At 40.0% G+C, this 66,726-nt stretch overlaps 1 protein-coding gene across 5 annotated transcripts; it reads left to right on the top strand.

The window, feature by feature from the left end:
- The first annotated feature begins 19,600 nt into the window (after window positions 1–19,600).
- On the top strand, window positions 19,601–59,622 carry GPBP1 (GC-rich promoter binding protein 1). 5 transcript variants are annotated; one of them, XM_042452839.1, is made up of 15 exons: window positions 19,601–19,932; window positions 21,551–21,640; window positions 22,090–22,273; window positions 22,497–23,011; window positions 25,160–25,214; window positions 42,111–42,230; window positions 49,199–49,322; window positions 49,612–49,835; window positions 51,465–51,531; window positions 52,353–52,537; window positions 52,906–53,043; window positions 53,261–53,423; window positions 53,920–54,118; window positions 58,120–58,222; window positions 58,731–59,622. In XM_042452839.1, exons 6-15 carry the CDS (start codon window positions 42,168–42,170, stop codon window positions 58,887–58,889), a joined length of 1,425 nt encoding a protein of 474 aa, XP_042308773.1. In that variant the 5' UTR covers window positions 19,601–19,932; window positions 21,551–21,640; window positions 22,090–22,273; window positions 22,497–23,011; window positions 25,160–25,214; window positions 42,111–42,167; the 3' UTR covers window positions 58,890–59,622. The 5 variants fall into 5 exon arrangements, with proteins under 5 accessions (XP_042308773.1, XP_042308776.1, XP_042308772.1 ...); XM_042452842.1 differs by having other exon boundaries at window positions 22,090–23,011; window positions 53,261–53,422; window positions 53,925–54,118; XM_042452841.1 differs by having other exon boundaries at window positions 19,606–19,932; window positions 22,090–23,011; window positions 53,261–53,422; window positions 53,922–54,118.
- The last annotated feature ends 7,104 nt before the right edge of the window (window positions 59,623–66,726 follow it).

The raw sequence follows: 66,726 nt of genomic DNA, 5'->3' as shown, positions 1-66,726 counted from the left end.
TAAACAAATTGATACAGAATTGGTATTATTGATGTGGTACAGACCACCCAAAAGTGGTGTACACGCTCTCTAACCCTAATACGTGTCGATGGCGGCATAATGCATGCGCTGCGTCCAAACAGCGTGGCACGAGCGTGATGTGTTCACACCACCCCAGGCCACTTATGGCGGCCTGGCTGTGGTGCTACAAGGAGCTCCGAAACGGAGCTCCTTCTGGAAGGGCGCCTTGTTCCTGCAGCCACCAAACAGCTGTGGGAACGATGCTTCTCTAGCTGTGGCTCCTGGGGTGTCCAGGGGCATGAAGCCCCAAGGACACCCCTTTTCCAGGCCATGGGGAAGCGGCATTTTGCCGCTTCTCCATGGTCTGGAAAAGTGCCAGGTTGGAGCCACAGGGGGCAGCCCTGCCTCCAACCCAGCCAAAAAAAAAAAAAAAAAAAGGGACGGTCTGTACCCCGCCATTGATCCTATTAGCCAGGAAAGGTAGAAGTATCCAGGCTCCATGTTCAAAGGCAGTATGCTTTTTAATTCCATGTGCTGGACAGCAACCAGCTATGTTGTTGCCTTTGTTAACTAATTGTGGCTGTCTTGGAAGCATGTTGCTAGCCACTGCTGGAGATAGGACAGAGCAAATTGCATTTCATATAGCCAGAATGTCAGACCACAGTTCATATAGCTTTTAAATCTACCTATATATATGTACACAGATTTAAAATATAGGGCTGTATTTCTCATATTTCTATGAATATATATATTAAAAACATTGAGTATATTTCTGTATATAATGAGTACATTGAGTACATTGACTTAAGAATAGCTATTTCTCTAGAATGTTTTCCACTGACATGTTAAAATTGTTCTACCTAAATTACTTCTGGAGTACTGTGAATTAAAGCTACTTAATGTACAATTGCTTGCCTTTATAATGGTTGCAAATGCTACAATGCAAGTCAGTCATTCGTCATTTTTTGCCTTCACCAAATTATGACTATAATTCAGGTCACACAGAGATAATGTGACATATCAGAGTGGTTTAGCTATGCCTTGGCACACCTTTAAGAGCAATATAATGATATTGCTTAACAGCAGGCTTTACAAACATATAAATATATTAGAAACAATAAATAACAGATACAAAATGCATTCCATTTCTACTATACATGCTTACTATATACATACTGCCAGGAAAAGTGTTCTGCATTAGCATCTAATCAGAAACCTTTTGGGAGGGACCCAGGTACCTGGAAGAATTCCCTGCTCTCATTTCAGCATGTCTGTGTATAGAGATAAGTGTAGAGGTTCTCTTCTAGAAAGCCCGACTCTCTGAGGTAATGCAGGGGGAGACAAGGGGGAGAGACTTCTTCATAATAGCACTAAATTAGCAGAATTCCCTCCCCAGCGACCCTTGACTTGTGCCAACTTTGCTATCTTTTCAAAACCTTGCAAAAATACTTTTAAAGATCACACACTTTATTGTTATGGTTTTATTGTATTTGTTATTGTTGTATGCCTTTAAGTCACTTCTGACTTATGGCAACCCTAAGGGGTTTTCTGGGGCTGAGGGTATGTGCTTTGCCCAAGGTCACCCAGAGGGCTTCCATGGACAAAAGGGGAATCAAACCCTGTTCTCCAGAGTCCTAGGCTCAGACACCATGCTGTCTTTTTATATTTAGGAGAGTGGCTTTGCAGTTTATTCTTATTATTTTTGTAAGTTACCATTAAAACTTAGCTTTATAGTTGCTCATACAAATTTCAGTGTGATACAATGTGGTGCAGGAAAGCTACAGTATCTGCCTGCTTGCTAACTGGCAATGGGACACTAGGCTTGATGAACCTTGCCCTGAGCAAGGAAGGGAATCCTTATGTCAACATTGCACACTGAATGTTGTACTCACTTGCTGTTCTGATTGTAATGTACCAGATGATCTACTGGCCTGTCATTAGTTTTACTTACAAAGTCCAGAATTACAAGCACTAAAACAAATAACCAAACAAACTGATTGTGATAATTCTACCATGGGAGTTACACTTCTAACACTCTCCTGTTGTACCTCCAGCTCTCTTTCACACACTCTAGGGTGTTTCTGCTATTGGAATCCCCTCTGGATTCATTTCCAAACAACCTTTGTATAAGGCTGTTCTCTCTACCACTGGTAATAGTGATCAGGTGCTTCATGGTTTTGCTATAGGGAAGGCAAAATAAGGGTATTATTGCACCTCCAAAAAAAGAACTCTGCCCCCATTAAAGTTTCACTCAGTCTCCAAATTTCTAGCATTGTAGACTGTGAGACACTGAGAATTGTTCACACCTAGAACTATTTGATTTGCTGTGCCTGCACATTTTCTTTGCCTAAACTGTATTTCTAAATGCTCAGCTGAAGTTCTCAGTTACTGCAATGCTAGACATTTGGGAACTGAAGGAAAATTTCATGGGGAAGGGAGAATTATTACTTGGGGCGAACGCTCTGAATCCCTCTCCCCCAGTAGCTATACCCCTGAAAGCAATAGGAATCATTATGCTAAAGAAAAATATATAATTTAAGTTACATAGATATTATGTTACTTTTTATTTTCTAGCATGTCAACACTTGTAGTTGCAGTTTCTTTAATAATATTATAGTTATATACTAAAGTGGGAGCCAGTGTGGTATAATGGTTTGAGCTCTGGAGACCAGAGTTTGATTCCTGCTCAGCCATCTAAACCCATGGGGTGATCTTGGACAAGTCACCTGCTCTGCCTCAGAGGATGGCAATGGCAAACTGCCTCTTTAGAGACTTGCCAAGAAAGCCCTGTGATAGGTTTGTTTTAGGATCGCTGTAAGTTGGAAACAACTTGAAGGCACATGACAACAACAACAACAACCTGACAAAAGTAAATCTTTACCTAATACAGTACAACTTTCCCTATCTGTTTTTCATTCCCTTCACAGAACTGAGGCCTGCTCTCTTGTCCTCCACCAAAATCTAAATTTTAATCATATCTGACTCCGTGCTTATTTTTATCCCACAGTTCAACAGCATTCTCCACTCTGTATTAACTAATCACCATCCATATGCAAATACCTTCTACATAACAATTTACTCCTTATTATTCTAACTGTTTTTATCATTACAGAACATCTCACACTATGACCTTATGGCTGGCATTATACTTGGAAAGGAAAGGACTGAATATTGTCTCTGACATGACACAAAATAACTTTATTTATGCAAGCTGTGTGCCTCCTCCGTATAAATGATTCATGTATACAAATGAAAACAGAGCAGCAATAATCCAAAACTGCAGCATCAAAACACATCCAAATATCAAAACACAAAACTGAAAAGAAAAAAAAACCCAATAATGACAATAATGAAACATGCAAGTATGTATATAAAACATATTACTGGTGAAGTGAGTCCCAGGCAGATATGTAGCAGGAGGGATTCTTGAACGCAGATCCTAAGGCAAAGAAGGTCTTCTTTATTTATTGCATTTTTTTAGACTGCTAAGTAAGTGGAGGGGGTTGGTCTGGATGGCTCTTGTGGTCTCTTCCAACTCTATGATTCTATGGAGTTCAGATGTATGGAACTTAGAAAGTCAACTTTAATGGCTCTCCCATTAAATTAGTTGCCATTGTTAAAATGTTAACAAGTAACCCTTCATTTTCATGTAATTGAAATTTTTATTTATTTATTATCTTTTGTTTTTCACATGTTACTTATAATTACTTTTTGAAGTATCAGAAAACTATTAGGCTTCTGGCTAGCTGTACAAAAATCATCATCCATAACTATACAGTTAACTAAAACTTGGATTGCGAAAGGATATCCCTTGATATGTTGCATCTGTAATATAATTTATTTGTCACAAAATAAACTTATTTACAGATAATTACTTTCAAATTCTGTGCACAAAACATTAAAAGTATAGAATACAAATATATTAAAATAGAGATTAGACAGAGTACAAAATAAAGCCAAGAGGAAACCAGTAACAAAGAGTGAAAACACTAAAGCATAAAAAATAAAATAAAATGATCAATAAAACAGGAGTGCTAAAATTTGAAAGTGTAAAAATAGTTCTATAAATGCATAGAAAAATAAAACAATTACCACTTTAAATAAAATAGATCATAACACAGGTGTCATAAGAGTTTCTCTCATGAGGGGATTCTACAGATGAGGTTCTACCACCAAAAATATCATCTCTCTTATAGATATTTGTCTTTGCTCATCTGATAAAGACCCCTGGAGAATGGCCTGGTATGATGTAAAGACATGTAGACAGCTAAATACATCAGTCATGTATGGCATTCCCAATCACATTTCCAGGGTCATTATCACAATGGGACTATCTTGTCCTTTCCTTCAGACAGCACAATATCTGTCTGGTTCATGGAATTTGCCTGTCTCTTCATCTGGGATAATGGTGACAGTTTCCTAGAAAGCAGTTAATATGTTTTAAAATAATAACTGTGAGCCCAAATGGACACCTGGTCCTAGTATTTGAACACCCGATGGACACCTAACATGCAATCTGATTTATGAACTACCATATATACTCGACTATAAGTTGATAAATTTATGCCCCAAAATTGTCCCTAAAATCCTGGGTCAATTTACAGGTCAATACACTAGTACTGCTTAGAAAGGTCCTAAAACAAGCAAGCCTGATGCCCGTGTTTTTCTCTCTCTGCGTGAAAGAGTTTCCAAGTCTGGTTTGCAAACCTTCTCTTCCCATGGAAAAAAACTCCCCATTTAACACCACTTGCTTCCTTCCCTAATCCAATTTGCAAGCCTTCTCTTCCCATGGAAAAAACACCCTATTTACAACCACTTGCTTCTCTCCCCAGTCTGATCTGCAAGGCTTCTCTTCCCAGGGAAAAACTCCCCATTGAACACCACTTCCCTTCTCAATTCAATTTTAAAACCTCTCCTGCAGCACATTGGGAATCAGTGTTAGATGGTCAGGAGAAGTCCAGGAAAGGAGGAGGGACAAAAGTGATATGTCCCTCTTTTCATCCTTCACTATAGCCCCCTGGGTTTTACCCTTGACTTACCCATGGGTCATATCAAAATCCATGATTTTGACCCTGAAACCTTCCCTCGTCTTATACATGAGGTCATGTTGGACATGAGTATATACGGTAAGATGCATAGCACTGACTATAGAGGAATAAAGTCACATTACACAATACTCCTTACGCAATCACACAAGCATCATCAGAGTGTGGTCAAGATGTTAAAAGTTATTAATGGGAAAGAACACACAAGTTAGGAGAGGCGGCACTGGTTTGCTTTTTCCTCAGCCTAGAGAGAAGGGCAAGATTCTGTTCCCTCCTCTCCTCTCACTCAATTAATTGAGTATAGACTTCTTTTGTACTTTGAACTCAGTTTGCAGCAATTGAAGTAAGCTGAGGACAAAGGCTGTGGGAGTGGGAGGAACAGCGAAATGGGGATGAAATGGATCCATTTCAAACTGGATTCAGGACGTGGAGACTGCCATTGTTGCCTTAGTCGATGATCTCCATTGTTGCCTTAGTCGCTTCACTTGACTGCTCAGGTGGATGCGACAGTCAGGAGCACCTGCTATCAGCTTCAGCTGATATGCCAGCTGCTCCCCTTCCGGGAACTGGGAGACCTTGAGACAGTAGCACATGCAATGGTAACCTCTCAATTGGACTTCTGTAATGCACTCTACTTGGGGCTACCCTCCTGCCAAGTTCGGAAACTTCAGCTGGTACAAAACATGGCAGCCAAGTTGATTACAGGTACTTCTCGTAATGACCATATAACGCCAGTCTTGAAGTCCCTTCACTGGCTGCCAATTAGTTTCTGGACAAAGTACAAGGTGTTGGTGATTACCTTTAAAGCCCTACATGGCTTGGAACCAGAATACTTAAGGGATCGCCTTCTTCTGTACTGTCCGTCCTGCACACTAAGATCCTCGGGAAAGAACCTAGTTCAGCCAAAAAAATCTAGGCTGATTTCAGTAACCCAGAGGGCCTTCTCTACTGCTGCTCCAAAGCTATGAAGTGACCTGCTGGAGGAGATCCGTCATATTTCCACTCTTGCAGCCTTTAAGAAGGCTCTTAAGACGAATCTCTTCTGGCAGGCCTTCCCAACTTAATTCCTCTGCCTGCATACTATGATCTACATCCGTTGCCTATTCGTGTTTTTTAAGTTATTGTATTTAGCTGTTTTTAAATTGTGATAGTTTAATTGTAATTTTAGTATTGGGAGGGGGGTTGGGAAGGGACTAAATCTGGATTTTATACAGTCCATATATTTTTACTGTTGTAACCCACCTGGATTCCTCGTGATTGGTTGGGCTATAAATAAATAAGTTGTTGTTGTTGTTGTTGTTATAATAAAACAACTGGAAATATGGGAGGACAGAGGATTATTGGGACTGTCCTGCCAAATCAGGACAGTTGGAGGGTGTGCTTTATATTCCATTTCTATAGAGGCTAAACAAAGACGCTTCATGTGGGTGGAATATTTTTGACATTTAAGCAGGGTGTGAACTTCCTGTTTGCTGAACAGTAAGCAGCACCTATGGTTTGTATTATAATTGTTTGTAAAGATGTCACATACTTTCTATTGAATCACATTTAGCTTTATTGTCATTACAACATCACCCCCCTCAATACATCACAAAAACAGATAGTACATAAATGAATCATAAATAATTTAATAAATCCAAGAGTACTAAATTCAATCCAAATGTAAAAAAATCTATAATACTTGTTTCCAGTTGGATAAGAGGCTATTAAACAACCAAGGATAAACCATGCAAGGATAAAATCTATGTTATTTGCAGTCAAGCTTTTCCAATGCAGTCTTTTATAACTGCCTGATAAAATCTTGGCTTAGTGCCCTTAAGAAAGCAACAGTTGTTTGCAAATTCTTGATCTCCTTGTTAAAAGGCAATCTTCTGGAAAACTGACCAGTCCATTTTTTTAAAACAAGGCAACAGTAATTTTTTGCCACTGCTCTGCAAGGGAATTCACTTTTATCTGAGCGACAATTAAAAAGTTATTTGATAATAAGATATGATAAGTATTCTGCCATCAAAAACTATAGAGGCCATTAATAAAGATGCTTTTTCATTTCATTTGCTATTGCTGCATCCTAGGGAATCCTGGGATTTGTAGTCCGGTGAGCTGCTAGAGTGCTGTGGCTAAGAAATTTAATTGTTGCTGCTGCTGCTGGTGTATGCCTTGAGGTCATTTCTGACTTAAGGTGATCCCAATCACGGTTTTTTTCTTGGCAAGTTTCTTCAGAAGGAGTTTGTCATTGCCATCCTCTGAGGCTGAGAGAGTGACTTGCCCAAGGTCACCCAGTGGGTTTACATGGCTGATTTAGACACTGGTTCCCTAGTGTCTTTAGTCCAATGCTTGCCCCTCCTTAAACTTTCAGTCTCCAAATTCTATAGGACAGAACTAGTTTGCACAGAATCCAAATTCCACAGGGATAGCAGTTAAAGTGGAATAATGGGCCCTGTAACTGGCCATGAATTATTTCCTCAGACTGAATGTGTCAAATTTGAATTAATATTACTCTGTACTTAGAATGTATCATAAATATATCTTCCTTCAAAATTACATAGTTACTGGGTTATTTAAACTACTTTCTCCCTGGAACTTGCATTTATGTGGCAAAATGAAAGATATATTTAAGAAATAACAAGAACAGCAGCAATAAAAACAACTTTTAAAAAATCACTATTTTCTCCCCTTCCCTAAATATCTGCTGTCTCAAATATGGATATATATCTATGGGCCTTCAAATTTTTGGTCTGACAAATAATGGTAATTCCAGTCTGACACCTGCAGAACTTGGAAAAATCTATTTTTGGGATAGCAGCTATCAGAATGTTTCAGTTACCCAGCCTTACTAGCCATGGTTTTGGGAGCTGTAGTCCACAAAAAGGAAAAATTTCCAAGCTCTGGTCACCTTGGAGTATGATGCATGTTGAGTTTTGTACTCCAGGCTCAATCCTCTCTAACTGTACTATCCTGTGTTATAGGTTCCTGTTCAATGAGGAAACTTGAAGGAACTTTTAAAAATACAACCAAGAATCTGAGCAACTGCAGAGCTCTTTCATAACATGGTATTATTATAAATAAAGCTTTTTAATGAAAGCACACAGATCATGGCATTAAAAATAACAAATGCTTATTTAGAACTGGCATACTAAATTGTTGACAGTAGATGTAGATAATCAGTAAAGTTTGAGAGCTTGTTTGTCACTTGTCTTACTTTACAATGGCAAAAATAGGTCAGTGCCATGATTTCTTTGCTGCCTACACCTTGGCAGAGCCTCTGATTTGCCAGCAGCAGAACGTATTGTAACATCTGTAGGATGTTAAGGTTCAGTTTCATTTCATAACCAAACTTGTTCAATGTTTAGGTGACACTGAATGTCATTTTAAAAACCGGTTCTTTAAATCTCCAATGAGCTAAACAGGGAGCAAAATGGGTGGATCAGGAAGAGCCGGAGATGGCTTTGAAACAAATTATTATTTAAAATATTTGGGCTTATTCACACAACACAATTGTAGTGCTAAGATTAACTTGGAAGAAAAGATACCTTTGGGTCTTTTGCTGGACTGTAATAAATCATTATTGTTACACTGTTCGGATGGCACCTACATTAGCTACCCAGCCTGAGTTGCCAAACCATGTTTTGGATTTTTTTTTTTTTTTTTGTTTGCCCCTGCTTTGTATACAGAGATCATCACCTTTATCTAAGCCATAGTTTTAAAAGCTATATAGTAATAAGGTATGCTAAGTAGTTTACCATCAAAAACTATAGAATCCAAACTAAAGGCACTTTCACACTACATAGTTACAGAGTATGATTTCATTTTAACTGCCCTGACAACAGAACAAGTACAGTTTCTTTGGGTTGAGATGTGCAGTTTAGGGACATTGCCATGGCAGTTGAAGTGGAACCATAATGATATAATTGTGTATCATAAAACAGCTCCCTGGTTAAAATGCACAGTAGAAAAGAAGTGGGTACATTTCAGAGTATGAGAAGACATAACACACATGGAATATTGAAATTTCTACTGTTCCATTCAATAGCCTTGTACATCCTGTTCCCTATGACTTCCATTCCTAATAACCTGTGGCTCTTCATGTGGCAACAGTAATGCTGAATTATTAGTTTTCCTTCTTCCTACTTCAAGTTACCTTATGTGAGTTTGAATTTTGCCTAAGGAATTTAAATACATATGCTGCTTCTGGAAAAATACGACAGCTGGGGAAAAAATCTAAGCACAACAAATACATTATTTAACCTTTCTTCATCTTTTTAGGCATCTTCATTTCTTTAGCAGCATGGGCTGCATCCCATGACACCTGATGCTGCCATCCATATTTAAAATGACGGTTTTTCCAGGGTGAGTAGCAGCTGCAGGTTTCCAATTTAAACAAGAAAAGGATTAAAATCTCTCTGTCCCCATTCCATGCTGCATCACATGGATCTATTGTTTGATAGGCTAGATTTTCATAATCTATGTAATTTCTTTAGGAAGATAGGAAGAGAGTGAGTGAGAGAGAACTTTTAGGAGGGGACAGCTGGGTTGGCAGGAAAAAGAAAAAAGAATTGACAAAGAAGAAAAATGTGAGACCTGGAATAGAATGGGGATAGAGTTGGGAGGGGACAATTTATTTGCTTAGTAGGAGACCAAGGCCTTCAGCCAGCCAGGGCCTTCAAAATATGCCAAGCAGATTTCAAGGCATCTTCAACAGACCGACATGAAAAACCAGCTTCCAGCCAGCTTGAGGGCATGGCATACGCATGATGCATGCGCTCAAGACGCCCAGAAGCCAGCTTCATGCCGCCTGGCTGCCTATTTGGCAGCCAGCTTCAGCGTGCTCTGGCAGCACGGCGTTTACACACTGCACACCACAGGAGCGCTGTAAAGCTGCGGTGGGGCAGAAAAGCCAGCTTTTTGCCAGCTCAAAAAGTAGCTGCATTTTTCTGCTTCTTTTTGGACTGGCAAAAAGGCAGATTGGGCCTCTCTTCAAGATGCCTTGAAGTCTGCTTTGCCCCATAGGCTGTATCCCTATTCCCTCTGTTTTTCATCTTACCAGGAGCACCTCTGCTTGTCTGGGTTAAATTTCAATTTGTTTGTCCTCATCCAGTCCATTACTGACAGAAGACATTGGTTTATTACAGAGACAGCTCTCTTGGAATTGGATGAAAAGAAGAGATAATGTTGGGTGTCATGTATACTGGTGACATCTAACTCCAAACCTCCAGATAACCTCTCCTAGGGGTTATTCAGATGATGAAAATAATCCAGGATGAATTCAGATTGAATCTCCATTGTTCATGTGCATCCTAAAAACACTCGATTAAGTTTGGGGGAAGGCGCTGCCAAAAAATTTACTTAACCCGGGGTACTCAATAGCAGTTTTTAAAAAAGATTCACATCATTGACAGTGCGAATAACTCATGCAAATAGACCCAAGATTAAACTCTGCATGCCTTGAACATATTTCAAATACATTTGCATGATCAGTTCCATGTTTATTTGAGCATGGAATAAGTCCCATCACAGAGAGGCAGCTCAGACAAATAGTCCTGAAAGACACTGAAAGATCCAGCAGAACCAACAGGGACATACTCCCTCTTTCCAGTTCCTTGCACAGATCATCCATTAAGACAGCCAAAACTATTTATATCCCATAGCCAAGCCCGAATCCAGATTGAAATGGCTCTAGAGACTGTTTCATCCAGGAAAACCCTGGAGCTGGGAGGCTGCCCCATGTCCAGGACCTTGTATAAAAATGGAATATTGGAGATATTACACAGGTATACCTCAGCTAGTGAAGCAGATTATTCCTTAAACAGACATTTTGGTACCAGAGACAGAAATGACATAGGAAGAACATGGTTAGACTCCTACACCACAAAAAACAAAACCAAACAAAAATAAAAACAAAAAGGAAAAAAGAAAAGCAACATGTTACAGCAAACTGTTTATTCAAGATCAGTAACGGTGTGCACACATGAAATTAAACAACCATCAATTCAGCCTTATATAAGTAAAAAAATAAAAAGTTGAATGTTCCAGAAACTACTTGAAAAATTCTTCCAAAATAATCCCAGAATGAAATTTTCTTTTACCAGCTTTCATTTTTCTTAGGATGACTATTTTAGTGGCCAGATTTATAGATCTATGGGTTTTTAACCATAGCTGGTGAGTCAGACTTACTTGTTCCCTCCTTTTCTCTCTGTTTTGCTCTTCATGCTCAGTGTGGGATTCTGCAGATGCTGTCTATGTTGCCTGTTGTAGGAAGGCAGGCACAGCTATAAGAAGTAGAGTAGCATCCCATTCTTCCTCAGCTCAAGCTTTATTGTATTGTTTATTGCATGTGTGCTGCTGCAACCCAGAAAAGAAAGTCTGTGTTTCTGTTGCCCTCATTTACCATCTTCCCAGTGCTAAAAAAAAACCCTTTTACCTCGACAGAGGACAAGGAAGAGAGGGGGTGGGCAAGTATAAACAGGCTTTGTAAAAAGGAACCTCTTTGTCAGAGGCTTTGTTAAGTGTGGTATATCTCTGTAATTAAATTGTTAATGAATGTAACATACTCCAGTGTAATAAGTTAAATAACAATAACAAGGTGTACCCATGCTCCTCAACAAGTAGTGTAATTAGTTACTTTTGAAAAGAGGTATTCCATGCTGTGCTCAAGATGCCTTTACCTAGATTACCACTGTTTCCAGTTCCAACTTACTTACCGGTATTAAAATATTATTGTATTGTGTCTGCTGATGCCTCTAGTTGAACAGATTTATTACTACCTTGGCTGCTATAAGGGGCTGTGAAGACTTGTCACCAACCATGTGGTGGTTTTTTTTCTTCCTGACAGAGGTGTGGAAAGGAACAGATGACCTGGGTGGTTGAAGCAGATCAGGGAGGGGGGGTCAAAAGTGTGAAGTTTGGGTTGAGGAACAAGCAGGTGGGATGAGAGAACAAATGGGAAAACTGCAAATAAAAGTAATAATTTAAATGTAGATTCAGTCAAGGCTTTGTTGCTAGTAAAGTACAATTTTAAGTGATTGTTTGTGTAAAAGTTCTATAAGTATATTGCAAGTTAACAAGGCATTTTAACAAAGATAAGCTCATCAGAAAAAATATGGTTGAGGGTGAGTTCCCATCATTAGTCCCAGCTTCTGCAAACTTAGCAGTTTGAAAGCATGTAAAAGTGCAAGTAGATAAATAGGTACCACTTTGTTGGGAAGGTATTCTTTGAAGTCATGCCCACCAGAGCAGTCCTCAGACAATGCTGGCTCTTTGGCTTAGTAATGGAGATGAGCACCGCCTCTAGTGTCGGACACGACTAGACAATTTTTACCTTTACCTATATGTCATATAGCCATAAATAAACTCATATGAAATGAATTTATATTTATATTAGTGTTTTTAGATTTAATTGGTAATTCCTTACATTTTTTGTGTGTTCTACATTTTGTGATGTCTTGTCCTCTTTTGTGGTTAGAACATCTGGTCACCCTGTACACAACCAGATAGACAGACTTAATCAAGGAGAACACATCCCTGAGTCTGCAGGACCTGAGCCTAGTGGTTGAGAGTGGAGTGTCTTGGAGATGTCTCATTAACAGGGTTGCTATGAGTCGGAGTTGACTTGAAGGTAGTTAACAACAATAATTTCTGTGTGAAGCATGTATGTCTCCCAATTCATATCTCAGCATAAGTTTTCAAAAGTGTAGGGTCTTTGTCATCGTTAGACATTCAAAGACATAATGCCAGAGACATAACACCAGAGCCCGTGCAAAATGTTTTGTTGCTCCTGGTAGTGTTAAATGAAACTCCCAATAGCCAAAGTGAGAATGGACACATTTTTTGTTTTGTTTTTTAACACTTGAACACACACACACCAGTCCTTCTCCTTATCAGTAAAAATAAAGGAATGCATTCAGTAACTGACTATTTGCTACCCTTCCATGATAATCAAAATCAGCCTGAAGAAACCACCTCACTTTGCCTAATGATGGAGCCTATTTGTCATAACACACACTTCAGAAACCTGCAGCTTGAAATGGTACAGTCCAGCTTCCTCAACATTACACTACTTGATTCTGGTGATTGCACAAACTGTTTTTAAGGCAGCATGGTACAAAGTAAACCCTGCATTTGCATAGATTCATGTGAGACCATGAAGAATCCAATTAGTTTCTTAGAAAAATAAACTAAAGGGCCCACTGAATGATTGACAATCACTAAATTTCATTTTGTGTCTGAAATAGGAGAGAAACAATGTGCTAGCTGGTCCTGTTCCTGAGAATCCAGCTTTCCTACAAACACAGACATGACAGTACTTTACATACATTGTTAGACCCATTGTAAGTCTTGCTGCTCTCCAGATACGCAGAAGAGAATAATGTAAAATTTGACTATATCTGAAGATTTAATTGCATATCCCCAAATACTTTTGTATCTACACCAGATGTGCAGTAATATTCTTTTATTGTGTTAGTTTTTGTTACATTTGACAGTTGCAGGAATGTAGGATAAAATGTGATGCTGTGAACTTTTTACAGAATGTGTATAGAATATGATTCTACTCATTCTTTCATGGTTGAACCGAGCAGTGTTATCTTAAACTTTTATCCCTCAGTAATTCTTAAGAAAGACTATTCTTATGCCTCCAGTGTTATCGAAAGAACACTGTTCTTTCGATAACACTGTCATACCTATGCCCTCATGATGGCTTATTGAGATTTGGGAAATAACAGAAGAAAATGGCAGGTGTATCCCAGTTTGGTGCTGCTAGAATGCACCTATATTGCCATACTTTAGAAGCAGTCTTGTTCAAGACTCCTTTCTTTGTAAATTCCTGCATGACAGGGGGTTAGAACAGATGGCCCTTGTGGTCCCATCCAACTCTTAAGATTATTGTATTCTATTTACAGAGCTGCTTTTATGGTGGCAGAAGGGTCGCTTCTGAGAGAGAAGGCCACAGAAGTCCTGGAAAGATGCAGAGTCAAGCTTGCTGACTCTTACAGCTTTTGGATCTTGTTTGCAGGAAAAAAAGGTATAATATAGTACATCCAATTTTGGGTTCTCTGGATGACTAATGTAGTTGTGATTGTGACTGTCAAAAACTGCTGTATGCACCTCTGTTTTTAATAATCCACAACATCCATCCACACTTTTGTACATGATAATGATTTCATTTGGCACACTAGAATTAAACAATGGGGCCATATTTGGCCACCGTATGACTAATAGTTGGCTTTCATAGTTGGCAAAGAACGTTGTTGTCTTTGTAGTAGTTGACAGTGATTGACTTCAAAGACAGGTGCAACTGTTCTGCTTTTAGGAAAATCAGATGTCAAGGAAGCATGTGTCATGTTTGTACAGCACACAAGGTGATGAAGGAATTCTTGTTCAACAAGAATGCAAAGCATGATAGAAAGATCATGTGCCTTAATAAGCTGAGCAAAACAAAACAAAAAGAGCGATGATTACACATCAGATTCTCACTATGCAAACTAATTGGCAAGAAAATCTGAGAGACGTCTCTGGACCTTCCTCCCATCATAGTGCTCAGAAATAGCTGTGATACTACACCATTTGTTGAGCGCCGCTGTTGCTATGGCAATGTTCAGTGCAAGGCATGCAAGGAAGTCTAGCCTTGTATCCTGTATTTCCATATCAAAACAGCTTACCCAGTGCTTTCTAGGAAAGCAAGATGATGTAGTCTGAGTCTGTCTGGAAGCACTTTCAGAGAATCATAGAGCTGGAAAGGACCGTAAAAGTAATGTAATCCCATTCAATGGGGGGGCATTATCTATAGCAATAGCAAGTACATTTCTAAACCACTTATCAGTGAACTCAGCACTCTTGAGTGTTTCGCAATGTGTAAGCCAGTTGTCCCCAACAAGCTGTGTATTTTATCAACCTATGAAAGGATGGAAGGCTGAGTGGACCTTGGAGTCCTGGGATCGAACTCAGTACCAGCATTTAACCATTGCGCCACCAGGGCTCCTAAAGGATAGGGCTTTGAGATGTAACTTTTTGGACTGCACATTTCAGAATTCCCTATCTAGCATGGCCACTTCCCCTCACACTCTCTAGAGAGTATTCTTCCTGGCTTACACACAGCACTGCAGAAATATTGCCATTTGACACAGCTTTAACTGTCATGACTGTCCTCCAACTGGAAGAAAAAATGCTCTCGGCAGCAAAATTGCATATGCGAGATACTGGAAACAAAAAAACATACCCTCAATGGAGGAATGGTTATTGAAAATTCTAGAAATAGACAAATCGATGCAAAATCTTCAAAATAATTATCAAATAAATACTTAGAGGGCTGGGAAATTGTGTTAGAGTGCATATCTCAAAACTGGGTAAAACTGGACATTACAGTTTAAGGTATAAATTTAATGAGACAATTAAGTTTATCCTTAAGATTTAAGTTTCTAAATATAGTATTAAATAGTATTAAAAAGAAATGTTATCAGGAAAGTTTATATAAATAAATCGAAAGAAAAATGACTCTATCCTGTGGAATTCTGGGATTTGTAGTTTGCTGAGGTGTTCAGCCACTACAAATCCTAGAAACAACTTGAAGGTACACAACAACAATAACACTGCTAATGAGGAATGTCAGAATTACTTATCTAGAACAAGGATCGACCATGATGTTCAGCACAAGGCAAATTTTAGTAGGAACAATCCACTGTTTTTGACCCTGTGAAATGGAGAGGGTGATGGAGGCATACCCCCCCCCCAAGACATATCTCTAAAGATTGTGTAATATCTAAAAGAAACCTCTTGGCAAGGTGAGCTAGGGATATGGAATGAGAGATGCTGATGAAACTTAGATGTACTTCCATTTATCATCTGAGCTGGGTGAGGCTGTGGAGTTGCTGAATCAGTGTCTGGGCTTGTCAATTGCCTGTATAAGAGCCAATAAACTTAGAACAGCAGGAATCTGAGAGCATTCTGAATAAATGGTTCTCATGTTTATTCTGGGTGGGGTTACACTTTGCTGGAAGAACTGCTTCACAGTTTGGGAAATGTTTGTAGATTCAGTGTTATTAGATGTTCAGGTGTGCTCATCCACTGGGAGCACCTTTAGAAGTTTGGTTGGTTGGCCAGTGATAGTAAATTCCAGACAGTCAGTGATCCAATGCCCTTGAAACCTTCCATCTGGATTGCTACAATGCATTATAACAAGGATTCCTCCTGAAAATAATTTCAAAATCTGTATTGTTTTAAATCTGCTATTTGCCACCTTGGGTTCCTCTGTTGGGAAAAAGGCGGGATATAAGTTAATAGAAAATTCCAGGAGGATTCCTAAGAGAGCAGCAAACCCACCAAAGTGTAATTATTAAGAAAGCAAACTGCAAATCAAACCAATCCATATACAGTACTATGTGTGTGTGTGTGTATAATATATACACATATATATGTGTGTCTTTTTATCTATATCTACGTTATATATACATATATATATGTTATACACTTGTTCCTCCATATTTGCTAGGGTTAGGGGCACAAGAACCCCACAAATATGGAAGAACCACAAATAACAAAAACACTTATGTTTTTACCTGAGAGAACACCTCTCTAGGAATCTCTAGGTCCTTCAGTGCAACTTTTAGTTAAAGTTGACCATAGAGTGCCATTTGGTCATGGAGGGAGAGATGCAGGCCCAGCTCTGAGCAGCAAATGGCACTGGGGCCAAAGCACAAAGCCGTTATATAGACCAGGCCCCAGCATGCATAGCAGGTGTGGTGGCCCCTCCCCCAAGGCAGCCCAGCCAATAGGCTTCCCTGGAGGACCGTGACACACCATGGAGAGGACCTCCTGCCTCCCAGAGCAGTCCACTGAGGTGGAAGGATCTTTCCTCCCCACACCAGCTCAATAGCGGCACAGCTCGCCCCAGCAAGGCATGCCAGGGCAAGCCTAGGAGCCTTGTCGTGCGGCTCCCGGTGGCAAAGCGGCCTGCCTGGTGCGTCGGGCAGCCACTTGTTGCCTAGGAGGCCGCCGCAAGTGAACACATGAGACAAAGCTGGAGGAAAGGCCACAACTTTATTCAGCAAGCAAATAAAATTGGTAGGGTTGGCTCAAAGCATGAGGTCAGGATCTGTAGTATCGAACAACCCCCCCCGGTTGTTCGATAAGCTGCCTGCCTGGTGACCACCAGGCAATGGGATGACCTACTAGGGGCTAAGGAATGCCATCTCGCAGCCATGCCACCAGCCGCTCACATGTTCTCTAAGCCCCTAGTCACCGGGAGGTGCTACTGCATTGTGGCCCCCGCAATGGCCACAACGTATGCCCCCATTGCCCCCGGGTACCTAATGACTCCCAGACCAGTGCTCCGTAGCCCTGGTAACCACACCAACCAGATCCATGACTTATGCTGCCGCCACAAAAGGCCGTTCCCCCCGGAACGTCTTCCGCCAACCCTAACCAAGCAAACTAATGTCCAGCACAAGAGTCCAAGTGTATCCAGCAAAGATATTCAACTCCCACCTGCCAAGTCTCTTGCTGGAGTCATCCGCAAGACTGGCCTGAGACGCCGCTGCAGCTGCCCTGCACGGAAATGATCACCAAGTCTGCAGGAGGCAGTCCCAAACGACCGACAGCCATTTGTAGCACCAACACAATCTGGTGATGTGTCAAAGGGGCTCCATCAAGATGGATAAACAGATAGCCATCAACCACAGGTCAGTGATCCCAGAATCCGCGAAGGGCCCAGACTGGGCATATCTGGGAACCTCTCAGCTGCCTGATCACAATGGTTTCGCACGACCAAGCCGATCACACGTGGACCTGCAGATAACTACTGAAACAGCATAGTTAGCAAAAGAAAATCATCTGCTTGTAACCCTCTAAGAGACACATCACTCTTAGAAGAAGAGACCAATTCTCCCAAAGTAAAAGCTCCAGAAAAGGCAATAATGAAAGCAGCAAAAACTGGGAGTTGGTCACATAGGATGAGTGAAGTTGGTCCCAGCACTCCTTGGAGTTTTGGGTTGCATGCTGACGAAAAGCAGCATCATAAACAATACAGCTGAATCACCGGCAAATCTCTATCCCTAAGGACATGAAGCAAATGGCTATCAAGCTGCCAAGCTTGCTCAGGGAAAGCCATAGCGATGACAGCCCATAAAATGGTAAAGCCCTCCAGCCAATTTTCAAAATGACTTGAAATGATATTATTTACTGAACTGAACTCAGGTCTGCCCTGAGCTAAGAAGCAGAGCCCTCCCTTCAGTCCATCTGGTGCCATCCGGGCGGCCAAAGAGGGAGAGATGCAGGCCCAGCTCCATCAGGCCTGGCCTAGATTCAGAAGCTGAGCCCTCCTCCCTCCAGTCCATCTGCCTTGGTCCAGGCCTCAGAGGGAGAGAACAACCACTGGACTTCATCCCCTTCCCCACCACCATTCCCTTCTCCTTTTGTGTCCTGTCTTTTAGAGTGTAAGCCTGAGGGCAGGGAACTGTCTGAAAAATACAGTAATAAGCTCTGAGACTGAGCCATTAGGGCTGAAGGGAGGGGTATAAATAACCTAAATAAATAAATATAAAATCCCTGAATAATCAAATCCACAAAATTCAAAGCCTCAAATAGAGGGAGGAGAGTGTCTACACACACATGCATGTAAATGCATCTCTCTCTCTATATATATATATATACAGTGCTCCCTCGGGTTACGAAATTAATTCGTTCCGCCGCCGCTTTCGTAACCCGAAAAGCATTCGCAAGCCGAAATGCCATAGGCGCTAATGGGGAAAAGCCGCGATTTCGTGCGAAAAAGCGCCGAAAAGCACCAAATTTTTTTTCGTAACCCGAAATAACCTTCGTAACCCGGAACAATTATTTTCAATGGATTTTTTTCGTAACCCGGAAATTTCGTAACGTGGGTATTTCGTATCCCGGGGTACCACTGTATATACACACACACACATCGCTATGTTATATAAACATACACACACACACACACACACACACATATATATACATGCATGCATGTATATATGTTATATATACATCTCTGTTTATATATATATATATACACACACACACACTCTCTCTCTCTATCCATATATATCTCTCTCTCTGATGGCAACAGCCAAAGTTCCTGGGAGCAATGAAAACCAGGCCAGACGCTCTCCCTTCCCGTCCTTTATTGCAACTTTCAAGCCCTCCCTCCCTCTCCAGGCTCCAGTAAGAGAAGGCGGGGGGATTCCCAATAGGGAAATCTGAGTGCGCATGCGCCTGCCGCTGGCGCTTGCTCTCGTTCACGGGGGATTCCCCTTTTTTCCGCCGCTCTCAGAACGTTCGGGATTGTTCCGAGTGACGTCACGCCGGGGAGTCAAAAAGGGAGCGTGAGAAACCGGCGGGTTTTAGGACCATGGGAGATGCGAGGGTTACTTGAAACCGCTCTTTCTGTTGGAAGAGAAGGAGGAGGGGAGGGGGTTCCTTGAAACCGCTGCGCAGCTCTGTGTATCTGGTGTCTTCCGCTGGTTTTGTTTGAGATCCCTCGACTGACTCCCACGTAGCATACCCCCTCCCTCCCTCCCTCCCTCGCGTGCTTAAGCCAGCGTTGTGGTCGAGCTCGCGCTGGCTCCCTTCCCTCCCGTTCTCAGGGGAAGTCTCGCGAGGCTTGGGCGCGGGGCAGCATATCGCTTCTGCGGCTCGGAGCGGCGCCATTTTGGGACGGACTGACTGAGTGGAGCGACTCAGCGAGAGAGGAGTTTGTGCGCGCGGCGGAGGCGGCGAAAGAAGAGAAGAAGGAAGGGAGGGAAGGGCGGCTTTCGGACTCGGGAGCGTTTTGTTTTCCCCGGGACTCCAGCGGCAGTTTGTGCGCGCGCTTTTGTTTTTGTTGTTCCTGCCGCTCTTCGTGGGACGGAAAGGGCGAGCGGAGAGAGAGAGAGAGAGAGAGGTAGGGAAGGAGCCCAGGTGGAGCGTGTCTAGATCTGTATCTCTGATGGAGGAGGTGGAGGGGGGCACGAAGACGACGGTGACGCCGCCGCCTTGAAGGTGTTGAGGGGCCCTCGCTCTGGGAAAGAGCCCTTCGCCGCCTCAGAGCGGCGCCTCCAGTCCGGAGCCTCCTTCCTTCCCCCAGAGCGTCTGGCCTCTGCAACGGCACCCCTCCAGACAGATAGCATCCGTATATATATATATATCCCCCCCTCTCTCTCTATATATATATGGGGGAGTTAATTTAAAATATGCGTTTAATATAAAGTGTGTGTGTATATATATATATTAACCTTTATGCTCCCTTTATATATGTGTATATATTCATTTCTCTCTCTATATATATATGTATATATATATATATATATATATATATGTTTGTATGTATATACACACACTTGCACACAAACCTACACACGTGTATGTGTTTGTATAGCTGTATACAGAGAGGGGGATATATACAGAGAAGATTGTCCACTATTTACCAGGGACAAAATGCGGAACAAATTCGAGACCAAACTGTAGGACTCCTGCAGGACAAAACTCAGCCCAAAATGTAGGACATCTAATGAAAAGGGAGGACATTAAATGCCCTACAGTTTGGTCTAGATTTTGTCCTACATTTTGTCCCAGGTAATGGTGGACAATTATGGCAACCCATAAGGATATATTCCCTCCCTTTCTCTGTCTCCATATATACAGTACATATGGGGGAGGTAGTCTATAATTAATATAAAGTGTATACATATAAGCGTGTGTGTGTGTGTGTATATATATGTATGTATATATATATATATATCACACACATATACACATGTGTATGTGCATATGTATATTATTCAATATACATACACACACACATACATAGAGGGGGGACTATATAGAGAGACAATATATAGGGATGCATATATGTATATATATTCCCTCTCTTTACATGGGAAAGTTAATCTATATTTAATATAAAGTAAATATACACACACGTGTGTTTGTGTGTGTGTGTGTGTGTGTGTATATATATATATATATATATATATGGAGAGAGAGAGAGAGAATACATAGGGAAATATAAAGATGTGCATATGTTTGTGCACATTCATGTATGTTTATATAGGGAATATATCTATATGGGGGAGTTAAATGGGCCACACAGTCTGGACTGGAGACTGGCAGGACGGAGGAAGAGGTTGTGACTAAAGAAGCTGCTTCCGTTCAAAGACTGAAGGCTTCCACCCTGGCAGCTGCTCCTTCCTTCCCTAAAGCCTGCCCCCCTCTCTCTCTCTCTTTCTATATATATATTTGTCTTTGTGTAAATACATACACACACACACACACCCCTCAATTCACGTGCCTATATAAATTAACAGGCACAAGGCTTTTTTGGCCCAGCTTCAGTTGGAGGTAGTTTTGAGTTTAACTGCGAAGGAGAGAGAATATAGCCTCCTTTGTTCAGCATCTTGATCAAAAGAGGCCTAAACTGGTTGTAGGATGGGAGGGGAAGAGTGAAACCTTTGCAGGTCCCTGAAGGTGCATAGAAAAACAAAGTCACTCTTTCTTTCTTTCTTTCTTTCTTTCTTTGCCAGTCTTGCTTCTTCTCACTGGGTGATCTGAACTCCTTAGAGTTGCTGATCCTGACGGCTTAAGAAAGTCGCTGCAATGTCACTTACTCCCAGGTAAACATGGAGAAGATTACTTTCAGTACCTCTTCTTGTTTTTCCAGCTGTTCCTTTTGTTTGTTTGGTTTCAGTGTCACTTTTTTGTAGTAAACTGCATAGAGGCACTTAGCATTGGCATTTCAGTTGTACAGTGTTGTTACATTCAGTTAGGGTTGCACCCAAGAGTGTAGCCCCCCCCCCCAGGTCTTTTCAGCAGGGAGAACACAGTTTGGGTGCTATTCTAAGAGTGAATAAGTAACCTAGCATTTCTCTTTAGTTCTTACTAGTGTTTTAAAAGGGAGTGTTTCGTTAAATTTTTTAAAGAATAAAAATTAGGTTTTGGGGAAAACTTGGGGTTCTGTGTTGAAAAAAAACCCCAGATATAAATTTAATTGGGTGAAGAAAAAATACAAATCTAGAGAAGAGAACGGATTGCTATGTGTTTTCTCTCTGTTCCTCACTTCTAGGTGATTTGGATTCTGAATGTGAGCCTGGACAACTCGCAGCCCATTGCCTCAACTTGGGGTTATGTTTATGTGCAGCTTCTGATTTGGTCAAACAGAAGATTGTTGACTGAAAAAAAGCGGAATTGAGATTCAAACCTATTTGGTGACTTTTCACTTCAAACAGTTTTGAAGCCTTCAAAACCAGGTTGAACAACTCATGAACTTTTGAAACTGCCTTCTTCCTACTTGGACTGATTTTGCCCATATGGAATGGATAATTGCGTAAACGTATTAGGCATTGCATGTTGCTTTCAAAAAGTATTTTTACTTTTTAGTGCAAGAATTTCTAGGGGGATTTACTTATTTTGCCAACTACAAGATTGTAGTGTCTGAGAGTTCCTGACAACTTTTACTATTTTCATTTTTAGGAAACCTGTTTTCCCCCTTCAATGAAAACTGATTCCTAAATGAAGAGATTGAGGTCTTTATTTTTCATTTACATTTTTGGATTTTTTTTCACCTTGTAAAGAAGCAATATGGGAATATCAAGATAGCTGCAATGTGCAGATGACTGAATTGACTCATAGAAATGTACTTCAATTCAAATTCAGCATCTGACTTTTGAGTTCTGTTCTTTGTGTCATAAAAAGTATTTCTTCTAAAACTGATGTTCGTGACAGTGAGATATACATGGAATAGGAAAGTGACAACGTTTCAAAAGATAAGAAAAGTTGTTAAAATTAGATTTGTTTGATTTCTGGAAATAACTTTGTGGAGTCATTAAACGTGAAGAATGGGTAGCTGATTTCCGAGAGTCAGTCTCATACTGCATAACTACGGATGTAGTATCTTTAAGGAACTCGGGATATATTACAAAGGAAACAAACTGGAAAACACAAATCATAGAGAATTAATGCCAATCTGTGCAGTTCTCTTGGATTTTGTAAGTATAACATAAAATTCTTTTGGTCTAAATATGTGTTTGGTAAAGGTTCATGATGTTTAGTTTTTTACTTGAGTTATAATATCATGGGTATTCTTGATGCTGCATGTAAAGGGAATAGTATTTTAACATTTGAAAATTGCTTCCAATATTCATATTTGTATTAGTTTGAGTTCTATAAAGTTGTACTTGACAGTGTACTTAATTTATAGGTTGATTTGATGCATTACTTCCATAACTTAAAACTTGTTGCACTCCAGATGAATTTACATCATCCTTGGAATTTCAGCAACTGTAAAGTGGAAAAGTAAAAGTGATCCTGGTTGGTCAGATCCATCTGACATAGTTCTACTCCGATAAGCTCTGGTTTATTGGACCAGGAGCAACCTTTTTCCTTTTGTGCCATTTCTTTGCCTTCTTTTACCCCTTCTCCCACTTGGCTTTATTGCTTCTGTCCTGGGTTGTTAAACCACAATTTCCTGTGTTGTTCGGGAGCAGGTTTAACAAGCTGTGATAGGAGGTTTGAAACTGGTTGTGTGAGCCAAGCCTTTTGTGCAGGCACAGGCCCCTTTTTTCAGTCTAGTTGACCATGACATATGAACCTGGCTTTTAAGAACAAATTTTGCCTATAAACCTTCTAGGTAGGGACTTTGTTCTGCTCAGTATCTCATCTGCATGTAGTGATAAGCTGTTAGATGTTGTAATAGCATGGAAAGGTTTTTGTGGACATGAAACATGCTAGTAATAGGTCACAGAGAACAATTTCAGATTATCAGGCTGCATCTCCACTGCAGAAGTAAAGCAGTTTGACACAGTTTTGGCTGCCATGGCTCAATGCTATGGAATTCTGGGATTTGCAGTTCTGGGATCTATTTAACTCTGATGGCACAACAAACTACAAATCCCAGGATTCCATAAGATGGAGCCATAACTGATAAAGTGGCATCTACAGTAACTGCAATATTTCTGTAGTGTGACAACAGTCCTAGAATGAAACTTTTGTTCCTGCTTTCACTTAGTATCAGTAGTTGCTGTACAAGAGACTAACACCAACCTGATCCACAGCAGGTGCTGCAGATACACAGGGCTTTGTTCCACTTGCTTTCAGATGTCCATTGAAATCTTTCACTTTTTTTGCTAGTGTATTTATGCAGAAAAAATGTGGAGATCTCGGTCCCTCTCCATTTTGGCCTTGCCCTGAAAAAGCCTGTTTGAGATATACCTGAGTTTCCTTTGGTGAAGTAGGTTTTCGTAATACTTGTGCAATATCGTTGATGTTTGATGTTTCATTTGAACACTAGCAGGGATTCTCACCATGTCTGTTCTTGGAGCCTTGTACCTTAGAATTGGGTGACTTAGGGCCTGAACAGACAGGCCAAAATAAAGCTGCTTTGGGTCACTGTGAAGGTATGCTGTTTAAATGATGCATACATCCTAAGAGGCCAGAAACTGCTAAAGGCATGCTCCAGTCTTAAGGACTGGAGTTCAGCTTTGGCGTAGCTTCTGGCCTCTTAAGTTGCGTGTGTCATTTAAACAGCATACCTCCAAAGTGATCCGAAGCAGCTTTATTTTGGCCTGTCTGTTCGGGCCCAGAGTTTTAGTTGGTCTTTAGAACAGCCTTTAAAAAGTTTTCTCTTCAGAAGAGTGGTACATGCAGAAAAATAGATGGATTGCCTTGTTCCCTGCTTCATTCCAAGGAAAAATGGAGTTATTTTATTAAGACAGCGAGCTCCTCTTTGCTCTAATTGTACAATGGTCCCTCCACATTTACTGGGGTTAGGGTTGGAAAAACCACAAATAAAAAAAACTAACACTATTCTTTTTACTTGAGAGAACACCTCTCTAGGGATCTCCAGGTCTTCCAGTGCAACTCTATGGTAAACATCTACCAGAAGTTGATCATAGAATCATGCTGGAGCACCTACATATGTCTAGAGAAATGTTTTCTCTAGGAACTGCTAGTTTCTCCAGCACGACTCTATGCTCAATTTCTGGCAGAGTTGTACTGGAGGACCTAGAGATTCCTAAAGAGAACATATTAATCAAAACTGCAAATAATCAGATCTGCAAAAGTCAACACTGCAAATGTGGTGGACTAACTAGTAAAATATAATGTCTAAAATCTGCTGGCATGTTTGTTTTGAACAGAATCCAGTGCTGCCTCAAAGAATATGTAAGATGGACAAAACAACCTAGTTCAGAAGTAAGTAACAAGTTGTCTGAGCTTTTACATGTTTTCTTCATAAAGATTGTGTTGACTTTAACAATATAATTGTAATACGAATCATTTAACCTTTGATGTTTTTACATATGATAATAGTCTCCCCCCCCCCCCCCCCCAACCACTGATCCCATGCTCAGCCTGTTTAAAATCCTTAACTTAGGAAATAAGTAGGCAAGCCTCTTTAGTAAATAAAATGTGGTTTTGGTAATGTTGATGTTTTGAATTGAAGCGCTTATCTTGCAAAAGTTCTGTCCACATTTAGCTTTCTATCATTGATTTACATATAGCTGCTTCTTTGTGGACCTGTGAAAGTGAATCTTCATTTTCCTTGTCTTGTGTGTTGGAAGAATGATTGTTGAATTCATGCATTTTGCTCCCTTCCCATCACTACTTGTAAGGCAGGAGTGGGCAACCTTTCACCTTCAGATGTTGCTGGACTGTAACCCATGTCCCCTTTAGGCAGTACACCTAATGGAGAGGGATGATAGGAGGTGCAACCTAGCAACATCTGGAGTGCCACAATTTGTCCTTTCCTTCTGTAAGATTTCCAACTGATCTTGTAGATTTCTGGATTGGTGTCCAAATGTCTTAAAAGTATGTCTTTTTTCTCTGTGTCATACTTGAACACCTGAGACAGGGTGAAGTAATTAGAAAGAGTTGGTAAGATGTGAATTACATGCTCAGGAAAAAGGCACATGAACTTCAGTTTTAATTGCACCTTGAAGTAGATTCAAATATGTAGGTGGAGGCCAGAACCAAACAATCATGTATGTTGTTTTCTGTCTGAGTAAGCATTAGAAAGTACACCTCAGCTGCTCATAAAATGTTGATTGGATGTTCTTAGGAGGGAAGGTGTTCTGCATTTCAGTATGATGACAAATTATATGTTGAAACAGAAATATACCATTCTCCAAAAATGGTAGCCTGTGAATTCATTCATTATAAGTCAGAATATCATGCACTAAGGAGTAGAACAGGTCTTGCGTGCACACACACACATGCACACAAATCACAGGAACTAAGGTAGAGTTGAATGTGGGTGATAGGGAGTGAGCCGTCTTCAACCTCATTTTTGGGAGAAAACAGATATAAATATATAAAAATAAATGCGATGAGGAATTTCACTGAGAATGAATTATCCTTTTGCTAGGGATAATTCAGTTCACTGAATTCTTGACGGTTTGTGGGAAGAAGTCTCTACCTCCTTTAGCATCCTCTACATAAAAATTGACAATTGTTTCTAACTGTTCTGGGCCTACCCAGCAATCTTTAAAAGTCAGGTGGTATTTTCCTCACAAGCTGCCTTTCACATATATTCTTATAACTATTATTCTTAATATTTTTTATCACATTTATATCCTTCCTTTCTTCCTGAGAAACGTATGGCATTGTTTATGGTCAGGTAGGTGACCTGGATGTTTGTGTGACAGACCTCTTGAACCATTCAGAGGCTGTGTCCAGCTGCTATGTACCATAGCAGACATAGGCAAGTATTTCTGGTTCAAAAAGAATCCCAATATATGGTGAGTGTGAGAGTCGAAGGGGCATAGGCTACAATTTGTCCATCCTGGTTTACCATATCATCTCAACTCAACTTCATAGCAGCACTATGCAATGCATTAGTTGGGGGAAAAGTTATTTTCCAAAGCCCCTTCTGTGTAATTTTTGTTGTTAGGAAAGTATTCCACCTTGGATATCTTCAGTAGTAGTCAGTCTTCTACACAACTGGCCATCAATTCAATTATGACCTAATTTAGGTGTGTCTGATGTCATGAGGCCCCCATTTCTTTGGCTATAACTTCAGCATACTGTCCTTTTGAGTAGTTATATAAAATAGAATTGCAGCAGGTGAAGGCTCACTTAACCCCACATGACAAACTTTATCCAGTAGGTTGCTTTCTTCTGTTCAGTTATTAAAGCATAAGAGATTTACTCCTTTGTGAATAAGGGTAGAGATGTGAACGCTTGGGAGAAAAATGGAAAAATTCAGAAAGAAAAGCCAACCTTGATTTTTCTGGGAAAATTGAAGAAAAGCATTATGGAATGTTTTCTTTTAGAATGAAATAATGTTTTAAGGCAAGTTATTAATGTATTATTCCTTCTCTATTATTTGAGAAGAGTAAGTAATGGGTAGCTTTTATGTGAAACTCCATACAGCAGTGTTACTTGGAGTGGTGATCTGTAGACTGGTGCTGTCGTGCAAGCCATTGACTACCAGGCTGTAACAGATTTGCAGGGCTGCATCTGCACTGCAGAAATAATGCAGTTTAACTGCCATGGCTCAATGCTAAAGAAATCTGGGATTTGTAGTTTTTGTGAAATATTAGCCTTCTTTCCTTAGAAATGGAGAAACAGAATGGTTCCTAATTAGTAAAGGGGTCAGGCGAGGATTCATTTTGTTATGCTACTTATTTAACTTGTATGCAGAAAATGTACGAAGATCAGGTTTAGATTCAGAAGGAGGAGGAGTGAAGGTAGGAGGAACAAACATCAACAATCTAAGAGTGGACCTAAGCAATAAAGTTAGAATCATCCAAGCCATTTTATTCCCCATTACCATGTATGGATGTGATAGCTGCATAGTGAAGAAGGTGGATAGGAGGAAAATTAACTCACTTAAGATTTGGTATGGGAGAAGAGTGCTGACGATACTGTGGATGGCCAAGAAGACAAACAAATGGGTCCTTGAACAGATAAAGCCTGAACTCTTCTTGGAGGTTAAGGGGTGAAACAGACCATCCTGAAGGTGGCTTGAAGCTGGATTGGGGCCGTGGTAACCCCATGCCGCAGCCCCAATTTGCCTTTTTGCTGGCCCAAAAGCCAGCAGAAAGCTGATTTCCTGCCCCACTGTGGCTTTGTGGCACTCTGGCAGCGTGCGCTGTCTAATCACTGCACTGCTGGAGTGCCCTGAAACTGGCTGCCATGAGGCATGAAGCTGGCTTCCGGGCATCTTGGGGGCATGTGCTGTGGATGCCAGTTTTTCATGCCAGTCTGTAGCTTCCCTAAGATGATTAAATTGAGGCTGTCATACTTTGGCTACATCATGAGAAGGCACGACCCATTAGATAAGATAATAATACTGGGAAAGGTAGAGGATAATAGAAGGAGAGGACACCTCACATGGATAGATTCAACAAGGAGGTCACAAGTCTGAGTTTGCAGAACCTAAGCAGAGCAGCAGGGGATAAGGATGCTTGGACATGTCTTATCCATGGAGTTACCATTCCATGTGTCATTCACTTTTTCATCTCTTTTATATAGTTCTATGTATTATATCCAACATCTTTTTATTTCTTCATGATCCTGTAGTTTGTTCCTTTTATGGCCCTTGGTTTGAACTTTCCTTTGAGTTCCTGGATCATGTGGAAGCAGTGTCTGTTTTTCTTTTGTTGTTGTTGTTATCGTCTTTTTCCCCTCTGCATTGACCATTGTAATCATTCTCTTTATCATCTTTCCCCCCTCTGCATTGACCATTGTAATCATTCTCTTTATCCTTGCAGCGGTTTCTTTTGCTTCTCATTTTTCCTTTACTGCTTGAAGCATTTAATCTATTGTCCATTGTTTCTTTTCTTTCATTTTGGCCACTGATAGTGTCTTCCTGCATTCTTCCTTGATTATGTTCTTGGCTTCTGACCATAGTTCTTACTGGACTGCAACCTCAAGCTAGATAGGGCTGATGGAGATGCAGTCTTGCAAAATTGAGAGCCACAAATTGCACACTTTGGTGCAGAGGCTCAAATCTGATATTTAACAAGTTTAACATCTGAAAATTAAAACCATATCTATTTCATGTTAATTTTCAGAATTGTTTCAAAACTTAACATTTCAAATATGTATGGTCTATGACATTATTTCTTGTCACTGACTATGCCAGCTAGGACTTTGGGGAAATTGAAGTTCAAAACACAGAGAGAGCCAAAGGGTCTCTTTTCTTGATTTAAACAACTGCTGAGTACTCATCTTGTTAGGGGCAATTACCAGTAGCTAACACAGTGTAAACTGCTTAGGGAGCACTTCTGTGCACTGATAAGTGGTGTAGAAATGTACTTGCTGTTGCTACTGCTTTAGTATTACTTCAGTACTGTTTAAACAATTTATCAATAATGGGCAGATGGCTGGATCAATGTTCCTTTGTGGGATAAAACTATTTGCATTATGTAAAAGAATCACTTGCTTTAGATTGCATGTACAGTAGGCCCTTCTTATACACGGATTTTTAATACACGGATTCAAGCATACACGGTTTGAAAATGTTACAAAAAAGTATAAATTTACCTTGATTTTCCATTTTTTATAAGGGACACCATTTTGCTATGTCATTATATGCAATGGGACTTGAGCATACACGGATTTTGTTATACATGGGAGATCTTGGAACCAAACCCCAGTGTATAACAAGGGTCCACTGTAGAATACTTGGTAGACTTTTGAGTGCAGTTCTAGAGTGTTCATGTTTAACTTTCGTATTTAATTACATTATCATTTATTTTAATTATAATCAGGTTAGACCAGATGCACACAGGCGTTACAAGTATTACTCAAAACTGCACATAATGTGAGGCCTTGTATTTAATTAGAAGTGAGGACACAGTCTACTTGTACCATTCCTTTGACCTTCTTCATTATGCTCATTTTTGTATTTACTTGACTGAATGTTTCCTCTTCTGTCATCTTTCTTCCCCACCCCCATAAGTTCATATTTTTTAATTTTAAAAGATACAAAGTAAAACACAACAAAATGCTTAATATATAGAAAGGGAAAGACGGGGGGGGGGGACTGTCCCAAGCAAGCCGTCTTATTATTATATGTGCTCCTTTTTGGGCTGGCTTTTCCCCATTTAGCACAACTTTGTAGCAGATTCTGGCTGCTTTGGGAGCATGCGTCATATAAGCAACACACCCCTAAAGCAGCTGGAATCCACCTAATTTGTCCCATATGTTTTCGGCCTCATTCTTTCTTATCTTCTTAAATCTTTCCCAAAATTGTGAATTACCAGAACAGTTAAGATCAATATCCGCCTTAAAAAGTGCCTCTCTTGACTTTATTTTCTAGTTACCTTGATTCAAAAACAAAAGATCTTAGAACCATTTCCATTTTTTAACGTTTTCATAAAGAAAGCTTCATGTGATGAAGTAACTAGTACTATGTTTTAACTGATATGTTTTAATTGATGTGGTGTGTCTGTCAATTGTTCTTCCCTGCCTTCACTTTGTGGGGAGAGGTGGGTATGAAATAAATATATATACTACATTATTATTATCTTGAGAGAAAAACCTTGGCTTATATTTATACATAATGCCTTATTAATACATGATTTTCAAATCCAGCATGCACTTTAACTTTACCAAAGATGACTTTGCCAGACAAATCTTAAATCATGACCTTTAAGATCCAAAAGTGTAACATCTCTAAGCAAATCCATTCTTTCAACCATACAAAATAGACCTCATAATACAGTTTAATATTAGGTAATCCTAGTTGTGCCTTCCAACATATGGTGACCCTAAGGCAAACCTGACATGGAGTTTACTTGGCAAGATTTGTTCAGTGGAAGTTTGCCATTGCCTTCCCTTAGGCTGAAAGCATGTGACTTGCCCAAGGTCAACTAGTGGGTTATCATGGCTGAGTCGGGATTTGAAACATAGTCCAACACTCAGACCACTACATCATAGCTGTAGGTAGTCCTAGATCACCCCTTTTTAAAAAACATTACACAGTATCTCAAATTTGATTCTGGTTTCTTTCTCTACCAAACAAATCTGGAAATTTCTTTCTGCGATTTCACAAATGGTATTCCATTTTGAGGATCCGTTATGGGATTGGAAGACAGTTGCATTTATCACTGCAGTTTTCCCCATGAAGGATACATTTAACTTCCCCATTTTTCTAAATCTTTAAAATTTGTTTCCATATTGAAGTAAATAGCAATGTTACATCACAGATTCAGATACAAAAAGGAGTTAGACAAGGATATCTCCTTTGACCTTTTTATTTTTATTTTGGCATTGTTTGGAGGCTTTATTGAGAAATATTAAACAAGATGATTGAATATGTGGAATAAGAATAAAAAAACTTGTTAATTGAGGGCTTATGCAGATGATCTTGTGATAATGATTTTTTTTTAAAGAAACCCACTATACTCAGTGGAAGCTTTTTTGGCTGGATTTGAAGTGAACTGTGAGAAAACAAAATTGTTGACTAGAAATATGTCTTTGGAAGAAGAGAATAAATGAATTGCTTTATCTAATTTAAAAATGGAGGAAAGGGGGATCAAATATTTGGGAAGCACAATTATGAAGAATAACAACATACCCTTTCAAAATAACTGAGAAAATCTCTTCTGGCATCTTTCTGTCATTCAATTAGCAACATTTGAAGACTTGAGGTTGAAACCAACTTGTATGTGAACCCATTTCAGCACGTTTGTTACTACCCCAGCTTGCTCTTAGGAGAACTTGTGTTGAAGAAACTGGCTATGTTTGAAGCAAAGTGACTGCTTTCTCATTCTTGTGCAGCTTAGATCCAAAACACACTGCAGAATTATCCAGTTTTGTGAGCCACTTAGCCTTCTCTGTCAGGGAGCTCTGGTGCCACAATAAACTGCTATTCCCAGGGTTCCCTAATGTGAGTTAAGGCATTTAAAGCGGTTTGAAACTGGATTATTACTGATATGTGTTTTGGACCTTAGAGCTGAATTTCTTCCTGCTAAGTTTTCCAGAGGGCTTCTGCTGAGCAGGAATTGGGAAGGATAAGGATGTAGAGAGACTCTTTGCTTGCTGGGATGTTCATACTGTCTTCTCTGGAGGATTTATTCTGATGTGGGTGCTAAAACATTCTTACTGATTAGAATCGTGCTGTTCTCTGTTCACACAGGTTTGTTTTAGGGGAAGCTGATATAAGATTCTTGTCTTTTGTCCCTAGAGGCATTTGTTTGTTACTGCTATCAAGAATAACAAGAACTTGTATGTGCAGCACATAGCCCTGTGCAAATAAGATGGCAGTTTTGTGCAGAGATCGTTGTCTAGTAGCATTTAGATTAACTATGGGAGACCAGGTGAATAGCTAATGTAAACTTGCCTTCCTGACTCCTTCCTGACTCTTTAGTGTTGTTTGATACTCTTTTTGTACTGTTTTTTAAAAAAGTACCTGTTTGTAAATGCTGCCACAGAGATCAAGTCCATAAATGTAATGCTTGGATTTGAAGGTGGCACACACTTTAAAAATAGGATAACACCAAAAGCTGACCCTGAAAACAAGGCAGACCTCTGTTAAAAAAGGCTCTCTCAATGTTTTTAGAGTCTTTTTATCCATCCAGCCCCTTTTCCTCGTTCCCTGCTCAGCTGGAAGTTTTTCTTTATAGCAGCATCACTATTGGAAGGATGGTTGGGAAAAAACTATTGGAAAACATTGAAAACTACTCTTTCTTTGTGGTGTAAAAACCTGTCCTTATTCTTTCCATGTTATTTCAGCCTCTGGTAGCAAATTTTCTGTTAAAGAAGTAATGCCCAGGAAGACATCTACTTCATTAATTGTGGTATACTGGTAGCTTTGGGCAAGTCACACTTTCTCAGCCTCAGAGGATGGCAGTGGCAAATTCCCTCTGAAAGAACAAGAAAATCTCATGATAGTTTGGACCTTAGGGTCTCCATAAATCAGAAACGACTTGAAGGCACATGGCAACAACAACTGGATTAACTAAGAGAATAGATAGAATGAAACAATTGTCAAAATATCTTTGCTCAGTTAGACATCCTGGCAACAAATGTTCAAAGTGATGCAGTGGGAGATGATAAAACTCAGGGACTATGGAAGGTACCATTAGGTGTGCACGGTCAGCTCGGGGGCACAGCTCATAGCTCATGCCAAAAGCCACCACTCTGCTCTAGAAGACTCCAAATGTATTTTGTGAAGGCACAGGAGATGCCATCAGAACTGGGCAAAAAGAAGGCACTTCTGTTCACATGAGCATGTTCCGCTTTCATTTTTGTCAGTTGCTCTTCCTGTTGCTTTTATTACTCTGTATTTCTTGAAGGTCTGAGGTCTGTGGGGTGGGTGCCTTGTATGAGAGATTTTTGTTCATGTCATAAGACCCAAGCCTTAGATATCAAGGAGTTGGTCTTTCTTTGTAAGTGAAGGAATTGCCTAATAGAAAAAATGTCACTTAAAGATAAAAAGTATAGTTGCCACTCCAGCTTTACATATCATTTGCCCAGAATTCTTCACATATAAACCATTTTACAAATGCTGTCATATATTGCTGCTGCTGCTATTGTACACTGTTTAGGCACTTCTGAGTTTTGTATAGTTATAATCTCTTAAAATTGGTATTTCAGGCCATACGAAAATACTGCAACCCTCTTTGGATTATTTTTTTAAAATGATGCTGGGATTAACGTTCTGAGTGAAGAAAATCGAAGGAAAACTTTGCTTGTGCGATTGGGGTGCATCTACACCATAGAAATAATGCAGTTTGACACCATTTTAAGTGTTGTAGTCTTAGCCTATAGAATCCTGAGATTTGCAGATTTACAAGGTCTTTAGCCTTCTCTGCTGAAGAGTGCTGGTGCTTCACAAAACTATAAATCCCAGGATTCTCTAAGATGGAGCCATGGCAGTTAAAGTGGTGCCAAAATGCATTATTTCTACAGTGTAAGATGCACCCTAGGATGCAAAAAGGCATAATGACAATGTGGAAAGCAAAGAAGATAAGACAGCTGTGAAAGTGCCAAGATCTGTTAAACCAGGAATAAAAGCAACAAATTAGTTTGTGATAGATGTCATTTATACTTGGTTACTTTGTTCAAGGAATTTAGGATTCAGTTGATGTCCCTGCTCAGGAAAGGCAAGGAAGCTTATTTTTACCCTCCCAAATTTTCCTTTGTTTACTTCCAGAACATATTTGCAGGAGGTACAGGAGGCTAAATGGTGTGGGAGGAATAATTGCAAATTGCCTCTTCTCATTTCTTGTGATGGGAATGTCTCATGAATGTAGTCCCATTCACATGGCATCAGCATTCAGTCCTCTGACTTTAATGCTGATGTATATGGAGGTGAGAACTAAGAATATGTAGTAGGTATGAGTGTTTGGCTTGGATATGCTTCAGCTACAACATAAGTTTGTTCTTGGGAGGTTATAAACTAGAGAGATGTGGTCTAGTGAAAATTAGTAAAGCTTCTATCACTTGAATGCAGAACACATATTAAATATGAAATCCGTAGTGCTAAAGTGATAAAGACTCCTGGTTGGAGTCTAATATCAAACACTGTACATTGAATAAAAACATTTTTGTGACATGGTAGTGAGATAGAAGATTGTGATAGGGCTAAGCAGCTTGTTCACTGTTGAACATCACACATAATTAGGACTCAACAAGCTGTGCTAATGGTTAAATCCATTTTAAGTTTGTTTTTTCAAATGGCAAATAGTTTGATTAGTAGTAAATAATCCAGCTACAGTTGTGTTAAGAGTTCATGCCTTTTATCACATACAGTCAATAAAACAATTTCTTTAAATGAAGACCAAATTGAATAGTTTTCACAACTCTGAAAATTGACCTAGTAAATGTGTGTTCTTATGTGCCCTCAAGTCATTTCTAATGTAGGCATTTAATTTTTACATCATGACAATAGACTATTCTGTTTTATTCAGTTACTGTAAGTCCTTGTGACTTACCTGTTGTGAACATTTTGTTTTTTTTGTGTGGCTGGGATTTTGTCAAGGCAAAACGATAATAGAACATTGCTAAAAAAAGATGAATTTTTCTAATGTACACATTCCTTTATTTTTGTGCCATCCCAACAGATGGTCATAGTCTCTCATCATATGAAACCTTAATTGGGGATATTTTTTAAATGATGGTTATGGCTAAAATGGAAGGTTACAAAATGTTAGTACAGTGCACCCTTGCTATCTGCTGGGGATCCATTCTAGACCCCCTCCCCCCTGATAGCAAAAAATGTGGGACCTTAAGTCCCATTCTTTTCAATGGGTGCACACTACAGTTTGTGCCACTGTGTGCGCACACACCCATTGAAAAAGCTGGCGTTTACTGTCTCCAGAAGATCAAACTGTGGATGGCAAACCTGTGGTTGGCACAGGTGCGCTGTACAGCACAACAAACCAGGAATCCAACTTATACATGAATAGGTCAGGGTTGCTGCAAATCCTTGGTTCATGTGGGTTCACTCCATAGAACAGATTGATACAAGTCGTGGTTAATCGGTCAAATTTGCACTGTTTGGGAGATGGTGTCATGGTATAAATCATAGATACAATGTGGTATTCTCTTATAACCTGTGATAGCCAGGAACTGGTATTGGCTTTTGAAAATCCTTTGTTCTTTGGAGAATTATAATTGCCTTTAGAAATGTGGCTTGAATGCCTTTATCACCATTTCCTCTTGCAGGGTTTGTTTTTGGCACTATATTTTTAAGGATCTCTTTGCAACCTGTGCATTTATTGGTCATTTCTGCTGGTTTTGCTCTTCTTGCTTCCTCTAACACGTCAAGCAAAAGGGGTGGCAATCACAGAAGACCAACTAAGCTGTGGCACCCTGTTTGTGGTGTTTACTTCCCAGTTAATTTTGCCTGGCACTAAACTCACCATCCCTTTGACAGCAGTTGAATTTTTTAAAGGCTTTTAATGTGTTTCTGTTTTACTTGCTTTGTCTTGACTTACATATTTTGTCTTATTTTTTAAACTGCCTTTTAAGCAGTGCTTGAAGAATGCTATATAAATGTGTTAAGTAATTAAAAACAAAATAAATGTGTTGGAACACCTGGTTAAAACTGGGCTCACATTTTTGTCAGACATCACATGATATAGAGATGTCTTAAGTTAGGTTACTGTCCCTTTCCCCGTTCAGTAAGATGTGTAGACCTTCTGAGTTTAAACGTTTTAATGTTGTCAATTTACCTATTATACAGCATGCAGTCTTAGGGATTCTTAATCTAAGAAGTGATGGGGATCCTTAGACAAACTAGTAGTATTATTTTGTTTACTCAGAAAGTACTAATACCCTTAATTTCTTAGCAAATAGTAGCATGTCTTTTTTAAATGCCAAAAAGTATGTCCAGGGAATAGAAATGGCTGTAGAGGCTTTCTTCTTGGAATGCCCACAAGAAATTCATTAGGGATGTAGAAAACCAGGGCTTCCTTTTATATGCTGCTGATTTATTTAATTACTTTATTATATTCATAGTACTGTATACTCTTTCTTTGAACTGCCCCATGCAGCTTGCATAGGGTTTCCAAAAGAAACCCCACCCAAAAGCACTTTGGTTCAGCAGCAGAACTGCACAATATGCTTTCAGAGTATGCCCCCCCTTTTATTTTGCTGTATGCCTTTCTGTTGTATTGCTCTGATCATGTGGGCTCTAATTCTGTGGCTCAAATTGTATTGAGCCTATAATTTATTTATTTATTTATTTAGGTATTTATATCCCGCCCTTCAGCCCTAATGGCTTTCAGGGCGGCTTACAATATTATTTTTAATTCGACAGTTCCCTGCCCTCAGGCTTACAATCTAAAAGACACGAAACAAAAGGAGAAGGGAATGATGGAGGGAAAGGGGATGAGGTCCAGTGGTTCTTCTCTCCCTCTAAGGGCTGGACGAAGACAGATGGATTGGAGGGAGGGCTCTCCTTCCTTCCGGCTTAGTCCTGATGGAGCTGGACTTGCCTGGCGAACTCCCTCTCAGGCCGGCAGATGGCAGTTGTGGAGGGCGGAGTCTCCTTCCTTCAGGCTAGTAATATAATGATAGTTATTGCATATAATGTTTAACAGTCTAGTAATATCTCACACTGTAGTCCAACTAGATAGTGTAGGTATGGTTTTTATGTTATAAATTCAGCCTGAAATAGGGTGTTCTATGCCTGTGTAGCAAAATGTGCACATGAGGCTCTATCTGGTGTTAGTCTGAATTGGAGTACTGTAGACCATTCACTTCAGGTCAGTAGAGTTCTCATTGTATGTAGACAATAGTGAAACGCTTGCTGAATTTCTTTTCTTGGAATGGCTGAGATGCATCTGCTGTTCCATTACAGTTTACTTATTTAATTTATATCCTTTGCTCCAGAACTGAAGCCAAGGGCAGCTCACCATAAGATTGAAGCAGATAGAGATGAAACTAGAGAAACAGGCATAGGTAAAATTACACAAAGGTTGTAACATTAAAAATGAAATACAGTGGACCCTTGTTATACGCTGGGGTTTGGTTCCAAGATCCCCCGTGTTTAACAAAATTCATGTATGCATTAAATATAATGACATAGCAAAATGGTGTCTCTTATAAAAAATGGAAAATCAAGGTTTGATATTTGAAATTTATACTTTTTTGGAACATTTTCAAACCGTGTATGCTTGAATTCGTGTATAAAAAATCCGTGTATAAGAATGGCCAACTGTATGCTGTCAGAACTACCGAATTGAATTTAAAAGCAGTTAAAATCATAGCAAAAAGAAAAGACACAGCATCAACCCATTAAGAGGGTTAATTTGAATTATTTAATTGTCCTCAAATGTCAGTTAACAGTTGCTTCACAATTATTATTACTTTTTGCTAAGGAAAACATGTTAGCTGGACAGCTTTGTACCTTCATACTTATATGGCAGAAAAAATTGCCAGAGAAATGAAAGTGTGTGTTGGCCAGCTGTATGGGCTCATATTTGTAGTGAACTGTGACTTGTGAAACGTGAAAATATAAATAAAAATGTGAATATGATCAGCTTTGTTTTCTAGATTTTTGTGCATAGTAAACTATGATAAGCATAATGATGATGAACTGTATTGAGTTATAGATGCCTCCACTCTTCCTTTTTCTGGTATCACAACAAAGAGTTGTTTGGAAATGTGTGCTTTAATCACAGTTTGAATTTGACAAATTGATTAATGTTACAAACAAATCCTACAAACAAAGCTACCTCACTTGCATCCGTTTCAGAGCTTTTCCAGGTGTTCTAGGGTCTGTTACATGCCTATCCCCAAAGGACATTATGCTTACTGTGACTTGCTTGCAGCATCATTTTTAGGGCAAAACATTTGCATTTGCTGGGATTTGTGCTCGGTTATTATAGCAGGTGAATTGAGTCATGCTTCCACAGTGCTGTCTTCTCCAAATTTGTTGATGATATTTGAGCTGGTGAGACCTAATGATATGTGTAATGGTGTTCAGTCACCTGTGTGTACTTACTTATGTTCTGGATCTGTACCCCATGGTTTCTTAAAATATGTAGAGTGGGTCAAGGAGGTGATTAATAAATTCCTTTTGGTGCTCTCTCTCATTCATTCATGCATACACACGAGCACAGAAAGAGAAGGAGAGAGAGATATCCTGGACTATTTTAATGAACAGTGATTAAAACAGTTTCTGAAGAAACAGTTCCTAGACCTGGAACAGTTTAGTAACTTTAGGCTAAGGGGATGATTGCCAGTCACCTCCAGGCACTTTTAGATGAAACCAACGTTTAGATCTGTGTCAGTCTGAGTTTCTCTCTTGTTTTTGTATAGAAACTGTTTTATTCATTCTATAACTTATTTCAGGGAATACATGGGGGAGGGTGTCCTTTTTGGTTCTCCTTGTTCTCCTAGTAGCTTTCAGTATTGTCAAAAGTGATGTCCTCTTATTTGGAATGATTGTTCAAACTGGGACTAGGCAAGGGGTACAGCTTTACTTTGACTACAACAACATTTAGTTATGTTGTGCATTTAACCCAATTCGAGAGTCAAATTGGCTTACAGTAGTTTTTTTTTAAAATAGTTAAGAATTCACAACATACAAAAGTGAAGTTTTTAAACTACAGTGGTACCCCGGGATACGAATGCGCCGCCTTACGAAATTTCCGGGTTACGAAAAAAATCCATAGAAAAAAACTGTTCCGGGTTACGAAGGTTATTTCGGGTTACGAAAAATTTTTTGGTGCTTTTCGGCGCTTTTTCGCACGAAATCGCGGCTTTCGCTATTAGCGCCTATGGCTTTTTCAGCTTACGAAGATTTTCGGGTTACGAACGCGGCGGCGGAACGAATTAAATTCGTAACCCGGGGTACCACTGTACAGTGCACCTGCGTCATACATGGGCGCATTATACACTGCTTTCAGCATACGCAACGCTTCTTCTAGTGCTGTGCACCAGAAGAAACAATGGCATGTGCACACGCCGCTACTGCCACGTGCCATTGCAAGCACGAGCCCCATTACTTGTAATGGGGCTCAAGCATATGCATTTTTTGTTTTACGTGGGGAGGGATCTGGAACGGACCCCCCTGCATAAAACAAGAGCACACTGTATGTATTAAGAACATAAGCCATAAAAAGTGCAACAGATTAACAGATTGAAAATCCAGCATGTTGTACAGGTATGACCCTTAAAAAGAGCAGTGTGTTAATGTGTTATTGGCCTTATGGACTGTTCAGTTAGGGTTTCTGTAGGAGTCAAGAATTGTCTATCTTTGTATTTAAAGTCTACATAGAACTGTCATGTGGAGTGATGCAGAATTTTTCAGTGGATTGTTACTACACCCATGACACCACAGCTCTATTTCTCCTTTACATTCTCAACAGGTGATGGAGTGAATGTGCTGAATAGGGGTCTGGTCATGACAGTGAATTGCATGAGGACCAGTAAAGAGGCTTAATCCAGAAGAAATTTGAGAGTTAGTAAATTGTTCTTTTGACCTGATCAGACTGGTTCTTTTTCAGTCTGCTTTAGACAGCATTGCACACCCCTTAAAGGAGCAGTTTGTGGTTTGGAGGACCTGCTGGATCCATTCTTGTCACACAGTCCTCAGTGGCATGGAGTAATTTCCTCCAGCTTTGATGTCTGGCTCCTGCATCTGAAGCATGATTATCTAGTATCAGTACCTTGGTAGCCTCTTGGTTAAATTACTGCAGTGCACTATATGTCAGGTTCCTTTTGAAAATGCAGCCGGCACAGAATGTAGCAACCAGATTGATGACAGGGGCCAGAAGAGTTGATCATAAAAAAGCTATTCTATCCCAGCTGCACTGCTGCTGATATATTTCTGGAAAAATTCAGAGAGCTGCTTATTTATGTGCCTTATATGACTCAGGGCCTCAATACTTGTTGGAATTCCTGTCATGAACCTACCCACACCAGTAGAGATTTTCCTCAGAGTGGAAAAAGCAAGGGTCTTTTTTGTTGAGGCACTTGTTTGTGGCATGTTCTCTGCAAGGCCGGTCTGGTGTCACAAAGATGTTTTTTCCACCAGGTTAAGAATCATTTTCTCCTAGACATTCAAGAAATTGGAAGTCAGAAGGGAGCAGTTTTGATGTCTTCCTTTTAACTGCCATCAAGTTGAGTTTGACTTAAGGCAACCCTGTGAATGAGAAACCTCCATGCCTAGGCAATTTATAATACGCTGCAAACTTCAAAGAATGTTAAAAAAACCTAAAGGCTTTGATGTGAATAGTTTTTGTAGGTATACACCATTTGGACTGTTTCTTCTAAGAATAGTGTTTCGTTCTTCTGGTACTGCCCAAGATTTCTTTTCTAATGTTTTTGCTGTTGTGTGCCTACAAGTCATTTCTGGCTTATGGCTACCCTGAGGTGAACCTATAGGGAAATTCAAACAAAAACCCACGGAACCTTTATTGGCCAACTGAAATGCACGATATACTTGTTGCAAGCTTTCGAAGCTCCACTTCTTCATCAGGAAAGTTGTTACATACCAAACCGGAGAAAAATTAGAGATGTTAGTAACATGCCTGCATTTTGTTGTTTCTCTCCTTAGTCAAGATGGTATGGGGAGGGTATCTTTAGCAGGCTGGCCCCTCCTCTTCTGGCTATGTGGCAGTTGGGCAAAGACCAGGAAATTTAAAGTCCATGTGCATATCCGTTTGCTATCGAAGAGTATTCTTGACAAGGTTTGTTCAGAGAGTTTTGCCTTTGCCTTCCTTTGAGGCTATCTCCAGAGTTCTAGTCCAATGCTCAAACCACTGCACCATACTAACCTTCATTGTGAGTAGGATGTTTGTGCTCAGCTTTCTGCTATCATTCACATAGAACAGTCCTTGCTGACTTTTTAGTCTGGCTGAATTCATTGGGCCTTAGTCTTGGAAAGGGTGCATTGGATTGTACATTTTCTTAATTCTAACATGTTTTAAGGCAGCTATATTTTGTGTCATGTGTGTGTTGAAGACCCAAGCAAAATTTTGGGCAGTTTTCACTTTCATAATGTAATCTTTAGAGAGCCAGTGTAGTGTAGCTGTTTGTGTGTTGAACTGCGACTCCAGAGACCAGGGTTCAAATCCCTGCTTGGCCATGAAACCCACTGGGCGACCTTGGGTAAATCACACTCTTTCAGCCTCCGGATTACAGTGGAGAACTAGTCTTGCCAAGAAAACCCCATGATAGGCTCATCTTAGAGGTGCCGTAAGTTGGAAACTGCTTGAAGGCACATAACAACAACAACTATGTGATCTTTGCATAGAAACCTCCATATAGGGACAGAAAGTTAAGCCATTCATGTGCCTTCTCATTTGTAGAGATTACTCCCCCCCTCAAAAAAAAACCCTCTCTTTGATATCAATGCATGGTAATCTTTTAAGCAGGGAAACATTAACTTAGGAAGAAAGGTGGGATACAAATAAATATAATTTAAAGGCAAGTTCGGCACTAAAATCAGGATTGGTTAAAATTTTTCAAGAGCTTCCAGTTTTGTTTCTGTTCTACCAGGGCAAGAGAGCACTTTGGTGACAGCCTATTTATAGCACTTGGTGTTCTGTTTTAGCTGTGATTATTGAATTGTATTATAATTGTTCTTTTCACTTCTTAATTACCTTGTGTGCCATTGAAGTATAAATACAAGATACACACATTTATCCTACCAAATGATATGTGTTATTTCCCTGACAGGTATTTGCCATGAGGTGTTGAAGCCTTGTTTCACTGGTTTGGAGAGATTGGACCTAAATGGCGCAGCATGACTTTGCTCCAGCCTGGCTTAATTTTCCTACTCCACCATCATCATCAAAGGTGTGTCTTTAATTCTCAATAAATGCCAAGTACCAGAAACATCTTGCCATTTCCTTTTCAGATTAGCACAAGCTACATAACCATTCTATAGTTACTAATACGGGTATACCTCACTTAATGAAATAGATGTGTTCCTGAGCATTACTTTAACAGAAAATTTAGTACCAGAGGCAGAAATAACATAGAAAGAATACGGATACGTTCCTATACCACCAAAAGATCAAAATAAAAAGCTAGTGTTTCAGCAAACTTTGAAACACATATGAAACACATATGCTTCCAAAAATGCGTGCAGGAATGACTTTGCATCAGCTTCTTATGATTTCCATTTTGGTGGCTAACGTTATAGATCTATGTTTTTTCTGTTGATAAAATGCTGGGGATAGCAGGTGAGACAGGCTTATCAGCTCTCCTTTTTTCTCTCTTGTTTTATTGTTCATGCATGCTTAGGGATTCCAACGCTCAAATTCATGCCCAGCTTCTTTCACCAGCCTCCCACCACTAATGCTGCTAAGAAACTTCCAGCTAGAGAGAGACAAGGAAGAAAAGGGGGGGGGCATAAAAAGCCTTTTGTAAAAAGAAATTTCTTTGCATGAGGCTTTGTTAAGTGAGGTAATAGTGTTAACTAAAAAGTTTGAGCATTTTTGAACATAGATTTTAGGGGGGCGGGCTTTTAAATTGGATGCTCAGAAATGTCCATTACAGTAAGCATCTCTTTAAGATAGGTGTGTTTTTTTAAAGAAAGGAAGTGTAAATAAACATACTAAAGCCTGTAACTATGATTTTTAAATTTGATTGATTGATTGATTTGATTGAAATTTTATTTCTATACCGCCGTTCCCACGATCACGGCGGTTTACAGGCAATACAAATGCAATACAATACAAGTTAAAAAACAAACTTCACAATAAAAACACCCCAATTAAAACCAGCATAACTATACATCATTAAAATCCACATAGAATCAATCAAAAATTACTAAACAATCTAAAAATCCATACGACACAACACACAGTACATAAGGCAGACTTTGCAGTTGACTGTTCATTATTTTACTGTGACCAAATATTATTTTAAAAATGCCACAGTATCTTTGACAGACTATATTGTACTGCTGTTTATGGACAATAAACAGCAGTTTGTTGTTCATTGGAAATTAAAGTAACAGTCCCATTAACCCAGCAACAGTAAGGATCATAGCATTGCTTCTCCCAGTGCTTGCCTGTTGTAACTTCAGGCATCTTCAAACAAGAATACAAGGTATCATTAGTGACAGAGTTGTAGGACTAAGACCAAAGCAACCCAGATTGAAATCCTCATTTAGTCATAAAGCTCCTAAGCAAAGGAATGAACACACTCCTTTGCTTATGAGACTAAAATGGAAGGAGTGTGGATGCCACCCTAAGTTCCTTGGGGGAAAGGTGCAAGTTAAAACAATAGTTATAGAATATAAACCCATGAATTGTTCTTTTTCAAAAGCTAATGTTTCTGTTTTATGGTAACATTGATCTAATTTATTTTTGTCATTGGCATATGTCAGATCTGTTGATCATCGTATAATGTATTTCTTTTAAAAAATTATGACCAAAAACTTCTGGATTTAGACAGCAATTAATATTACAAAGTTGTAGAAATGGGACATTTAACATTAGAAATATATTTTGTTGTTGAGTAAGCATTAATAAAGAATACTTTGTATTGTACTGGAGATAAGAGTTAGTGGACCTTTGAAGATCTAGAAAGGAAGGAAAATCATGCAGCTTTCCAGAGGTTGCTGGTCTCCAACTGTTGACAGCAGACATAATGAGAAGGAATGCTGAAAGTTGTGGTACAGCATCTCAAGGGCTGCATGTTTCCTTTCTCTGGACTAGAGGATTCCATCTTTTGCATCTCTATAATAGATGGATCTTTGCCATATCATGTCTACTCATTATATAATTTTATTCTGTGCTGCTTGAGCCTTGGAATATTTTGTTTTTGAAACTGTGAGTGTTCATGACTATTAATATGGGCACTAATCAGTAAGCAGTGAAATGTTAGCTTGACCAGTAACTATGGATCCTCACTTTTGAAAATATTCTTATTACTACTTACGCTTTGATTGTCAGTCTGTTTTCTAGATAAATCTTTCACTTAGCTCTTTCTAAATAAATATGTATGGGATTCTAGCGCTTGGTATCCTTTTATGTTTAGAAAATCAAACAGATTTTTTTTTCTTATTTCTGAGAATTGCATTGCATAGTTTATTCCGTCAACAAGCCAGGACAAAATTAAACAATCCTATACATTGCAAAAGGATAGAAATGATATATTCAAAACTATGACTGTAACACTCCATCAGTAATAACCAGTATCCTTTTGCTGTCATTACAACTGATAAAGAGCGTCACCACTCTTCACATTTAATGAAGTCCAAACAACGTAATATTTAGGATTTGGTTTTTAGTGTGGAAAGCAGTTGCAATTGAAAAGAATTAAGCATCTGTCCCTGCTTCTCAAGATTGGTTGTTATATACTGTCAAATTGGCTTCAATTATGGTAACCCTATGAGAGACTTCCAAGAGATCCTGTTGTTAATAGCCAGGTCTTTCAAGCTCTGTGCTGTGGTTTCTTTTATTGAATAAATCAATCTGTAATGCAGTCTTCCTCTTTCCCCACTCCCTGATGGTGGTGGGCATCACCTTTTTTTTTTCTACTAACATGATAGTCTTTTTGCCCTTCCTCATAGCTGTATAACTCTTCTCCAGCACCACACATTAGCACTACGCTTATCCTCAACAGAAACTACAGTACATCACAGCTGTATGATCAGCATATCTATGTTTGTATACATGTCTGTCCCAACTGCACTTTCTGTTTTCAGAAGCCCACTTAAAACATTTTTGAGGCATGCACCTCAAGCTTTGCATGTACAAAAGCTCTTTGAGAAAGGAAGATTCCATTAATGAATGAGAGTACCCAGAACTGTTGGAAAGCTAGTCTACTAATTCTAATTCATATTAACCCTATTTTATTTTGGAACGGCGTTCTCCCACTTCCCTCAAATCTGCATAGATGGCCTGGTTGGGGGGGAGGAGATAGCAGAAAGGAAATGGAATTCTACTCCAAAATACAAACAAATCCTTTTCTTACTAACAGTAGCTACTTAATTAATTTTAGTTTCAATTGAATCTCTAACTTCTGATTTAATTGTTAGATTTAATTTCATAACAGCAGGCACACTATGGCATTTTTTCCCCCTTGGTGGACTGATAGTCCATCAGCCACAGAGTATAGACGCTGCCTGTCTAGGAGGTGTGATTGATTCACTCAAGGAAACAGTCCGGCAGCTGGGCTCCTGGTTTGACAGAGGAGGAGGGGGACATCCCTTCCTCCCTACGCCCCATGTACCAATCTGCATTTTTTCATCTTGCCTTCTCTCTCTTTTCTCATCTTGCTCTTCCTTCTTTCCTGCCTTTCTTTCATTCTTCATTTCTCGTGATCACTTTGTAGCGGTCTGGGTTTTTCTAACTTGCATTCACAGTCTAGTTCCTGAGTGTGCTATCATTGGGTGGGGGAGTGGGTCTGAGACGAAGGAATATAAACAGAGAATCACATGAGAAGAGGAAACCCCTTGGGAAACTTGGAATATATGGTGGAGGAGGGAGAACAAAATCATAGAAAGAGAGGAGGAGAGGGAAGATAAGCAGAGAGGCAATGCACAGAGAGTCTGGGAATGAGATGAAGAGAAAGAGAAAGCAGCAACATTTTTATGGTGGAGGCAAGAGAAAGAAAAATGATGTGTGTGGGGGGTTTAATAGAGTTTTTGCAGTTAGAAGAAAAAAGCACAAGTGAACAGTGAACCAATGGGATGGGAAGAGAAATTTTCTGTGTCAAACAAATTATGTCATACATTCAGCATGCTGCAAGAGACAGTGCTGATGTACCTTGGGCTCAGGGGGCTTTGAATGAGGTGGTGGTGTTTCCACAGGCTAGGGGGCTTGAAACATTAAAACAATTGCTGTAATTTAATATGTTGCCCTTTTCCCCCAACCACTGTTCCCACTCCCTATGAGTGCATGCCCCATCCCACTTTACTTTATCTGAAATGTACACGTATGTTCCAGTGCTGTGCTGTTACCACCTTCATTTGGGACCTGGGAGTAGGAACAGCTTCAACCAAGCCACTGGTCTTGGAGTCTACCTCTTGGTTTAGTGCCTCCAGGAAGTGAAAATTCAAAATATTTCCATAGTGCCCTTAATATTTCTGGGCCATTGGAGCACACAGTTTGGGAACTGCTAGAATAGATTAGGTGCTGATAAATAATATCAGGGCTTTATATAGTTGCAAAATGTTGTTTTTATATAACACATCTATTTTCCTTTTGAAAAAAAGCCAAGGTAGTTAATATTAGTATTAGAAGCGGGGTTTCCTTCCCCTCAAGACTTACTGTACAAGGAGGTGGGGTGGTGGTCTTCATCTGTTGTTCTTGTTTCCCCCCCTGAAACAGCCTATGTCAGCACCCATAATGATATGGAGGGTACCCTTTATGCCCTCATTTCCACTACCTTTGAACCAGATCACGAATCGGTTGGAACCGGTTCAAAAGACCCTGGTTCCCACTTAATTTGAATTGCTGAAGCAATTCCGAGGGGGGGGCATGCTCTAGACCCATTTAAATTGTGTTATTTTGACACTCATTTTTCCGCTTGTTTTTTTATGAATCGATTTATTTTGCAATAACATGATTCAACCCGTGTGAACCAAGTGCAGATTCGAATCCGCTCCCTGTGATGTGGCTTGCCCCTCTTCCCAAGCTTTCTGGCCATGGCTGCCACCGCTGCTTCCCTAACCCCCATTTCTTCCTCCCAGGGGTTCCTCTCTGTACTCACTGGGGAGCCCCCTGAACACTCCCAAGGGACAGGTGGTGGCGTGGCACCGATGGTCCAGCCTCCCTCTGGAGAAGGCTGGTGGTCCCCCTTTGTCGAGCTGCTGCGTTGCCACCTTCTGCAGCTGCATGTCTCGCCTGCGCCATGGAGGATCAGGTGCAAGGAGGGAACCTTTGCCGCTGCAGCCTCTTGCGCCTTCCCTGACCCCTTGTCTTGTACTGGGAGAGTCGGGGTTTGACTGGGGGAGAAGTAGCTGCTTTGATCACTACAAATGTACTGTGAACCATGCTCTGCTGCTGAACCGATTCCGATCAGAAACCCAATGATGCTTACATTCTAGAGCAGGTTTTCAGGAGACACAGTTGCCTGCAGGGCAAAGAGAAATGTCGAAGATTCTGTTAATCAGTGGTTCCTAAACTTTGTTCCTCAGATGTTTTGGAATTCAGCTCCCAGAACTCTTGAGTGTTGATCAAGCTGGATAAGGCTTCTGGGAGTTGAAATCTAAAATACCTTGAGGGCAAAAAGTTTGGGAATTACTGAGTTAAATGCTAATCCAACCTAATAAAAATATTACTATCCGTTGTAAAACCGAAGAAGCATAAAATAACCATTAAAGATGCTTTTATTATAGCTAACATCTGTATAAGAATTTCATAATGAGAAGGTATGTTTTGCTTAATTTGTCTTTTTGTGGTAAGGTTAATTTTGATGTAAATCGCTATGATTTGAATAGGCTATTTAGCCTCTTATATATTTGACATTGACTGTTTTCAGTTTGTCTCTTAAACAGCTTCTGATTGTGAGCTACATTTTTATTATCATTTAAGTAAATATGTTCAGTATAAATGTCTTTGTAATGGGCATATTAATATTTTTCACTAATTTTGTTAAACATTACCGGTAACCTAAAATTGTACTGGATGGAGATGGAAGAAGTAAGATCAAAGAAAGTTGTGAACCAGTCATTTGTCCAATACACTGGTACCCCGGGATACGAATGCGCCGCCTTACAAAATTTCCGGGTTACGAAAAAAATCCATTCAAAAAAACTGTTCCGGGTTACGAAGGTTATTTCGGGTTACGAAAAATTTTTTGGTGCTTTTCGGCGCTATTTCACACGAAATCGCGGCTTTTCCCCATTAGCGCCTATGGCTTTTTCGCCTTACGAAGTATTCCGGGTTACGAAAGCGGCGGCGGAACGAATTAATTTCGTAACCCGGGGTACCCCTGTAGTTTAATTTTAAATTGCTCTTTTGGAGCTTGAAGCCTTCACTCGTAATAAGAATGATGTATGGTTTGTGGGCTGTAAAAATTTTTTTTCAGGTGAAGACGATTCTGTTAATAAGTAATAATACTTACCTGCTTTTGTTCTTTTGAGTATCAAGTTGCTTTCCATCTCACAGTAATGGAGAGATTAATAATATCTTGAAATGTAATGAATCAGTGAAAGTTTTAACAACTCATTGGTTGCTACACTATCAAGCTTAGTAGAACTCTAGCTCCACCATGTGCTGAAAAGGTAGAGCGTATGATTGCACATGAAGCAGTAATTTAGAGAAATGTGTGTGTAAATTATAAGTGAAGCTCTGTTTTTGATGCTCAATTTTTTAATGTATGTATTGTGTTAATGGAATATGTGCTATATACACTCTGCTTTTAAGGCAGCCTATCTGTATAGATAAAACCAGAAATAAGCAGTAGCTGTGGCTCCTTTGAATGTTTATGTGGGAATTGGAACTACTAGAGATTTAACTATAAGTGAGTTGTGCTCTTAATTACTTTAATCCAGGGAGGCAGAAAATTTTATCCTCAAGATATTATTAAACTAACTTTCATCAGGTCTAGCCAGCACAACCAATTACGATGAGTAAGGGAGTTGCAGTTAGTTGTTGGCCAGGCCTTCTCCATTGCCTTCCTCTTGAGCAGAATTCATTTTTTGAAAAGAGGCTTGCAGAATTTTAGGGCCTTCATTTCAAATTTAGAAAACTTTGAAGAGTGCATCAGGTCTTTTTACTCTTGGATTACAGTATTGTCTTTATAAATTAATGAATGGTTTAGAGTTCCTGTTGTCCTCACTTATTGTTTGTTTTCCTGTTTAGTCATCACTGAATTTTGAAAAGCATTCTGAAAGCTTTTCATGGACAGAGAATCGTTACGAAGTTAATCGTAGGCGGCACAACTCTTCTGATGGATTTGATCCTAGTAGTGGCCGTTCAAATGGAGGTTTGTATATATTTAGTCTCCAGATAAAGTGTTGATCTTTTTAAATTTGATTTTAGAATTTAAGTACCTATAATTTTAACCCATCTGCTGTTAGTCATTGTGTGAGCGTTTTGAATGTTTCACTGAAAGAGTCTTAATACATTATATTGAGTAAAGATCTAAAATCTGTTCAGTTCAGTTATAGAACTATTTTTTAGCAAACGGGAGCACACTGTTCTTGCTTTTGTAGTCCTGCAAAGTAAAATACAAAACTGCTTGTAATTTTGTGTTTAATCTTTTATGATCCAAGGTCATTTAGGAAGAAAAGAGAGAAATGGTTGGCGTTCCCAAGGTAGAAATGGCACTGAAAATACAAACCACAGAGTGGGATACCATAGTGGAAGTTCACGTGCTCGAACCAGCAGCTTTCAGTCTGGAAAAAGCCAAGGTTTGCATGAAAGCAATGCATCTGAATGTGAGATTATGAGAAAAGAAGACAAGGGAGAGCCCAAACAATTTGAAGCTGAAGACTTTGTAAGTTAGCTACAGTATATTCAAGCACTTGCAGAAGGGAACAATTTACCACTTCAGTTTAATTTGAGAAAAAGCCGTTGGGCTTTTCAAGTGTTCATTCTTTCATATGCAGGATTATTCTTGTGAAAATCCACTGTTAATGTTAAATGTTTGGGAATTATTGTTGCTATGTGATATCTCTGTATATTTAGTTCAAAGCTCATTTTTCTGACCTGAATGGGTACTACTGTTATTTCTGCTCAGTTTATATTTATTTATTTAAAATATTTATGCCCTGTCCTGCCTCTGCTTACCCAAGGTGGTTAAGAATATAAGGCAAAACTCCATGTTATGTTAATCACGTGGTTTTCACTTGCCTTGTTTCACAAGCATCTTCTCTATCAGAGTTCTAGTAGCAGATGTATGCATGCAGGGGTTGTGGTCTAACTATCCTTGCATCAGAATTCAGATCATGGCTTGTGTGCTGGCTATTTGAAATAAAAATCTTGCATACAAGAAGCCATGTCATGTAATCTATTTTAGCCCTAAGTTAAAAGAATAGTTTAGTAATTTTAAAAACAGATGGATGATGACAAGATGCCATTAAGTAAGAAAACCAAAGTTAAATAGATAAAACAGACAAATAAGCATAAAAATAATTCAAGCATAGCAATTAAAGTGACTTCAAAAAGGAAGTAGTTATTTTATGATTGAAAAGCTATCCAAAAGGGAAAGAAATGTTGATCACCTTAGAGAAGGGGTCAGATGAACCTCCATCAGGAGTCAGTTGATGAGCCCAAGTGCACCCACAGGAGAAGAACCCTCTCTCGTGCAACTTCACATGTTTCAGGGGATGTTCATGAAGGCCCATAATTATCTCAATGAATGGGTGGATTCATACAGGAGAGAACAGCCCTCCAGATAAACCTGGTCCTGAACCGGATAGCAGTTACTATAAAACTGTCATTAAAGGGCATTAAGGATCATCATCATACAACACTATTTGAATTGGACTTTGTAACTAATGTAGCTGTTGTGAAGAGAATTTTTTTCCTGGACATGGCCTTTGTTAATAGTCTAGATGAATTGTAGATACTGCAGCTTTGTACGGAGCAGATGGTGGTGATCCAGATGTGATATATCTGTGGCCCAAGTCTGTAGTCTCCAGAAATCAATGTCTTGGTGCCCCAAACTAAGGTGGATAGACAGTCCTGGTCACACCTGTTTGGAGGGTCATAGCTGGGTTTTGAAGATCCTCCAAACTGTGAACCTGCATTTTCCAATCTAACACTGGTTGCTCAGCTACACTGCCTTTTCTGGATTCAATTTTCCCATAACCAGTCCATTATTTGCTTCCAGATATTTGCTTGGAAGCATAGAATTGGATATCATTTCTACACAGATTACAATGAATTCCAAATCCCTAGATGATACCTCCCATTGGCTTTGTATTTATATACCAGATAATGAGTAGAGTGATCATGTCTCTTCAATTCTCCTCTCCAGACTGCTGATTTTCCCCATTCGTTCTCACATAACTTCTGAAATGTCTCTTAGCAAATCACTTTTACTGTCTTGCATGTTGAGATTTTAAACTTTAAATGATTTATAGCAGTAATCAAATGATGTACTATGTTTATTTCTTTTTAGCCATCCCTGAACCCTGAATATGAGAGAGAACCAAACCAGAATAAATCATTAACTGCAGGTGTTTGGGGTAAGTGCATTGGATGTGAATGTACAGCATTGTTGTATGTTACAAGTACTTGTATTCCTCATAACATGATTTGTGTGTGTGTGTGTGTGTGTGTGTGAGTGAGAGAGAGAGAGAGAGAGAGAGAGAGATTAGATGTTCAGCAAGTGCCTCAGAAACAAGGTTTGTATTTTAGATTCTGTGGTTCTTTTTGTGTTTGTTAGATTTTATTAAACAATAGTCTGTGATGTCTAACTTGATAATTTTTCCCCCTCACCTCTGTGGGACAGAAGACAACCATAGTGAGGATATATTATTATATGTACTTGCCCCCACTGAAAACAACTGCCATGTACAGTATTTGCCTAAAGTAGAGGTGAGAATCATGTGACCATCCTGATAATGATGGGCTGAAGCTCCTAGCAGTCATCATCGTTGGCTGTGCTGGTTAAAACTTTATGTAAGTTGCAGTCCAACATCTAGAGACCTGACCACCCTGACCTGAAGCTAAGATGGCTATCCATTGATGTGGGAAATTCCTTATACAAGTGAGACCTGAAGCAAAATATTGCAGTCTTTTTTTCATGCCCTAAGAAGTGTGCTTCTGTTCAGGTGCCATTATGCTACCTTCCAAGATAAGCCAAGCCATCCCATTTCTCTCCCTATTTCATTTTTTTTTCTGACACTCTTCAGTTTTGTTATGGTGCTACAAATGCTTTCATATGATCTAGAAATTTATAACGAGAACTGTATTATTTGATTCTCAGGTGTTTTACTCCTGACTTGAATATAGCCATGCAATCCATGATGAAATGCCCCTCCCCCCCCCTTTTTTTTTTTTACAGAATATCCTCTGAATCCTAAATCTAGATCTCCACGAATGCTAGTTATTAAAAAGGGCAGTACAAAAGATTTACAGATATCTGGATTCCCTGTGGGAGGAAATATTCATTCACAGTCAGTCAAGAATGGAACTGGTGCAAGTGTGTACAAAGGTTTAGTCCCTAAACCTGTCATTCCATCAGCAAAGGTAAATTGTGAAAATAATGTGTTGAGATGTTGGAATTCCATAATTTTTCTTTTTCCAGTTTATTTCATTTTTGTTGAAAGTGAAAAAGTTACCTACAACATTGCATATGAAACAGATATGAATCCATTTGATCATATTTATCCCTTAATGGAGTTTTTCTTGTCCCTTATCTTTGTTTTTGTCTTCACCTGTCAAAATTTGTATTGTAAGCTCCTTTGGACAGGGAACCACTCATTATTTCTTTATCAGCCTATAATGTTGTGTAGATGGATGGTACATCATAAATGTTACGATTATTTGTAGAACTATTAATTTTGCAAACTGGTTAATATTCCTGTATTAAAAATACTCTTTTCCATTTTATTTAGACTACTCAGTGGAAAAGCCAAACAAAAGAAAACAAACATGGGCCTCCTTTTACTCATGATTCCCCGTATGGTATTGGAAACTTTAGTGCTTTCAAATCTACTTCAAAGGCTGTTGGATCACAGAGTTCAGTGAAAGAGGTATCATAAATTTGGGGTTTTTTTTTTTTCCTTTTCAACTTTCATTTTGGGTATTTCTAATTGGGGCATGTTGTGTGCCTGCTAACTTTTGAAGTAAATGGAAATCTGACACTGTATGGTTGAAATAAAACAAGAGCCTCACTAGTTGAAAAAAAGTGAAAACGTCCCTCAAATAAAACTGTTCTCCATCTTAGTGTATATTTTCTCTTTTTCTTAGTATAATCGGTCAAATTCTTCATCCCCTGTTGATAAACTTGGCCAGCCTCGTTTAACCAAATTGACACGAATGCGCACAGATAAGAAGAGTGAATTTTTGAAGACGTTGAAACGTGATCGAGTGGAAGAGGAACACGATGAGAACTGTGTAGGGCAAGAGAAGGTACTGTGTGTTTGCACAGTTTTTTTTATTAATAGCTTATTTCTGTCCCAGCTCTTGCTCAAAGAAACCCAAGGTATTATGGTTGTTCATAGATTTTTATTATACCTATCAATCTTAGCCTATGGGGTTTAATTTTAAAGCAGCCCTGTGCCACATGCTAGAAGTTAGCAAAAGAATTTTTGACTTCATACTTCAAAGATAATTTTCTTAGCTAGTACTGGTGGCTACACGGGCATTGTGTCTCTGAATTCTAACTGTTGAGGAATAATAGGGAAAGAGGGCTTTCCTCCTCATGCCCTGCCTCCCAGAGGTATCTGTAAACTGGTGTGGGGGGAAGCGGTAAGGGTGAATTAGATGGGCTTCTGTTCTAGTTCAGCAGGGACTATTATTGTTAATTTCTAATGAAATACATTACAGTTTGTTGCATCATTTCTGCATACATGAGTTTTATGTATAAATCTTGTTTGGAATTTACTCAGATATGTGACTTCTTTAACAGGATGATGATGATGATGATGATGACTTTAATTTACATAACAGCAACAATGGTCACCAAGAGAGGGACATAAACCGGAATTTTGAAAATGAAATTCCCCAAGAGAATCGAAATGCTGCAGTGATGTCTCAGCAGCTCATCCAATCTTCAGCATTTCCTGAGACTGATGTCCTTTCAAGCTCGCTTGAAGCAGAGCATCGGTATGTACTTTAAAATTGTTCTTGCCTTTTAAAAAAAAACTTGTTGGAATAAAGATTAATTTATATATATGAATTGATACTTAATATTATGTTGTTTTCCAATATAGATAACCATTATCATTTTGGTTTTAGATTTTATGTCTCTCACTGGAATATTCAGAAGGCTTGCATATATTTATAGCAGAGAACATACCTACATTTTAATTACAGGAATAGCTAATACCCCAGAGGACAGGATCAAAATTCAAATTGACCTTAATAGGTCAATTCTCAACACAGAGAAATGTAAGATACTGCACTTAGGGGAAAAAAAATGAAATGCATAAATATAGGTTGGGGGACACCTGGCTTAAAGACTGCATATGAAAAGGATCTAGGAGTCCTAATAGACCACAAGTTGAACATGAGTCAGCAGTGTGATACGGCAGCTAAAAAGGCCAGTGTGATTCTAGACAGCATCAATAGAAGTATAGTGTCTGGATCAAGGGAAGTAATAGTGCCACTCTATTCTGCCTTGGTCAGGCCTCACCTAGAATACTGTGTCCAGTTCTGGGCACGACAGTTCAAAGGGGACGTTAACAAATTGGAGCGTGTCCAGAGGAGGGCAATTAAAATGGTAAAGGCTCTGGAAACCATGCCTTATGAGGAAAGACTGGTTATAACCTGGAAAAGAGATGGTTAAGGGGTGATATGATAGCCCTGTTTAAGTATTTGAAGGGGTATCACATTGAGGATGGAGCAAGCTTGTTTTCTGCTGCTCCAGAGACTAGAACACAGAACAAAGGATGCAATCTCCAGGAACAAAGATTCTACTTCAACATTAGGAGGAACTTTCTGACAGTAAGAGCTGTTCAACAGTGGAACACACTCACTTGGAGCTTGGTAGGATCTCCTTCCTTGGAGGTCTTTAAACAGAGGCTGGATGGCCATTTGTAGGGGATGCTTTGATTGTGATTTCCTGCATGGCAGGAGGTTGGACTGGATGGCTCTTGTGGTCTCTTCCAACTCTACAATTCTATAATTCTATTGTTCTACATAAATGAGGAAATCCAGTTGTATTTTATCAGTGGTATGGATTCTGTTGGTAGATGAGAGCCTAACCTTCTTGTCTCTATATGTTCTGAAATTTAATCCAGAAGATGGTGAGTTCATACAAAATGGATTATGGGTGATATTTGTGGGTGAGAGGGAAATCCCATTGTGCAGGTAGATGTCAACATGGCTAACAATTTTTTCTTTAGTGTGTTTATAAATTCAGCAAAGAAATGGAGAAGAATTGAATGTTGGAAAGGACTGTAGGATCTAGGACAGTCTGTTTGTGTTACGTGGTTTCCAGATATTTTACACTTTTACTTCCTTCACTAGTGGCTATGTGAGTTCAGGCTGATGAATTGCTGTTCAAAATATCTCTAGGGTACCAGGTGGGGGAAACTGATAAAGGAGAACTCTTCCATTTCAGTCTTTTTGCTACTCAGTGGGAGAACCTCACCATTTACAGCTGTGACTTTCAAGCGATTGCTATTGCATGTTTCATTTCCATTGTTTAGGGCATAGTTTGATTACTCATCTTTCTAACAAATGTGCCTATTGCTTTTTTTAAAATGCATGACTGCACAGAAAATTTAGTTTGCTAGGCCACTTTTAAATGCATTGCTATATTATACATGCATTGCCATATTCACAACTGTGTTAGGCTTATAAATATGACAGGTTAATGAGCCCACAGAACAAAAGTAAATCAGCAAGAACAAAATATTGGCCTTAAAAGTTTCATATGTATACTTAGATATTTTTAGGATATACATTACTTTGAACATTGAACAAAGATGAGCCGGACTCAGATGAAGAAAATAAAGTTTTGCTTGTTTTCTCAATTTTAATGGGTCTAAAAGATAACTGCATTCTGGTCTGGTCTCTTCAGTGTTCTTTTGTCTGTCTTACACCAACTAAGGGGTTGAGCACATGGGCCAGATCGGTCCCTGAGTTGGTGTGGAAATGGGCAGGTTTTCACACATCCAGCCCTGCCCAATGAACACCGCATGTTCCTTCCTTTGCCATGCCATCACTGTCACTCAGAAACTCCCCATCACTTTGTTTGATGCGGAAATGGGGCACCTGGCCATGTGGGTGCAGCCAGGCGCCCTGTTTCCACATCAGACACGGTGATGGGGCTTCTGAATGAAAACAATAGCATGGCAAGGTAAGGAGTGTGGGTGATGATGTAAACTGCCAAGCTTTCCCACAGAATTTCTAGGAAAAAACATAAAAACAGATATTTTATCCTGGGATTCTGAATCAGACAACACGAAGCTGGGAGGAAACAACTTCTTTTGGCTCGTGCAGACAACCCCTAAGCCATATTTGTCCCATTTACAGAAGAATTAATATAGATGGGCTAAGTTCAGTTGTTTGTCTCAAAGCAGATCTTCTGAGTAAATGGAACTTTTTTTTTGACTTTGTATTGTACTTCCTGTTGTACACCGCTTTGATCTAATTTGGAAAAGTGGTATATAAATGAACATTATTATTATAATATTATTATTATTAACTAATATACCATAGATACTCGACAACAAGTCAGGAAAATTATGCCCCAAAATGGACTCCAAAATTATGGGTCAACTTATATACAGGGCATTAAGTTAATACTGCTTATAAAGTTCCTAAAGAAGTGCGCACCCATTCTTCGTAGCCAGGGATCTTTAAACATCTCCCCATTTGAGTCCCCCGCACATACTCTCCTCTGTGTGTGTGTTACCCCTCAGCCTTCCTTCATAGCTAGAGCTCACAAACAGCTGCTGAGGCAAAGAGGAGAGAGAGAGAGAGAGAGCGAATGTCAAGGCTTGTACCCTGTTTTGCAAACCATGAGCCTTGGAAATCCTGGGGGTGAAGAGAGAGGGGGGTTTGTACCCCATTTTGCAAGCCATGAGTCTTAGAAAACCTGGTGGTAAAGGGAGGGAGAGAATGTGTGTGCGTGCGCCAAGGTTTGTTTTCCCATTTTCCATGCTTAGATTGTGACCCTTGGAAGAGATCCAGAGAGGGAGAAGTAGGGAGAAAAGTGGTGCTTTGTTTTCCCATTTAGATCTTTTGTAACATGCCCCAGTGTTTGACCCTCGACTTATCCATTGGTCATATCAAAATCCATGATTTTGGCCCCCAAAACTGCCCTCCACTTAGACATGAGGTTGGCTTATATAGAGTATATACAGTATGTGTTGATTTTCCATGGATTGAACAGATCTGCTCTGGGATAAGCAGTTGTTACTGTTTTTCATTTTAATTGTTTAATCTGTATTTTCCTTGTCTGAAATTATATACAGTGCAAAAAGAGAACCAAACAAAGCTTCATATTTTGTAGTGAAGCTATGAATAAAATAGAAATAGTTTGTAGAGAATTAAATATGCTTACAAAGGTACTTCTTGTGGATGCTTTGCTGTCTCTTACCTGGAAAAAAGGAAAGGCATGAAGGAGGGAAAATGGCTCATCAAGAAAAAGAAATACATTCATTAGTATTCTGTTATTTCTTTCATTAGTATTCTGTTATTTCTTTAAGTTTCTCCAAGCAGTTTTAAGAAGAATTGAAGGGTAGAATCATAGAATCATAGAGTTGGAAGAGACCACTAGGGCCATCCAGTCCAACCCCCTGCCATGCAGGAAATCCAAATCAAAGCATCCCTGACAGATGGCTATCCAGCCTCTGTTTAAAGACCTCCAAGGAAGGAGACTCTATCACCCTCCGAGGGAGTGCATTCCATTGTCGAACAGCCCTAACTGTCAGGAAGTTCCTCCTAATGTTCAGGTGGAATCTCTTTTCCTGCAGCTTGCATCCATTGTTCCGGGTCCTGTTCTCTGGAGCAGCAGAAAACAAGCTTGCAGAGAAAACTGTGAAGTAGTTGACTGAAATGACCCCCTTCAGAGATACCAGATTTTATTGGTTGATGATTGTTCAAGAGATGTATTGACAAATAAATGACAATCCATATTTCTCTTTTTAATACAGATTGCTAAAAGAAATGGGTTGGCAGGAAGACAGTGAAAATGATGAAACGTGTGCTCCACTAACTGAGGATGAAATGAGGGAATTTCAGGTCATTAGCGAACAGGTAAGAGACAAATCTATAACAAAGTGTATGTTTTCTTTTGATCAAAAAAAGAGAAGGAACATCTTGTGCTTCAAACTAAGGAAAAGGATTTCAGTGTTCTAATGGCTCCATAAAATTTAAGTGATGCAAAATTCAGATACTTGAATCCTTTACTTTTCATTTTTAGTTAGAAGCTATAAGTGGTGTATTGGTGAGAATATAGCTACACCAGAATTTAACCAGTACCAAGCAGAAAGGAACCAAAGCAAAGGCTAGGTGACAAGGTCTCACATGTGCCCATCTATCCCTCTTTCTGTTGTCTAACTGGGAGGAAGAATAAATGGATTCAGTTTTATTTGGCCCAATTCCTGGTTTGCCATTGTGTGCAAATGATGGTTGAAAACAAAAGCAATTTACTTGCTAAACAAAGTGCAAAATACTTCTGTTGTCAAATAAACATGATATTTTGTGGTAAACTAAATGATTTTGGATGTAATATTCACACTGCTAACTGTGTTTAAAATTTCAGCTACAAAAGAATGGCCTTAGGAAAAATGGTATTCTAAAAAATGGCCTCATCTGTGACTTCAAATTTAGTCCATGGAAAAACAGCACTTTCCAACCAACACTTGAGAATGAAGACACGGAGACTAGCAGCAGTGACACATCAGACGATGATGATGTGTGAAAATTGCTTGAGAACTTAAGGATTTCTATCTTGCATCTCATACAATTTGAGAATGAATTGTTCAGAAGAGGGGAGAACTATAATTTTTCATAGTGATATGCCCCATTAGAGGAAGGATCTTTGGGACTCTTCGTGAAGGAACCTAAGAATGTTGTGCTGATGAACTGTTTTCTAAACATGACCTTTTCTTTGTAAGTGGATGTTATAGAAAATGAGGACTTTGCTCCAACATAGACTTTCTTCATCACTGCAGCATTTCTCTGACTAGCAATGTCACAATGTAAGAGAATGAGATTTTCTCATTTAATAATAAAAAAAGATTATGTAATGTTTGGCAAAATTTTTGTCTAAAAACTGTGCAGGTCTACAGGAGAAAAGGGCACCTTGACACAGTTTGTTACTTACTGAAACCAATTTATTTTACAGTGGAATTCTCCAATGTTCACTTTGTGCACAGACAATAGACAGTGTAGCATGTTGGCTAATATGACAAAAGTGCACTAAAACATCCATTTCCTGAACTGTTATAATTGTTCCACTTCTTGAAACATACCAGTAATTATCCAGAAGTTTGTACTACAGTAATTATGGAAAATACTTGCTTCAATTCCAAAACTCACAGAAATGGTGTAAATGAAAAGCTTTATTTGGATGCTGCAAGACCCAGGAATCTGGATCCTCCCCAATGGGCACTGATTCTTGTGGGGAAAATAAACATTATTTTGATAAATTATTCAGATGCAGAGAGCTTATTTCTCTGATTGACTCCCATATGGCACATGCAAAATAAAATGTCTTTAAATAATACCTTGAAATATTGAGCTGTGAAGATATATTTCCTTAATTAGCTAAGATTGCTGCATTTACACTTCTGAGAATGAATCCTTATAGTTGGCTTCTGCTACTACCCAAGAATTTCACTGTTGAATCTGAAATGTTATTCAATGTATCACGGAAGATAAAATGAAAAGGAATTTGGCAATGACCACAAGTATGGTAGTTCATAAAGGTATTCCTTGTTCACACTAATAGCCTATTCCCACCAAAGCAGTTGTAGAGTCAGTATAGACATGCACAGATGTCAGAATTGTATGCCTTGCTTCCTATATTATTCATTACCTCTATACTATCCCAGAATCAGCTTTAAATTGGAAGCAAGCATAGTCTTTAGAAAACTTACTTTATAGCTGACTAATAAATAGTTGAGAGGAACAAGATTTTTGGAACAGACAGCTCTATGATTTTTGTACAGTATGAATTTCTAACTAAACATTTGCTTTCACACAGACTAAAGTGGCTATCTTGCCACTTAACATGTTCTTATAGCTATGAAAATTGAAGACAATTTTGGACCAAGAAAATAAAGTTTCTGGATCTCTACTCCCCCCCCCCCCCCCCCCCACCACCACCAATGAACAGTACTCAGAATTGTAGATAATAGTTAACTCTTAACATCTCATAAATATATTAAATCAAGGTTAATTTTGAATCATCACTTTTTAAAAATTATAGTTGAGCTGAAAAAATACACAGTTGCTATTTTGCTCAAAAAGTCATTGATATATAGTGATGTTAAAATTTAGTTTTCCCAGTTTTTGACAGACAAGGAGAACAATAACAAGCTTTTTTTAATTTTGTAGCTGTTGAGGCAGTTGAGATTATTCCCCTCCTGCAATGACAAGAAGCTGCACAGTTTGCCCAGTTAACTGCAGTTTTCTAGAAACCACACAGCTTCTCTTGAGAACTACCATATATATTTGACTATAAGTCAACCTCATGTGTAAGTTGAGGGTAGGTTTTGGGCCAAAATTATGGATTTTGATATGACCCATGGATAAGTTGAGGGTAAAACCCAGCTGCGTGTAACAAAGGATCTAAAGAATGAAGCAAAGGAAAACAATCCCAATTTACAAAATTCCAGCAGGCATAACTGTTTATGCTCACACTAAAGGCTGGATAGATAAGAGAGTAGAGGAGGGTCAGTGCTTCCAAGACAGATTACACTCTTGCCTATCACCAGGGGAGGGTTCCTTTTAAAATAAGTCTTAAATTACAGTATTTACATTGACCTATGGTTAAGTTGACTCAGGTTTTTGGGTCAATTTTTTCATTAAATTTCATGACTTATACATGAATATATACCATAAGACTCTGAAAACGCTGCAGCATTTAACACAGAAAGATGCCGATGAGTAGAAAGAAGACTCCTTTGACAGGAAAAAAAAGTTGAGCAGATTTGTGCTTTTTCTGTCTAATATGAAACAACAAAGTTGTAGACATGCTGAGGACGTGTATACAGGCCCGGGTTGTTTACATGTGAAGTTTAATACATAATACCCTTTCTGTTCACTGGACAGCAATGTGATTTGTGGTCATCCTTCCTGACCCTGACCAAGAGTGGTTCACACTGCCCCTTTCTTCACATAACATTTAGGTTGTGCCTAGCCACTGTCTTGATATGTTTCTGTTACAATACAGTTGGCCCTTCGTATCCATGGATTCAACCATCCATGGCTTGAAAATACATATATTCCAAAAAAGGAAACCTTGATTTTGTCAGTTTATAAAAGGGACACCATTTTACTATGACTTTGTATTTAATCGGATTTGAGTATTCACGCGGGGTCCTGGAAGCAACTCCAGTGGATACCAAGGGGGCTCCCTGTATATCTTTACTTTCCTGGTTTTCTACTCTGAAATGCAATTGGATGAAGCAGCCTTTCCCACATGGACCAAGGATCTATCTTCCCCTTTTAAGCCGCACAACATTCAAAGCTGAACCTCTAGCTCAAGTTTCTTTTCCTGCTGTGTAATATTTGGGTTGTGCCACATTCAATCAGGCCTGAGTTTCTTTTCCAGCTGCTCATAACTTGCTTGTCTTCTCCCCTGAAAATGCCAAGTTCCAGCTCAATGTATACGTAAATTAAGAACGCAAAAGTCACTCAAATACTTTCTCCCTTTATGGAGATGATCACACAGGGCTTTTAAACCACAATTATAGTTATAAAATAGTACCTTTGGTGATACTTAGGACACTAATTAAAAGAGTACTGAAAAGCATGTCATAAAATAGAAAACAGTGAGGAGACAAGCTGCACGTGGTCTAGGATGGTTTATTCAGTGTTAAAAAAGTTCAGCGTGTTTCAGCCACAGAAAAGGCCACCTTCAGAGGCTGGAAACAAATATAAATACATATACATTATAAATATAAAAAGACAGGAGAACACTCAATGTATTATAAAAATACCCATATTATTCATATCAAAATTATACATACCTGTAGTTGTAAACACCAAAATACAGGACCATAAAGCTTAAAGAGATCAGAATCTACAGCATTTCTTTAGATACAGATTTTCCAGATAGACCTTGAAAAGGCATAACCAATGATGGGTCTTGGAATGAGACACAGACATCTGATGCAATCTCTCCAGGTGATTACTCAGGCCATTCACATCATTATACGGTGGTCCCTTCTTTTATGCGGGGGATGTGTTCCGGACCTCCCCCCCTGTGTAAAAGAAATTCTGTGTACGCTTGAGCCCCATTAGAAGTAATGGGGCTTATGTTTGCGGCGGCGGCAGCACAATGGCCACATCATTACTCTTTCTGGCACATGGCGCCCTTTTTCTGGTACTGCTTTCAGTGTATGCTGAAAGCAGCGTATAATGCACCCGCACTGTATTTCAATAATATATACACCTATGTTCTATTATAATCTTTCTCTGTTGCGTTCAAATTAAAGATCGTAGGTCAAAATTTTCATTTAGTCCTGAAGGCACCAGGAATTTCAGTTCTAGAATCCATTCCACCTTTTTTCTTTATAATATGGTCTTTGTTATTGTAAATTCGTTCTGTTACCCTGAATTGGAAATCTGCTGTAGAATGTTGCATTTCTACAAAATAACCAACTAAAGGAGCACCCTTATATTCTTTAGATGGGAGAGATGTTCTATTCTGCATTTTATGGCTCTTGAATTCTTTCCCACATAAAGTTTCTTACATGTGCATTGAATAGCATAGACCACATGACTAGTATTACATGTGCTAAAGTGGGATAGTTTATATCATTGGACAATACAATTTATAAATTCTGTCATTTAGTTTTTTAGGTGCAATATGTGCAATGACCACATGGATGGTGTCTTATTGGTTTAGATAGGCCCATCATAGTGTTCTCAGCAGTTTGTTTTGACTTTGCAATTGGCATGCATTACTAAGTCCCTGATGTTTTTTTGTTCTTTTGAATGAAAATCATTGGTTTTTGTTTACAACTAGGAATATTATCTAACAAGTATCAGAGTTTGTGTATGACCTTTTGTATATTTTTAGTGTTATGATTAAACCTCAGAGGACAGTGTAGGCAATTAGTTTGAGGCTTTTGTAGCAGCTGCTGTCTAGTTTTGTCCGCCGCTTTTACCAACCCTTTGGATATCACATGTTGTGGATAACTGTTTTCTCTTAGTTATTTGGACAGCAAGTCAGATTCCACCTTAAATTCCTCTTCATGAGAAAATTGCGTTTCAGTTGTAGGACATATTTTGGAGCGTGTTTCCAACTCCATTCAATTCATAAAAATTGTTGGGCTTTTTAAACACTGAATAAAGAGTTGACCATCCTAGAGCATGTAGAGCTTGTCTCCTCACTGTTTGATACTTACCACACAACATTGCCTCTGACCCATAGCTGCCGTGTCTGCAAAGCATGGTTAGGGGTCCCTTTTTCACTATTGGGGGAAACTTGTCAATAAGTTCCCAATCACACTGCTGTCCCATTAGATCTTAGGTGCAAAATATGGCTGCTGGAACAGTTGCAATAGTGGCAGTTGTGGTGTCAGTATTTCCTCCTCTCCACCTGTTCCCCTTCCCCCTCATTATTTCCAAGCAGCCTGATTCACTTATTTCCCCCCTATTTCTATTTATTTTTTTGAAACTTAAATAATGTTACCAGAACTCTGGAACTGTATTAAAAAGTAAAACAAACAAACAAACAACAACCAAAAACCAAAAAATCCAAAGGCTGGGTAGGGCATAGGGTAGGGAAGTAGGGTAAAGGGGGATTTGGAAGACATCACAATGGCAGCAGCAGCCCCAGTCTGAGAAGCTCATTCTCAGCTGCAGCACCCTACTGGGTAGGAGCCACAGTGCAAAGATGCTATGACACTGGTGGCAAGAAAATGGCTAAAATACCAAAGTACTCCCCCACTTTGTTGTTAACTGCCTTCCCGTCAATCTTGACCTATGGCGACCCTATGGCTGAGTCCTCTCCAGGCCCCCCTGTCCTCTACTGCTCTGCCCAGCTCCTACAAACTCACATTTGTGGTCTCTTTTATAAAGTCTACCCATCTATCATGTGGCCTTCCTCTCTTTCTACTCCCCTCCATCTTTCCTAACATTATTGTTTTTTCCAACGATTCATGTCTTTTCATGATGTGTCTGAAGTATGACAGTTTAAGTCTTGTAATCTTGGCTTCTAGGGATATTTCTGGCTTGATCTGTTCTAGGACCCATTTGTTTGTCCTTTTGGCTGTCCATGGATTCCTCAGCACTCTTCTTCTTCGTGGTCTCTGCGAATCATACAAATGGGTTTCACTGCGCCTGCGCAGTGCTGCTCGGAACCTACTGGAATCACTAGGCAGAGTTAACTCTGCAACATAGTGAAACTTTTTGGCGGTAACTCCGCCCACCCGTTATAAGGCCCCTGCCTTCCTGCTCTTTTCCCCAGTTCCTTTTTTCCGCCGCGCTAGCTGCTTCAGGGAACTTTCGCTTGCTCTTGCTTGTTAACGGAATCACTTTCACTTGACCTCGGACTGTTTTTGACCACTCTCTCTCTCCCGCCCCGGTAACTTCGGACTTCTTCAGCTTGTTTTTGACTTCGCGCTTGATTCTCCCTCGGATTTGACGACTCGGAAGGATGCCTGCACCCTTCAAAAAATGTGATGTCTGCGGGGGCAAGGTGCCCGTCCAGGACCCTCACTCCTCCTGCCTGTTTTGCCTGGGAAGAGACCATGATGCCAGAGCCTGCCACCTCTGTAAGTCTCTGTCCTCCCAAGCCAGGAAGAACCGGGAGTCCCGGCTCACCTCGGCTATTGCCCTGGGAAAGGTCCGGGAGGGACGTCCCCGCTTGTCATCGCTCCCCCGGCCGCTCCGCCTGCGTCTTCTTCACGGGCCAGCGCTTCAAGTGTGGTCTCTGTCCCTGCCGGGACACGGTCTCCGACCACCTCCGATGTGACCCGTGGTCCCCCGAGACCCAGTGTCACCGACGAACCCTCCAAGCGCCCCCAGAAAACCTCGGGGACTGAGGGTTTCGAGCCCAGGGAGAGATCCGGGAGGAAGCCATCCCCAGAGGGCTCGCGCTCGAGAGAGCGTCAGGAGGCAGAGGTCCGGACCGCCTCGCTACCGTCCTCCAAGGCGTCGTCGAAGGCATCCCGACACGCTCCCAGGTTGCCCGAGATGGAGGCGTCTTCCTCGGCTAAGGCGGCACCATCGGAGAGGGCTAAGCCAGCCAAGACCCACTCTAAGGGACCCACTGTCCTGCATGACTTGCCGGACAACCCCTTCTTTCTGCCTGAAGACCTGGCGGTGACTCCGACGTCTTCCAAAAAGAGGCGTCATACCGAGACGACTGAGGCAGCTCCACCCAAAAAGTCCAAGTCTAAGTCTAAGACCAAGGACCATACCGGGTCGGAACGACCAGCCAAGTCAGCGGAGCATGTGTCTCGCAAGCAACGCTCCCCCTCCAAGGAGACCTCGGAGAGGACCTCCTCGCGCCCTGAGGCGATGACTACGGTGCATGCAACCACGGTGCCGACCACACCGCTTCCGCCGACTCAAGATCTGGCAGCTGTCAACGAACCAATTTCTCCTCAGAGGGAGCCTTCTCCACTTTCTGTCCACTCGTATGTGGACGAGGCTGCCCCGTTTTCTGACACCGACGAGCCGTGGGGGCTGGACACGGACATGTTCTTTGACACCGAAACACAAAGATATTACATGTCGGTTCCCAAGGAGAAAGCCTTCAGGGAATTCACCAGGCTTAATCTGCGACCTGCGATCCCCCAGGGAGACAAACCATCATCCTCCCAGGCTGTGGCCTCGTCCTCGGTGCCTCGTCGCCCGCCTCCCGAGCCACCGGCTCCACAAATCCCGGCTCGCACCCCATCTCGTGTCAGGGTGACGGATATTCCCCTGACATCTGACTCCGAGTCGGATCGGGATCCCTTGCCTCCATCGCGAGAACCTTCTGACGGAGAGGACGACCCATCCGACCCACCCTCGCCGCAGGAGATGCATCACCCAGGCTCCTCATCACCTACCGATGATGTTCGCTCCTTCAGTGAGCACATCATCAAGATGTGCCGGACTCTTGACATCGAGCTTTCCTTGCCTGAAGAGGAGGCCCGCGACCCGGTAGAACGCCGAGTTCTCGGTCGTGTTCCCACCCCACCATGCATCCCGATGTTGCCTTCTTTGCAGTCCATCGTGCAGAGGTCATGGGATGCTCCGACTTGGCTCGCCGCGTCCTCCAGGAAGGTCGAAACGCTGTACCGGATCGCCCCACCGGCCTGTCCGTGGTTGACCGACCACCCCAAGCCTCCCTGAGTTCACAAGGACAAAAGTGGTCCTCCGTACGGACATCACCTTCTTGCCAAAGGTTGTGTCTGCTTTCCACATGTGCCAGGACATTGTGTTTGCCCACTCCGCCTCCAACCCGACGTTGGATGAGGAGCGACGCCTACACTCTCTGATGTCAGGAGAGCACTGGCATTTTACCTGACAGAACTGCTTGCCTCAAGTCGGTCCGAGGCTTTTCCACATGCTACTCAGAACCGAAGAAA

Source organism: Sceloporus undulatus, chromosome 2 (assembly GCF_019175285.1).
Source record: "Sceloporus undulatus isolate JIND9_A2432 ecotype Alabama chromosome 2, SceUnd_v1.1, whole genome shotgun sequence".
In the NCBI taxonomy this organism is placed as follows: domain Eukaryota; kingdom Metazoa; phylum Chordata; class Lepidosauria; order Squamata; family Phrynosomatidae; genus Sceloporus; species Sceloporus undulatus.
Note: the sequence above shows the minus strand (reverse complement) of the source record. Positions and strands in the feature narration are given on the sequence as shown.

Excerpts from the sequence above, each read along its gene's own strand:
- GPBP1 (XM_042452838.1), top strand. The coding sequence starts at position 42,168 with ATGGCGCAGCATGACTTTGCTCCAGCCTGGCTTAATTTTCCTACTCCA. Across the intron at positions 49,836-51,464 it reads AATTTGAAGCTGAAGACTTT|CCATCCCTGAACCCTGAATA; the intron begins GTAAGTTAGCTA and ends ATTTCTTTTTAG. Across the intron at positions 58,223-58,730 it reads TTCAGGTCATTAGCGAACAG|CTACAAAAGAATGGCCTTAG; the intron begins GTAAGAGACAAA and ends TTAAAATTTCAG.